General features: G+C 39.9%; 3 protein-coding genes across 3 annotated transcripts; all 3 read right to left on the bottom strand.

Annotated features, from left to right (window-relative positions):
- Positions 1-54,362: 54,362 nt before the first annotated feature.
- Positions 54,363-54,707, bottom strand: LOC145807561 (uncharacterized). The gene has a single exon (XM_082906021.1). It carries the CDS (start codon positions 54,705-54,707, stop codon positions 54,363-54,365), a length of 345 nt encoding a protein of 114 aa, XP_082762147.1.
- A 1,135-nt stretch (positions 54,708-55,842) lies between these two features.
- On the bottom strand, positions 55,843-56,187 carry LOC145807540 (NAC domain-containing protein 101-like). Its single transcript, XM_082905963.1, has one exon. It carries the CDS (start codon positions 56,185-56,187, stop codon positions 55,843-55,845), a length of 345 nt encoding a protein of 114 aa, XP_082762089.1.
- Positions 56,188-57,323: 1,136 nt separating this feature from the next.
- On the bottom strand, positions 57,324-57,668 carry LOC145807518 (NAC domain-containing protein 101-like). The gene has a single exon (XM_082905896.1). It carries the CDS (start codon positions 57,666-57,668, stop codon positions 57,324-57,326), a length of 345 nt encoding a protein of 114 aa, XP_082762022.1.
- Positions 57,669-72,089: the final 14,421 nt, after the last annotated feature.

Here is a 72,089-nt window from a genome sequence, read left to right as displayed (position 1 = left end):
ACACTGCCTTACTCCTCCGAAAATTGTGCGACTCCCAAGGTGAACTCTCTGGACACTGGGGAGCATCACCGACCAAATGGAATTTTCACCGGCCATGTCCGGATGGTTATCGACCATTTTTAAATCCATCGGCAAATAATGAATGGTCGGTCAGCAGTATAGGTGGCCGGCCGGCCAAATATTCCTGCAGAACCTGTTTTTGACAGCAGCAGAGGGCAGACAGTGCGTGGCAAGGAAATTCAAAGCAATGTATGAATGGCCATTCTCCCTATCATGCAATGGACTCAAGGGAGCATGGCTCTCGACCCTTGGGCCATCAATCGCGTACTTCAATGCGCCCAAAAGCCATGTGTACAACTTTGATATCAAATGAAATGCAAGCACAAAACACATCAAAGGGGCCCCAACCCCTATCATGGTTGATCAGGAGGCAAGGGAATGCACAAAGATGCACATGCGACCTAAGCATGCAAACAAACATACGAACATGCAATGCAACTACATGGCACACACAATGCTAACAACCTAACATGCACAATGCATTGAAACACGGCATACATAATGCAGGATGGACTTATACCAATGTGAGTGGACCTCAGCCACACTCACATAAGTGGCCAATAATATGGAAATGAGGCAATCGAAATGCACGCAAACATGTCCAATGCATGGACCGATCCTAAGATACAACACGCAACTCTAACTAAGCATGGAAAATGATGAAACATGGCATATGAACATGCAAATTCCAGCACTGAAGTATGATGCTAAAAAGCCCCAAAACATGGAAAAATGGCACCCGATGCATGAGATGAAATCCGCAACTCGAAACTAGGCACACGGAATGACTTACTGCTATACAAAGCATGCACTATTTGATCATGAATCATGAAGAAAGATGCAAGACAATCCCAAAAAATGCATATTTCCAGTTTATAACAAGTCTAAAAAATGAACACAAATAGGGCTAATCTATCATGCAAAAATGGCCCTAAAAGAGAGATTAAACACAAAGGGACAACAGCTGGCCCCAAATGGCAAAGAGCCCTTCAACAAAGTTGAAGAGGGGCTCAAAAAAAGGCACTTTATAGTTTTGCATCAAGCCACGAAATTAATCACAAATAAGGCCAAACTATCATGCAAGAAAAGGCCTAAAAGAGGGGTAAAGAGACAAGTGGTAGCTTCTATCCTCAAACAGAGGGGAGTCCTTCAACAATGTTGAAGAGGGGCTCAAAACAAGATATTTCACAGTTTATGGAAAAGTCCAAAACAGCTTACAAATAAGCCTAAAATACTATGCAAAAATTGGCCTAAAAGAGAGAAAAAGATGCAAGTGGTAGTAGGAGACCTCAAACAGTAGGAGGTCCTTGATCAAACATGAAAAGGGGCTCAAAATATGGCTATTTACAGTTTGGGTCGGAGCCCAAAAAATCTAGCAAGTATGGCTTAGATACAAACCAAGATAAGGCAAGAAAAGAGGAGAAGAGGACTTACCCTTGAAGACCAATGAACCAACAGCTCTTGGACCAAATTTCTAAGCCTTTAACCTCTCCAAAACAATCCCAAAGTGCTGGAATGAAGGATGGAGGCCTTGTGCTATGAGGTGTAGGGTAAATGGTGCAAGAACCATAGGATTTGAAGGGTTTAGGAGAGAGAGATAGGGAGAGAGCTGAGAATTTTTTTAGAGAGGGAGGAAAATCTTCTTCCTCCAAGTTGTATCTCTCTTCTCTTCTCTCCTTGTGTCTTTTTTTTTTTTTGTCAAGAAGCTTGATTGATATAGAGATATATTAGTCTGCAGCTCCTCAGAGCTCCCACGTCCAGGCATGGGCTGGGGTATGGCCTGGAATGACAACTGCCAGCTGTCTGCAGAAATATCTGTTGAAAACCACATTTGGCCGGCCGGCCATCAAAGTGGCTGACCGGCAGTCACATTGGCCGGCTGGCCATCACATTTGGCCTATGGCAACAAAACACAGCCGGCGGCCTCAAGCCACGACCGGTGGAGTGTGGGGATGTCCCAAAAGCCATTCCCTGCCCTCCAAAGCAAAAACACAAGTGTTTGGTGCAAAACCAGACACAAAACGGTCGAGTCGAGAGATCCTGAGGCAAGGTGCATAGCCGAGGCCTCCGGAAACTCAATACGAACACAAAACATGGATGATCAATGAGTGTTCAAGCGGTGACGTCCAAGTCTTGAGGACGGTCAAAAATGGGGTGTCTACAGTTGCCCCTCTTTGACAGAACTCGAAATTCATAACAATGACGAGAGTGAGTGTCAAAGCCCAGAGACGACCCATTTTTGACAAGGCCGAAGACTTAGACAAACATGTAAGATAGACAAGATATGTGCCTGAAGGCAGGGGCAAAATGCATGACAATGCACAAAGCCGAACATAACTTATGATCATGCAAAGAACGCTGTAACGAAGCATAACATGCGACAGTTTTAAGCTAGCATACACCAAACTACACTACAATGCAGAAAGGATGTAAGAGAAGTATGTAATTCTCGATACGACTCACTCGGAGAATACAATACCTGCGCGGTTCGTTTGGTTGCACTAGCTTCAAATGAACCGTACATACAAGATCGTGCCTGAAAGAAAGAAAACTTAACAGGGACAGATATTGTTAGCAATATGCATAACATGCAATCGAAAGTGTGTGACAACGCAAGTTGAGTGGGACGCCTAATAATGCTGTGAAGGCACAAACACATGTAAGTAAAGAACACGTGACAACGTGCACAATGTGTATGAAGAAATTTGAATACATGTAAGTAAAGCATGCGGTCTATGCAAGCAATGTGTATAGAAACTTGAAATTGAACACATGTAAGTAAAGCATAACGCAACAAGCATGTAATGTGTATAAAAGGAACTTGAACACATGTAAGTAAAGCATAACGCAACAACACATGCAATGTGTATAAAAGGAACTTGAACACATGTAAGTAAAGCATAACGCAACAATGCATGCAATGTGTATAGAAACTTGAAATTGAACACATGTAAGTAAAGCATAACGCAACAACGCATGCAATGTGTATAAAAGGAACTTGAAATTGAACACATGTAAGTAAAGCATACGGTCTACGCAAGCAATGTGTATAAAAGGAACTTGAACACATGTAAGTAAAGCATAACGCAATAACGCAAGCAATGTGTATAATAGGAACTTGAACACATGTCAGTAAAGCATAACGCAACAATGCATGCAATGTGTATGGAAACTTGAAATTGAACACATGTAAGTAAAGCATAACGCAACAACGCATGCAATGTGTATAAAAGGAACTTGAACACATGTAAGTAAAGCATAACGCAACAACGCATGCAATGTGTATAAAAGGAACTTGAACACATGTAAGTAAAGCATAGCGCCACAACGCATGCAATGTGTATAGAAACTTGAAATTGAACACATGTGAGTAAAGCATAACGCAACAACGCATGCAATGTGTATAAAAGGAACTTGAAATTGAACACATGTAAGTAAAGCATGCGGTCTACGCAAGCAATGTGTATAAAAGGAGCATGAACTTGAACACATGTAAGTAAAGCATAACGCAACAACGCATGCAATGTGTATGAAAGGAACTTGAAATATGGTAAGGACCAGTTATTCATGATGTTGAAATGCCAAGCACTGTATCATGGTATAATTGAAGTGATTTGTGGAATTCACAAGATACGAAAAGGATACGGGAAGGGACGTTCCTTGCGTGTACCGAGCATCGCTCATAGAAGACACGGCTTGAGGTCAACTCGAAGGCCTACTAATGTTCCGAAAGTGTACTTTCTTGCACTGTCTCGAGTAATGAAGGTGCCAAACCAGATAGTTGACCCGAACAAGGGCGCGGGAGGTGCGTCGTCCACAAGGGGAGGTTACTAGTATCAATTCCGATACTTTGCTGCCCTGCTCTTCTTTTTGCTTTACTTTCCTTTTTACTAGTAGTTTGAACACATTGCACTGCCTTAAGCAGGTTTTACCTTTTCAAAAATGTGTATTTTGCAAATCACATGAGGGAAGTGAAACAACCATTTTAATCAACATGATGTTACATTTGTGCTTCCGAAGCATCGCATCGCATGGTATCACATAACAATGTGAATGAAATTGAACTCGATTTGAAAATTGAGCATTCGCATCATAATAATCAGGTAGTGAACTGACTTACAACTCGACAAGCATAGCAAGGAAACTAAATAAGCTAGCCACGTGCAAGTACATCTCGACAATCAACGAAGACTTGAAAGGAGTGAAATACAACTCGATAAGCAAATTTACAACAACTCGATAAACAAATGGGCGTGACACTGCAAAATCCATTATCAGAGGGCCTTGGAAGTGGTGGCATTCCCCAAATTCTCAGCATAAACAGTTCATAGAACAAGGAGGAAGACCACCGGCCAGGGGTGGAGGCCATCGGCCATGATAATTTGTCACCGGCCAAAAGTGGTGGTCGGTCGGCACTATATTTGGCCGGCCGGCCGTGGATGAAAGAATCACCAGAATGTTGACACCTGTCTTCCACTCAATCTTATCCCCTACAAAAGGGCTTAGCTTCATAGTTCTACTCAATTCAACACTGATTTGCTCGAAATGGAGGGATTTCTTGCCCAGAATCTCTCGTCCTGGATTAACAACTTGGATGGCTCGGAAAAGCTGAATTTCTGGGGTTTCGGCATAAATGCACTATTCACTCTGAGTTGCTCTCCACTGCACTTTCCGTTTCTTGACGCCGCAGCGAGGTTTTGGAACTCGGTGACTCATGTCTTTAGCTTTAGCGGGCAAGAGGTATGCCCTACTTTCGAAGATTTTCAAGCTTTAATGGAATCTGAGCGTGACGAGAAGATCTTACCCCAGCTTAACTTTGGTCATGTCCAGACCTTAGGGCGTATGTGTGGACTCACTATGTATGACGCTCGATCTCTAATTTGTGACGGAATGCTAGATATTCCGAGTTTGATTCATCGGTTTTCGGATACTGGTGACCGCGGCGACCATCATTGGCAAGGCTTCCGGCGACATGCCCTCTGTTTGTGTATGCTATCTCATTTTCTGTTTTCCTCAGGCTCCGGGGGATCTAGCGTCCAATTGATCGAGGTTGCCCTAGGCTTAAAGGAGGGCAAGAGCTGCATTGCCATGACTCTGGCAGAGACGTTGATGGGCTTAGACGCCTTTTATCATTGAGAGATGACCAGATTTGCGGGGAGTCCACTACTGCTACAGGTAATGTTTCCCACCCAATCTCACATGTATAGTACTCATGCCGCTTGGCCCTCAAACTCGTTTTCTCACAAAACCCTTTTCTTACTTTTCTCTCATCGTACTTCTCTCTATTCTTTATTCTCTCATTTTTCATCCCTTCCCAGGTGTGGTTGATGGATAAGTTGCAGGTTGTGGACTCTTGCCCAGCATACTCAGCTCGCGGCTACTTCTTCAGGCGACGTATAGTCAATGCCCTTGACGAGGGATGGTGGTTTGATTGGATGTGCAGCCTGTCCGCAGACCGCATTGCTTGGCGGTGCCCTTGGCTCAATCTACCGGCAATGGGCTACAGCATGTCCCGACAGATTGGGATTCAGTTGATTGGCTTGACCCATTGCGTATTCTATTTTCCGTTCCGGTTCCAGTGCCAGTTTGGCCATGACCAGATTTGCCCCGTAGAGGGGATAGAATATCTAGCTGCCTTTCCGTTTCGAGGTGCGCAACTTGCTCGGCGGGCCGCAGCGTGGAGGACTAGAGAACTCCTGGCCCCCGCTCCTACTTTCAGTTGTACTTTGTCTGATGAGTGCATAGATTAGCTTAATGAGGAGGCACAGATCGGGCCCAGCTTGGCATCGAGGCTTTCGACCAGCTCTGGAAGGGGGCGCAGGAACACCTGACTTGGCTATGCCTCAGATTTATTGCTTTATTAGTACTTTCAAGTTTTTCTTATGAATGTAACAAACAACGACTTTAATTTATATGCAACAGCAGGAGGACTTTCTACTGAAATCAATGAAATTTGAAGGTTATGGTACTGAAAATTTCCCGTTTTGGTCTAGAGATGGTCTTAGTTGTAAAAAGATTAATTTGAACAAAGTCAACTTTTATCAAAATTTTTCAAAACTATTTTCGATATGGATCAGAACTGGACGCGCCTGAAATCTGTCACTGAGATGCACAACCCCGGATCCCTGCAACTGGAAAGTTGCCCCTAGTCTGAATAGTACCGCAGCACTACATGGCAACAGAAAGTTGCCCCTAGTCTGAAAAGCACTGCACCGGAGATTTCGATGGATGCTGGTAGACGAAGATGACTGAGATTATCAAATGGACAAAGTTGATCGGGGAAAATTTTATGGCTGAACTTCAAGGTGAAGCTGCCTACCTATCCCAAAGATGGGAATCAAGCCTTACATAGTTCAGGCTTAGGTTCACTCGAGTATTTTCACTCTCCTTTTACGCTCTAATTTTTGCCAAGGCCGCCCTTTGCGGGTTTTCAACCTTGCGAGCTCACTTTTTATATTTTCCAATTTTCTATGCTCTAACTTTCGCCTAGGTCGCTCTTTCAGGTTTTCGGCCTAGCGAGCCTCTTAGGGATAATATTTCTTCAACTTGTCCATGTTGATCTGTTGGGAGAACTCTAGGCCATCTAGATCCATCAGAACCACAGCTCCACCTGACCAGATAGTTTTGATGATGTAAGGACCAGTCCAATTGGGTCTGAACCTGCCCATTGGGTCGTGGATGGGAGCTCGGTTGTCCTTTAGCACCAAATCTCCTTCCTTTAGATTCTTGGACTTGACTTTCTTGTTGAAAGCCCGGGCAATTCTGCGCTGATAACCTTGGACATGGTACAGTGCTTTCAGTCTTCTCTCATCAAAGAGCATGAGTTCCTCAAACCTGCTCTGCTGCCAATCTGCTTCGGTTATTTGACACTCGGCCAGTACTCGCAAAGACGGAACCTCAATTTCAATAGGTAGAATGGCCTCCATCCCATAAACCAATGAATACGGAGTCGCTCCGGTAAAAGTTCTAATTGAAGTCCTGTAGCCCCACAGAGCAAACGACAGCTTATTTGGCCAATCCCGGTAGGTTTCCACCATCTTCTGCCGTATGTGCTTGATGTTCTTGTTGGCGGCCTCAATTGCTCCGTTGGTCTATGGCCGGTATGTGGACGACTTATGGAAAGCCACATTGTGTTTCTTTAACAAATCAATTACCTCCTTCTTGAAATGGGAACCATTGTCTGAAATAATCTCGTTTGGGACCCCATAATGGCAGATGATGTTGTTTCTGATGAATTTTGCAACATGTGAAGCCTTCAACACCGCATAAGATTGGGCCTCGACCCACTTCGTAAAGTAATCTATCGCGACCAGGATGAACTCGTGCCCATTCGACCCCTTCGGAGTAACAGCCCCGATCATATCGATTCCCCAAACTGAAAATGGCCATGGCGAAGTCATATTGTACAGCTTTGACGGCGGAATGTTCATGCGATTTGCATGGATCTGACATTTGTGGCATCGCCGATCAAAGCCGATACAATCCTCCTCCATGGTGGACCAGTAGTAACCCTGTCTGAGGATCTTCTGCGCTAGCATTACCCCCTTCATATGTCCCCCACATTCTCCTCCATGGATGGCCTCCATCAGGCGTTTGATTCCTCAGCTTCTACACATAGCTTATGCATTCCCAGGTGACCTCTCTTATACAATTTGCCTCCGCAGATGATGAACTAAACGACCATTTTTCTGATTGCCCTTTTATCCTTGGCATTTACCCCTGGCGGGTATGCTTCCTTTTCCAAGAAATTCCAAATGTCGTAATACCAGGGGTTCTCATCTTGAACCTCGTCTATAGTAGCAATGGACTCATAAGCCGGCGCAAACTTCTGATCAATGATGACTGGACGCATCCAGACTCCAAATGGGATGTCTATCATGGAAGATAGAGGTGCTAAAGAATCTGCGAACCTGTTGTTCTCTCTTAGCAAATGAGCGAAATTTAACTTCTCAAACCAAGGAATTAACAAGTCCAAGGTCTGGTGATACATCATCATCTTTTCTTCTTTGACTTTCCAGTCTCCTTTTGCTTGAGACACAACAAGGTTTGAGTCCCCGATGACGTCCAATCGTCTTGCCCCTAGTTCCAGGGCTGCTTCTAGACCGGCAATGCATGCCTCATATTCTGCTTCATTGTTCGAGACTTTGAATCAGAGTTTGAATGCTAGAGGGATACGGGAGTTGTCGGGTGCTATTAGCAACACCCCTATCCCATACCCATAATGGTTGGACGCTCCGTCAAAATACATCGTCCAAAACTCGTCGTCGATATGCAAAATGGCCTCGTCTGGGAACGAGTACTTAACTGCTTCACCCCCTTCCACTGGATGGTCGGCTAAGAACTCTGCCACTGCTCTTCCCTTGACTAATTTACGTGTCACATATTTCAGATCGAATTCGGAAAGCAACAGCAACCAACGAGCTAGCCTACCCGTAAGTGCCGGTTTCTCGAAAAGATATTTGATGGGATCGAGTCGTGAAACCAACATTACGGAGTGAGCTAACAGGTAGTGCCGCAGCTTTCTCCAACGGTGTGTAGCGAGTCTCATACTCTAGCATCTTCTTGCTCAGATAGTTGATGGCTCTTTCCACTTTGTCCTCTGATTCTTGCGCGAGCATGCAGCCCATTGTGGTCTCGGTTACCGAAAGATAGAATATCAATGGTCTCCCCGGCTCTGGTGGTGACAACACAGGCGAGTTCTGTAAATATTCCTTGATCTGTTCAAAAGCAGCATGGCATCGGCCGTCCCACTGGAATTTCTTTCCTTTCTTCAAGAGACCAAAAACTGGTTCACAAGTCAAGGTTAATTTTGAAATAAACCGTCTTATGAATTGCACTTTACCCAGAAAGCCTCGCACCTCCTTTTCAGTCCTTGGTGCTGGCATTTCTAGGATGGCCTTGATCTTGGAAAGGTCGACTTCGATGCCCCTTTCTGTAATCAGAAACCCTAGCATTTTTCCTGCCATAACACCGAACGTACACTTCTGAGGATTCAACCGCAGCCGGAATTCTCTGATACTTTGAAAGAACTTTTGCAAGGTGGTGTAGTGGCCCTCTCTTTCTTTGGACTTGACAGTCATGTCGTCCACATACACCTCAACCTCTTTGTGGATCATATCATGCAATATTGTAGTCGCGGCCCGTTGATATGTAGCTCCAGCATTCTTTAATCCAAACGGCATCACTTTGTAGTAGTAGGTTCCCCACGGGGTGGTGAAAGCAGTCTTCTCCCGGTCTTCGGGTGCCATCACTATCTGATTGTAACCTGAGAAGCCATCCATAAACGAAAGCAAAGCATGCCCTGCCGTAAAATCCACCAACTCATCAATATGTGGCAAGGGGAAGTCTTCCTTGGACTAGCTCTGTTCAAATCCCTGAAGTCCACGCATACTTGGATCTTGCCATCCTTCTTCGGTACTAGAACAATGTTGGCCAACCAAGTCGGGTATTCGAATACCAGCAGGAAACCTACATCGATTTGCTTGGTGACTTCTTCCTTAATTTTGATGGCCAAGTCTGGACGAATCCTTCTGAGTTTCTGTTTGACAGGCCGGGCCTCGGGGTCAAGAGGGATCCGGTGCTCTACAATCTCAGGATCGATTCCAGGCATGTCTTCGTAGGACCACACGAAAACATCTTTGAAATCTTTTAATAAAGCGACTAAGCGCTCGCGTTCCTCCGAAGACAACGTGGACCCGATCTGGACCAACTGCGGGTCCTTCTCAGTACCAATATTCACAGTAGTGATTTCATCAACTAAAGGTTTAACAAATCTTTCCTGTTCTCAATCAATCAATCATTGCAAAATCGGAGGAATTTCTTCCTCGTCGTTTTCGTCAAAATTTTAAAAGTCCTGATTTAAGCAATATATCAAAGGTACAGAAAAGTACTCGGAAACCACATCCACATTATTCTCATTAAGTACTTCCAAACCGTCCGATTCTTGTGTTACAACAGACTCAAAGGAGAAAGAAAAAGACGACTTGGACAGGACTGTGGCATCCGGGTTATCACCCCCAGGAATACCAGACTCAGACTCAGTTGAGCTGGAACCTGATTCCGACTCACAGGACTCGGTGGAATCAGATTCTGGCTCACTACCTGACCCGGTGCTGCTTGATAAAAATCCCTCTTCGTATTGCCAAACGAGAGAGGGTGCGATGGATGCATCCAAAATCGTTGCTGGTAAGCCCGCAGCCGTTCCATTCCCAATCATGCATACCGAGAAGTTATCTCCCAAGCACTTCTGTTCGATCGGAGGATCTGAAAGTAGACATGCCAGCGCTACCCCCATTTCATTTTCAGTGTCCTCAGACTGCACTTCCTTACTCTGCTCAGCCTCAGCTAACGGGTCTGTCTGCCCTCCAACAACGTGATCCGCAGGTAACTGCAGGTCAAAGAAAATCTAAAACCCCGGCACGCGCTTCCTTTCTGTGTTCAGCCACGGCTCTGGGAAGCAACAGAACGGAAAGTCCTCCCCCTCCCGGACGAAGCGTCCGTTTAGGGTGCCCTGAATGGGCTGGTGCATTAAGTCAAAAGGCTTCCCCATCTGTTTCGCTCTGGCTCTTCCGGCCATTTCCTTTCCTTTCCTTACCCAATCCTCTTTGGTGGGCAGATAACCCAAGCCAAAGGTATGTGGGTTATGTGGCACCTCGGCCAATGCTGCGACGCCCTTTCGGCCGCTCTTTCCCAATCCCATCCTGGGGATATGTTGAAGCTTGTTCATGAGGTATACTGCTTGAGCACTGACATATACACCCTCGTTAGCAGCCATGACGTTTTGTGCAACCCGAGCCTCAACAAGGGTGAAACCTGACATAAACACGTCCTCCATGCCATGCTCAATTTCCAAAACCGGTGTAGATACTTCCGGCGGTGGATGGATCGATGAATTCCCAAAAACAATGGCTACTCCCTTTCCATAGGGGTATTTCACCACTTGATGCAAGGTAGAAGAAACTGCCTTGACTTGATGCAGCCACGGACGCCCCAAGAGTAGATTAAAAGTGGCGGGAACCTCTAGGATGTGAAAGTCAATTTCATACTGTCCTGGCCCAACTTTGGTCTGGATCTTCACTGTTCCCATGACTTCTCGGCTTGTATTGTCGTATGCCCGAATCACCTGGGCTGTTGGTACGAAGTTAGCGGTCTTCAAGCCAATTGCATAGGCAGTCCTTGCTGGACATACATTGATAGCGGACCCTGTGTCGACAAGCACCACAGGTATCCATTTGTTTTTGCACTCCACGGAGATGTAGAGTGGCTTGTTGTGGTTCGCACCCTCAGGTGGCAGTTCTTTGTCAGAAAAGGTCAACATCGGGGTAGCTCCTCTCGGAAAAACTAAGCCTACTAGCTGTTTTGGCGTAGTTTCTATCGAAAGCTTTGCCTTGTCCATGGCTAATAGGACAACCTGTCTATGCACTCGTGATGCCATAAGCAGTCCCCAGATGGAGATGTCTGCTTGTATCTTTTTTAACTGCTTTAGTACAGCCTCTTCTTCGACTTGCTTCTCTTTCTGTCTCTCAGCTTCCTTATCTTTCCCAGATGCCTTCGGCTGGTCTAGGTGCGGGTGCTTGAAATACCGTCCGCTTCTCGTCATGTGGTCGACTTCTCCAAGGTACCAGGTGTCATCGAGTTGGTTGTTCCCCCAATCTTCGTTCGTATGGGCAAGACATAAATCCTCATCTTCCCACCACATTCCATTAGCAGTCGACAGACACCTATCCGGTTCTCATATGATTATTCTCGTACTCGCGGTACCTTCCACCCCTATGCTCGCAGCATTCTCTATTCCTGCGCACACAGCAATTTCAGTCCCTACATGGGCCTTTGCCTTTCTGATTCTCGCGGGATCTTCAAATCTTTCTTGTTCCGACCCTATCAACACAGCTGGCTGCTCAATAATTCCTGCATTCAGAATGCTCTAATCCCGAGCGGAATTCTTAACACCGGCACTCTCCGGCGAGGTATTCTGTTCTCTGACTCTTTCGACTATCACCGACATTCGTGCCCCTGCCGGACTCTATCCTGGCTGGAACTCTTCCACCACATCTGGTTGATCATCTAACCACCTAGTAGCCTTTACTGATTCCTCATAGTTAAACCAGTTGACTGCTGTGCCCCCTGGATCTTGGTCACTATAAAACTGGAGATTGGCAAGGTCTTCTTCCACAGCCTTTAAATCATCTGTTCCCTGTCCCAGACTATCCCCTTGGATCACACATAGTTCTCCCCCTATTGGTAATTCCACATCTGGCCCATCTTGGCCTATTGATGAAATGTAGTCACCTGGACTATATGTTTTCTCAACACGACTCCCAGATTCTACAGACTTTGAGTCAACAACCTTCTTCTCCTTTGGGATCTCCTCTCTCTTGTTCTCGATAGTCACCACCGTTGGCTTAGGTCGGGTCATGGAGGTGTCCATCATGCACAAGTCAGTGTAGTCGGGAAGGAGTACCTCTGGTTTAGGCAGGTGGGAAGGAGTGATATAGATGCTAGGATCGTAAGGCACGACCCCAGTTTGGATGAAGTTGAGCTTGGTTATGTGTGGGGAGAGGGTTTGCTGTAACATTGGGTTTCTCGGGAGGCAGAATCACCCCATTATCAATGACATCTTGAATCTCATGACGTAGTTGGAAGCACAGATCGGTGTCATGACCGTGCTGTTGGTGAAATGCGCAATATTTGGCTGGGTTGTGGGTAGGGGGAAGTCTTTCTGGTAGGGGCCACAGTTCCAAGGGCTTCAGATGCCCTTTTCTGATTAAAACCCCCAGAGCTTTAGATAGGGGCATATATAGTGGAGCGAAGGTCCTTGTGTTTTTGGGTGGGTATTTGGCTGTTTGGGTATGGCTTCCGGACGCGCCGGAGAATGGCGCAGCTGCCATGGTTCTTGGAGGGGGGTTGGTGGTGACCACGCTCACTTCGGAGGCTCTTGTACTTGTAGTACCGCTCGAGCCTGCATTAGTGTTGCGGTTGAAAGTTCTTCGGGGTTGCTCCCGATCATTATCAATTAAGCCTTGCTTTAAGGCATCCTCAATTTGCACCCCCATTTCATGTAGATCAGAAAAGGTAGGGAAGGGGAGTACAATCATCTTTTGCATCAACTTTGGCTGAAGATTGCGCACAATCATCCGAATCTGGTCTTTGTCTGTAGGACTTAAGGTCATCATCGAAGCCTTGGCCCTCCATCTGGTCACGAATTATGAGAAACTCTCTTTAGGCTCTTGCCTTGTTGTCTCGAGATCACGGGTTGTAGTCTCGATTTGTGTATTATATGAGTATTGCGTAATGAAGGCCTCGGCCATCTCGTCCCAGTTTCTCTTGACATCATCTTCTAATTTGGCATACCATATGGCCGCCACACTCGATAGGGTTCGGCCGAACAGAGACAACTTTTGAAGTCTGCTGAGACCCATTGGCCTTAAGATGTCTGAAAACAATCTCAGGTGCACCATGGGGTCCCCGGACCCATCAAATCGATCAATGTGCGACATTTTGAATATGTCAAGCAGCGTCACAGCTGCATCAGTATATCCATCTTCGATGTCAGGGAAGGTCTTAACTCCTTGGGATTTTTTGAACAGCTTTTCGAGCTTGCTCAACTTCAATGCTGTGGGATCTGTCTCGAACTGAAAGGGAGAATCCGGTAGGTTGGTGGGTGTTTTAGATAAATGGGGTTGGATTTGGGGTAGGATCGGGGGTAGAGGTGGTCCCGTGGGAATGTCCGTATCATTCTGAACATTAGCTGTCTCCCCGGGGGTGGGGATTCCTAGTGGGGGAGGAACTTGTTGCGAAGCAGATGCTCCGGTTTGCTGCTGTAACCTTACGATTAACTCTGCTTGTTCATTCATAACAGTGGCCTGCTGCTTGGTGAACTCTTCCTGTCGGACAGCATCCTGCTGCATCATTTTCATACTCTCTTGGAGCTGGCGCACCATCTCCTCTAAATTGGCCATACTGTTCTGCTCTGACTGAATTATCGGTATATGTTCCCTTTCTGTGGGAGAAGCAAAATCCTGATCCCTACCGTACACAGGTGGGGTAGATAAAGCCCTCTGTACTGACTGTTGAACTGATGTCCTCTGCCTAGCTGTCCTCCGTCTAGTAACCGGGGGTAGAGAGTGGTACACTGCTTGTCCGTCTACCAGTTCCTCAGATCGATGGAGCCGACGACCTCTAATCCAGAGTGCTTGGGGAATATCTACTAGGTCAGAAGCAATTGTGCTCGACTACCTAGTAAAAAGATAAATAACGCAAATAAATAAACGGGCAATTGGACAGCGTAACAACGTAAAATAAACACAACACGCAGTTAGGTATCTCAACAAATTGCCCACAAGCTGAATGTACTGTTCCTTAATCGCTGATCACCGTTTCCAAATTGCTGTCCCAAAGTCTAAATCTGATACCCATAGATGACTGATTCCCAAAAACACTGATGCCCGCGGGCCTGACACTCAAACTTGCGAACTGATATGTGTGTTCCCCTGCATAGATACACTATAAAAACACATAGCAAGTAAAGAGAGCCAAAACACCCCTATGGAGGGGGTAGGGTTTCCCTGTCCTATTTTGTCAGGAGCTAGGGTTTCACTATGCACGCAACAGTTTTCAAACAACCTAACATCGGGTAAGCAACCTGTCCTAATTTGGAATGGTGACTATGGATTTCGATATGCATTAGGTCGAATGGTCGAAAAGGGTGACCCGGTAAAACCAGGGTTTGTGTTCCCATACTGTCAGAGCCCACAACCGGTCAGCCTTATGGCATGCTTTGACAAAGTCAAGCCTCTGACAAACCGTTCAGGAATGGCAGATGGCAAACACGGTGTCCTAGGCGCACCAATGCACATGCAATGCAAAGAATCACACAAGTGTAGTCAAAACAAGATATCACGAGTTCGAGTCGAGTTCTCTAAGTCCCCAGCAGAGTCGCCAGAAACTGTAGACGCGCCCGTGGGCCTCGCTACAGTTCGGACTTAATTTGTGTCACGGTTCTTAATCTGAACCAAAGACTCCAAATCCGGCAAATCGTTTTGAGAAAATAGATTTTTGAAAGAAGTGCCAAACATGGACTGCTTTGCTAGATACAGAGTCGCCACCTAAATATTTTATTTTGGGGGAATTTAGGAAACCCTGACTCGGTTCCAAAGGCCACGTGTCCGTCATCACCAAAGTTGCCTCGGCTCGGGAACTTTGGAATGATTGGCGAAGGTCACTTCGTGAGCACCCCCGCTCGCCCGATCAAAGATCAGCCTCTACTAACCATGATATCTATTTTTGAAAACATTATGCGTTCTTATTCCGGTTATTAGCCTAGATTTACTATGTGATGCGCACAACATACAAGTATAGACTGGATCGCCTAAATTGGAACAAAACATTTCATGTTTGTTTGTTTGAAAATGGTTTGATGGTGCTACCCACAAGTTTGTTTGCCACCCTCGGATGGGCTTAGAAAACATGATTTTGCCACTATCTAGTGGGCTTAAAAAAACTCACAGTCAACGAATTGTTCCAATCCAAATAACCCAACCTTCACCCACAGGCATTCAAGCAGATATATCACATAAGCAATTTAGCCTCATGGTAAGCATGCTATCATGGCAGTCACTCACACGCATGCAAAGATGCTAAAGCATAAAACTTACCGAGTACTCCAAGCCAAAACAGAAGCTAATTAGAAATTCATGAATGATCCTAATTATACAGAGATGCCTAATGCAACACATGCAAAAGTGCAACTGTAGCAGGCTCGGCTATTCTAGACATGGCATATGAAATGGTACAGCTAACACGTATTCAATTTGGAATTGAAACACAATGCAGTTAGTATGATGTGCCGAGCTTGGTGCATGCAAGACAAATGTATGAATGTACGCATGCATAGCATAAGGTATGCTAATTTAAATATGCCCTAGTGTACCATCATAAGCGGGTAAACAAAAGGGAAGAAAGACGTGGGGTTGGAAGACATACACACACTCACGCACACTTATTACAGATTTGTCCTCGCTCAGAGGGTCCGAATAAATATTACAGTCTGAATGAATAGTGCTAAATTAATTATTACAGAAGTTCCAATTAATTAACAATTTAAACGGAGAATTAAAGTGGCCACAGCCCCTGCCTCGAAATGCATGGATGATGCATGCTTGACTTGTCTTGCCTAAAAATCCGTACCATGCCACTGTTGCCTCTGTTAACACTGCCTTACTCCTCCGAAAATTGTGCAGCTCCCAAGGTGAACTCTTTGGACACTGGGGAGCATCACCGACCAAAAGGAATTTTCACCGGCCATGTCCGGATGGTTATCGACCATTTTTAAATCCATCGGCAAATAATGAATGGCCGGTCGGCAGTATAGGTGGCCGGCCGGCCAAATATTCCTGCAGAACCTGTTTTTGACGGCAGCAGAGGGCAGACAGTGCATGGAAAGGAAATTCAAAGTAATGTATGCATGGCCATTCTCCCTATCATGCAATGGACTCAATGGAGCATGGCTCTCGACCCTCGGGCCATCAATCGCGTACTTCAATGCATGATGGCCCAAAAGCCAAGTGTACAACTTTGATATCAAATGAAATGCAAGCACAAAACACATCAAAGGGGCCCCAACCCCTATCATGGTTGATCAAGAGGCAAGGGAGTGCACAAAGATGCACATGCGACCTAAGCATGCAAACAAACATACGAACACGCAATGCAACTACATGGCACACACAATGCTAACAACCTAGCATGCACAACGCATTTAAACATGACATACATAATGTAGGATGGAATTATACCAATGTGAGTGGACCTCAACCACACTCACATCAGCGGCTAATAAGATGGAAATGAGGCAATCGAAATGCACACAAACATCTCCAATGCATGGACCGATCCTAAGATACAACACGCAACTCTAACTAAGCATGGAAAATGATGAAACATGGCATATGAACATGCAAATTCCAGCACTGAAGTATGATGCTAAACAGCCCCAAAACATGGAAAAATGGCACCCGATGCATGAGATGAAATCCGCAACTCGAAACTAGGCACACGAAATGACTTACAGCTATACAAAGCATGCATTATTTGATCATGAATCATGAAGACAGATGCAAGATAGTCCAAAAAAATGCATATTTACAGTTTATAACAAGTCTAAAAAATGAACAGAAATAGGGCTAATCTATCATGCAAAAATGGCCCTAAAAGAGAGATTAAACACAAAGGGACAACAGATGGCCCCAAATGGCAAAGATCCATTCAACAAAGTTGAAGAGGGGCTCAAAACAAGGCACTCTACAGTTTACATCAAGCCACAAAATTAATCACAAATAAGGCCAAACTATCATGCAAGAAAAGGCCTAAAAGAGGGGTAAAGAGACAAGTGGTAGCTGTTGTTCTCAAACAGAAGGGAGCCCTTCAACAATGTTGAGTAGGGGCTCAAAACAAGATATTTCACAGTTTATGGAAAAGTCCAAAACAGCTTACAAATAAGCCTAAAATACTATGCAAAAATTGGCCTAAAAGAGAGACAAAGAGGCAAGTGGTAGTAGGAGACCTCAAAAAGTAGGAGGTCCTTGATCAAACATGAAAAGGGGCTCAAAATATGACTATTTACAGTTTGGATTGGAGCCTAAAAAAGCTAGAAAGTATGGCTTAGATACAAAGCAAGATAAGGCAAGAAAAGAGGAGAAGAGGACTTACCCTTGAAGGCTAATGAACCAGCAGCTCTTGGACCAAATTTCTGAGCCTTTAACCTCTCCAAAACAAACCCAAAGTGCTGGAATGAAGGATGGAGGCCTTGTGCTATGAGGTGTAGGGTAAATGGTGCAAGAACCTTAGGATTTGAAGGGTTTGGGAGAGAGAGATAGGGAGAGAGCTGAGAATTTTTTTTAGAGATGGAGGAAACTCTTCTTCCTCCAAGTTGTCTCTCTCTTCTCTTCTCTCCTTGTGTCTTTTTTTTGTCAAGAAGCTTGATTGATATAGAGATATATCAGTCTGCAGCTCCTCAGAGCTCCCACGTCTAGGCATGGGTTAGGGTATGGCCTGGAATGACAGCTGCCAGCTGTCTGCAGAAATATCTGTTGAAAACCATATTTGGCCGGCCGGCCATCAAAGTGGCCGACCGGCAGTCACATTGGCCGGCCGGCCATCACATTTGGCCGATGGCAACAAAACACAGCCGGTGGCCTCAAGCCACGGCCGATGGAGTGTGGGGATGTCCCAAAAGCCATTCCCTGCCCTCCAAAGCAAAAACACAAGTGTTTGGTGCAAAACCAGACACAAAACCGTTGAGTCGAGAGATCCTGAGGCAAGGCGCGTAGCCGAGGCCTCCAGGAACTCAAGACGAACACAAAACATGGATGATCACCGAGTGTTCAAGCGGTGACGTCCAAGTCTTGAGGACGGTCAAAAATGGGGTGTCTACAAATGGTGATGCAGCACACCAGTGGTAGTGCTTCATCAGTGGCTGGCACTGGTTCATCATTGGCCGGCAGTGCACATCTTTGGCCGGCAGGTGGCCGGTGGCAAGCTGTAGACACCCCATTTTCGACTGTCCTCAAGACTTGGACGTCACCGTTTGAACACTCGGTGATCATCCACGTTTCTGTTCATCTTGAGTTTCCGGAGGTCTCGGCTACGTGCCTTGCCTTAGGACCTCTCGACTCGACTATGTTGTGTTTGGTTTTGCACCAAACACTTTTGTTTTTGTTTAGAGGGCAGGGAATGGCTTGTTGGCCATTCCCACTACTCACCGGCCATGGCCTGAGGCCACCGGCCGCGTCTTCTTTCCACCGGCCATTGGTAATGGCCGGTCGGCACTTTGTGTGGTCGACCGACCATTTAGTTGGTCGATGGCATCCTTTTCTGGCCGGTACCACATTGTTGCCTCTTGCAGGCATGGTGCATGCCAGCTGTGCCAGCTGGGATGCACAGACCCTCCCCCACACGTGTGTGTGGCTGTTTTGGCCCTTTTGCCCCTTTTTTAATCCAAACTTCTTCTAGAAGATTGCACCCTTTGCTCAAGCTTCTTGAGGAAACTTGACCCTTTGTCTTAGCTTCCTCGAGAAGCTTGGACCTTTGGGATAGCTTCTCTTAGAAGCTTGGTCCCTTTGACCCTTTCACTTAGCTTCTCTAAGAAGCTTTAAGCCTTTGCCTTGTCTATATAAGGAGACCACTCTTCTTCATTCGAGAGGTTCAGCAAAACCAGACCTAATTACATGTATCTCTGATATATATCACTCTCTCTCTATATATCTCCCTCTCTCTCTTGATTTGTGTGTGTTTGAGGGCCTAAAAGTGTAGTTTGTTCTTAGTTTTGCACTAGAACCCATTGTATTACACCATACTTCGACTTTGGAGGTGTTGAGGGTTTGTTCTTCAAGTTTTGAGCTGATTTTGATCAGAAGAAGATGGCTGCACTTGCTGTTCTTGAAGTGTTCTTCAAGGGTTTCTGCAGGAAGAAATGGCCGGTCGGCCACATACACTACCGACCGACCATCAATGTCCAGCCGGTGGTGTAACTTTTGGCCGATAAGTCCATCCCCATGGCCGGTGAACTTGAATTGTGGCCGGTGACACCCCAGAGCACTCAGAGGCTGATTCAAAATGGGTCTGGGGACTTTCAGAATTTTCAGAGGAGCAAGGCAGTGTAAACAGAGGCAACAGTGGCATGGCACGGGTTTCCGGGCGGGGCGAGTCGAGCATGCATCATCCTAGCATTCTGAGGCGGGGCTGCGGCCATCCTCTTTCTACAATTAATTTGTTAATTAAATAGAAGATATGTAATATTTAATTAGTTAGAAGAGTTAATTATTTATTCGGACCGTCCGAGTGAGGGCAATTGTGTAATAAGTGTGCGTGAGTGTGTGTATATCTTCCAACCCCATGTCTTTCTTCCCTTTTATTTACTAGCTTTCGACGGTTAGTTTAAGGCATGTTTCAATTAGCATGCTTATGATAGCATGTTTGCATACATTCATTTGTTTTGCATGCACCGGGCTCGGCACATAATACTAACTGCATTTGTATTTCAATCCCAAATTGAATACGTGTTAGCTCTAGCATTTCACATGTCATTTTAGAATAGCCAAGCCTATGGTAGTTGCATTCCTGTATGTGATACATTAGGCATTTTTTTTTGTATAATTAGGACCATGCATGAATTTCTAACATAGCTTTTGTTTTGGCTTGGAGTACTCTGTAAGTCTTTCCGCTTTAGCATCCTTGCATGCGTGTGAGTGTTGCCATGACAACATGCTTACCATGAGGCTATTTGCTTATATGATATAACTGTCTGAATGCCTGTGGATGAAGGTTGGGTTACTTAAATTGGAACAATGCAATGAATGCAAGTTTTAAGCCCACTTGAGGGTGGCAAAATTCATGTCTTAGCCTACTTGTGGGTAGCACCATCAAACCATTTTCAAACAAACAAACGTGAAATGTTTCGTTCCAATTCAGGTGACCCAGTCTATACTTGTTTGATGTACGCATAACATAGTAAATCTAGGCTAATAATCGGAATAAGAACACGTAACGTTTTCAAAACAAGATATCATGGTTAGTAGAGGCCGATATTTGGATCGGGCGAAAGGGGGTGCTCATAGCTGACCTTCCCCAATCGTACCCAAGTTCCCGAGCCGAGGCAACTTTGGTGATGACGGACACGTGGCCTTAGGCAAACAAGTCAGGGTTCCAAAACGATTTGCCAGATTTGGACTCTTTGGTGATTTATCAATCTCACCTTGCACATTGTGAGATCAGATTAAGAACCGACACAAATCGTGTCCGAACAGTAGCACTGGGGCCCTAGGGTGCGTCTACAGTTTCTGGCGAATCTGCTGGGGATTTAGAGAACTTGACTCGAACTCGTGCTATCTTGTTTTGACTACACTTATGTGTTTTTTTTTTTTTTTTTGCATTGCATTTGCATTGGTGCGCCTAGGACACCGTGTTTGCCATCTACTATTCCTGAGCGGTTAACCTAAGGCTGCGTGCCATAAGGTTGACCGGTTACGGGCTCTGCCAGTATGGGAACACAAGCCCTGGTTTTACCGGGGCACCCTTTTCGACCATTCGACCTAGTGCATATTTGGAATCCATAGTGACCATTCCAAGCTAGGACAAGTTGCTTACCCGATAGGTTGTTTGAAACCACTGCGTGCATAGTGAAACCCTAGCTCCTGACAAAATAGGATAGGGAAACCCTACCCCAACATAGGGGTGTTTTGGCTCTCACTTGCTTGTTATTAGCTTTTAGAGTGCGTCTCTACAGGAATGCATGTATCAGGTTGCAAGTCTGGGTATCAGGCCTGAGGGCATCAGTATTTGGGGAATCAGTTTTACCTGAGGGTAGCAGTTTACAGGCAAAATTTTGGGGCAGAATTCAGTAGAGGGCGCAGTCATCCTGTTATGCTCATATCTGTTTTTGCAAAATTGGGCTGAGATGCTGCATGTTTTCTCTTTTGCAGGGTAGTCAAGGAACCATAGCTTCAGAGGGCTCCAATATCCCCTGAGGTTCATCGGACTTGTGCTGATAGACTTTGTCGGGTTAGAGATTTAATTCAAGGGCAATCAGTGTTCCTTTGCCAGAGGCAGGTAAAAGGGTCAGTCAGGCACAGATCACCAATTCAGTAGTTCCCAGATCAGTGGCCCTTATCCACTCCACCAGTGAACAGTCAGGCTGAGGCCTCAGTTTTTATCACAGAGATAGATATACTAGTCAGTCAACCGGAACAACAGAACATGGCAGGAATGGAGGAAATGATGCGCCAACTCCAAGAGAGCATGAAAACCATGCAACAGGATGTTGCTCGTCAAGTAGAATTTGCCAAACAGCAGGCTGAGATCATTGCCCAACAGGCAGACTTAATTGCTCGGCTGCAGCAGCAAACAGGAGCATCTGCTTCACATCAGGCTCCTCCCCCACCTAGAGTTCCAACACTCAGGGAGACAGCTAATGTTCAGGAAGATACAGACATTCCGACAGGGCCACCTCCGCCCCCAATCCTACCCCAACTATCTAAAGCACCGATCAATCTGCCGAATTCACCCTTTGAGTTCGAGTTAGACCCTACAGCGCTGAAGGTGAGCAAGTTGGAAAAGATGTTCAAGAAATCTCAGGGAGTAAAGTCCATTCCAGACATTGAGGACGGATACATCGACGCAGCTGTGACACTACCAGATAGGTTCAAGATGCCACAAATTGACCGCTTTGATGGATCCGGGGATCCCATGGTACATCTACGGTTGTTCTCAGGCATACTATGGCCGATGGGCCTCACTAGACTACAGAAGATTTCATTATTTGGCCGGACCCTGTCGGGTGTGGCGGCCATCTGGTACGCAAAATTGGAAGATGATGTCAAGAGGAATTGGGATGAGATAGCCGAGGCCTTCGTTGCACAATACTCGTACAACACGCAAATCGAGATTACGACCCGTGATCTTGAGACGACGAGGCAGGAGCCTAAGGAGAGCTTCTCGAAATTCGTGGCCCGTTGGAGGGCCAAAGCCTCAATGATGACCATTAGGCCGACGGATAAGGATCAAATACAGATGGTTGTGCGCAACCTCCAGCCCAAACTAATGCAGAAAATGATTGTTCTCTCCTTCCCTACCTTTTCAGATTTACATGAGATGGGGGTACAAATTGAGGATGCTATGAACCAGGGCCTCATTGACCAGGAGAAGGAGCAACCCAGGAGGGCATTTTCCCGTAGTTCGAATGCGACCACCAGTGGTGATGCAGCTGTTAGGTCTTCTGAAGTGGGCATGGTCACCACCACCACATCAAAAATAGCTACCCCATTCACCAGTGCGTCCGGAAGTAGCTTACAAAAAACAAAATATCCGCCTCGAGGCAAGAGGGTTTTTACCCCACTTTATATGCCTTTGTCAAAGTCTCTAGAGGCCCTACTCAGGAAAGGATATCTGAAACAGTTGGAACAACGACCTCTACCTGATCCTCTCCCTCCAAAGCATGACCAGACTAAGTACTGCGCCTACCATCAACAAACTGGTCATGACACTGACAGTTGCTTTCGTTTGCGCCATGATGTACAAGATCTGTTTGACAACAACATCATCGCCGCACCAGCTTAGCAAAATCTATCGCCACTGGATCAGTGAACTTGGGGGATAGTGCGAATATGTGATCAGGGGATGAACCACCTGCGGGTGGCACTCAGTTTACTCCAGATGTGGCGTGTGGCACGCACTGTTTTGAGCATTTGCAAATGTTGGTTTTTGTAGATTCTGACTTGGGTGTTGAGTCAGTTCTATGGTTTTGTTTTGAGTTTGTCTCTTTGTTCTGAGTCAGTCTTTTTGATTAAGGGTCTGTCTTGTTGTATCGAGTCAGTCCTGTTGTATAGAAGTCGGGTGATTCCATGGGTGTTACTTCGGATGTCACTATTTTGTTTTATGTTTGTCCTTTTGTTTTCTTTTGAGTTTATTCCTGCCGGGGAGCCAGTTGTGCCAATAGATTTTGAATGAAACAGCAGTGATTTTCACACTCTTGTGTTTGCTTCTACCTTGCGCCAGTTGTGCCAGAAAGTTTGAATAAAGTGGCAGTACTTTTCACCTGCTCTTCTGTGCCTTGAAATTGTTACATTGACCTAAGTTTTTCAAAACTTTTTGAACACTGTGGTGAAAACAAAGAGGGAGGAATTCCTCAGGTTTTGCAAAGTTTGATCAATTGAGAGAAAGAGAGGCATGCTAAGCCCATAATGAATGAAATCATGTTTGTTAATATGAGTACTGAGAAGGACCCTGGCTTGATCCAGATTGGTTCCACGCTATCTTCAACGCGAGCGATTTGTCGCTTTCTTAAAAAATTTAAAAAACAAAATGTTTTGCACGGTCTTGCGAAGACCTGTGTGGAATCGCTCTTGAGATTGTGCAGCTTAGGATCGCTCTCAGCCTCGAGACTCGACCCCTTTTGATTTCAAACGTCGAACTTGGATTCAGAATGTTCCAAGGCCAATCATGATGTGAGGCCTGTGTGGCCAGATTTAAAGCAGCCCTCGAACAAGAGGCACCAAAGTCAGATCGAGAAGATCAGATGTCGTCAAAAGAAGCTTGCGAAGCTAAAACAAAAGCGCCCCTCGAACTAGGGGCAAAAATGTCAGATGTGCTTGAAGAGTCGAAGATGGATCTTTCTGTAAATCAATACAACAGCCACTCTCCTGAATACGGATGGCTTCAAAACCCTAAAACCATTTGGCATGGACTTGTTACACTTTTACACTTTGAGAGACTCGCTGGGCCGAAAACCCGGAAGGGCGACCCAAGCAAAATTTAGAGCAAGAGAAAAATACAAAAAAAAAGAGAAAAAATACAAAAGAAAAGAGAAGAGAAAAGATGAAAAGATTTGAAAAAGAAAAGACAAAAAAAGAGGAAAAAAGAAAAAAAGAAATGAAAAAGAAAAGAAAAACATAGCTCGCAAGGTTGAAAACCCAGAAAGGGTAGCCTTGGCAAAAATTATAGCGCAAAAAGAGAGCGAAAATACTCGAGTGTACCTTAAACCCGAACTACGTAACGCTTGATTCCCACGTTTGGGATACGTAGGCAACTTCATTCTGAAGTCCAGCCACAAACACCTCTAAAATCGATTGTGTCCATGTAATGGTTTTGATCATCTTTGCCTTCTCTGGATCCGAGAGTTCGGTTATGATCGTCACTCTGAGGATTGATTGCAGTGTGCCACGGCGCTATCCAAGCAAGGGGCAACTTTCCATTGCCAATCAATGCACTGCGGTGTCGTTCAAACAAGGGGCAACTTTCTGTTGCCATACAGCTCTCTTCGAGCAAGGGGCAATTTCCCTCCAGATCCGAGGTTGTGCATCTCAAGAGTAGGTTTCGTGCTCATTGAGCATTGGCCGTTTGCAAAAATAGTTTTTGAGAATTTTTACTGAGGTTGACTAATTTTCTCAAAAATTATTTCATTTTTTCCAAAACTGAACCTTTTTCTTGGACCCAAAAAAGGAAAATTTTCAGTACTCATAACCTAACTTGCATGATTTTAAATCAGAAAGTTGAACAAGCATGTTAATCAAACTCTTATGCTGATCAAAATTGTTTTAGCAGAAAACCAAAATAAAAAATGGTCAAAATGATGAACTAGGGGCACAGTTGGGTCAGGCTTCCTGTCATTTCCCTATTGTCAATGCATTTGGCAGAAAGGGCACCATACTTTCCAAGAAGGGCACTTTACCTGCTAGAAAGGGCACAACTGAAGCTGTCAATAAAGGGCGGAATGCTCTCACATCTTTCAAACAACGAGGTATCAAGCCAAGTGCGAAGCACGAACTGGAATGGGGTAAGCTATTCCACTCCATCATCTAGATAGATCTGATCATGTCCAAACTCCCCAGCAGAGCATCATCAACCGATGTCAGCTACAAATTTGCTTCACACCCAGTTGTAGCGCAACCCCTCTGTGGGAGGAACTCACTGGCTGTGAGCGGAAGAAAAAGAATCTAGCAGCAAGCTAGGGACAAGAGCCCGTAATTTCTTGTTTATCTATCAACCACCCAGGGGAGGGATAAAAAATGAGAGATTGAAGAATAGAGAGATGTGCGCTGAGAGAAAAAGTGAGGAAAAGGGCTTTTTTCAAAAAAAAAAAAACCAAGCTTGAGGGTCGAGTGATGTGAGAATCACAAATAAGAAAGGGTGGGGAATGATACCCGAAGAAACTGGCTCATCATGCACTGAGAGGTCTCTTGCCATTGGAACACGTCTGTGTGGCATGTCAGTCATTTTGTTTGTCTCGATTCTTGTTTTGAGTCATTTCAAGTGTCTGTGTTTATGTTTGGGTCGTCTTACCTTGTCTTTCTCTTTGTTGTTGAGTCGTGGTGTACTGTGTTCAGTCGTAGGCTCAATACCTAGTTGAGAACTTATTCTCACTCTCAATTTCAAAAACTCGTTTTGTGCTCAGAGTACCGTGTCGTTCTCCACATTTGTGCAAAACAAGATTTTGTTCTTTCAAAAACCACAGGGTTCAACCCGGGTCATGTGGGAACAGTAAAACCAGGACCTTTCTGAAGCTATATAGGTTCTAGACTGCAAAGCAAAAGAAAATAGGGAAAATGTCGGGTATCTGAGTTTGTTTCAACTTCAGCAAGTTCCGAGATTACATTCCGTGTGTACCCCTTCAGGTCTTGCCAATGTTCTGAAATGTGAGTGTGCCTCTACCTCAAGCTCAAGATCAAGTCTGCTTCAAGCCAGAATGGTGATCAAAAGTGCTCTCGCTGAGTACCATTCCCTGCCAGAGACATCTTGGTTGTGTTTGCGATGAGTTCCTAGGAGACCAACTGCGATGGTGGAAACTAGAGTTCGAATGGCTATTGCCTAGAACGCAAAAGTTCGGGATTTCCGAGACTAAAGTTTGGTTTAAATACCCAGAGGCGTGTCCTCGGCTTGAAATCTGTATGGAAGCCCCATAGGTTGAGATAGCATGTATGCAACTTAATTCTGGATACTGAACCAACCTAGTCTGTCACCCCGTTGGAGAATAGGGAAAGTTGTGAATATGATCAGGAAGAAAGGCATCATCCAAGGTGTTCTACATGAAGAACCCTTGTCAGTATTCCAGAGCCTTTGTACTGTCAGTTGAAGGTAAGTGTTCGAAGAGCATGAGGGGAGATACCCGTCAGAGTAGAGCGATTCATCGCCACTCACCCCATGAGGTGCTTTCTAAAGTGCCGCTTTGTCCATTTATTGCTTTCTTTAAGCATCATGCATTGTAATGCATTGTACCTATCTCATCTCTTTCCCGTTCATGCACGATATTGTCTGTACGGTTCTTTCAAAGAAGTTCTGTTTAAGATCATTTATTTAGTGTATCAGTCACACCTCAATCACCCTTAGTGTATCTATCACACTTTCGCTATTTACTTTAGTGTATCAATCACACTTCATCTACTTTTGTGTATCCATCACACTTCATTTACTTTAGTGTATCAATCACACTTCATTCACTTAGTGTATCAATTACACTCTCATTTATTTAGTGTATCAATCACACTTCATCCACTTAGTGTATCAATTACACTCTCATTTATTTAGTGTATCAATCACACTTCATTCACTTAGTGTATCAATTACACTCTCATTCATTTAGTATATCAATCACACTTCATTCGCTTAGTGTATCAATTACACTCTCATTCATTGAGTGTATCAATCACACTTCATTCGCTTAGTATATCAATTACATTTCATTCGTTTTTGTGTATCTATCACACACATTCTCACTTTTGTGTATCTATCACACACATTCTCATTTTGTGTATCTATCACGCACATATTCATTTTTCTGTATCTATCACACACATTCTCATTTTGTGTATCCATCACACATTTCATTTACTTTAGTGTATCCATCACACACGTCATTTACTTTAGTGTATCCATCACACTTCATTATCTTTAGTATATCAATCATACTTTGTTCACTAAGTGCATCTATCACACTTTGTGTTCATATTTAGTATATCAATCATACTTTGTTCACTAAGTGCATCTATCACACTTTGTGTTCACCTTTAGTTTATCCATCACACTTCATTATATTTAGTATATCAATCATACTTGTTCACTAAGTGCATCTATCACACTTCGTGTTCACATTTAGTATATCAATCATACTTGTTCACTAAGTGCATCTATCACACTTCGTGTTCACCTTTAGTATATCTATCATACTTGTTCACTAAGTGCACCTATCACACTTCATGTTCACCTGTAGTATATCCATCGTACTTGTTCACTAAGTGCATCTATCACACTTCGTGTTCACCTTTAGTATATCCATCATACTTGTTCACTAAGTGCATCTATCACACTTTGTGGTCACATTTAGTATATCAATCATACTTTGTTCACTAAGTGCATCTATCACACTTCGTGTTCACATTTAGTATATCAATCATACTTTGTTAACTAAGTTCATCTATCACACTTTGTGTTCACCTTTAGTGTATCCATCACACTTGTTCACTTAGTGCATCGATCACACTTCGTGTTCACCTATTGTGTATCCATCACACTTGTTCACTTAGTGCATCTATCACACTTTGTGTTTGCCTTTTGTGTATCCATCACACTTTGCTCACTTCATTCATTTAGTGTATCAATCACACTTTGTTCATATAGTGTATCTATCACAAACTCGCTTTGCACCTATCACATTGTGCTCACCACACTCGCTTAGTGTATCTATCACATGCTCACTTTGTGTATCTATCACACATTTGCTTTTTGTGTCCATCGCACTATGCTCACCACATTCGCTTTGTGTATCAATCACACACTCTCGCTTTGTGTATCTATCATACCTTGTTCACTTAGTGCATCTATCACACTTTGTGTTCACCTTTTTGTGTATCCATCACACTACATCCGCATTGTGTATCTACCACACATGCTCACTTTGTGTATCTATCACACGTTCGCTTTGTGTATCTATCACACATGTACACTGTATTCGCAGTGAGAATTGCAGTAATTCTCTTACACCCTTTCTGCATTGTAATGTAGCTTGGTTTTTACTTGCTTAAAACTATTGCATTGTTATGCTTCGTTACAGCTTTCTTTGCATGATTATAAGTTATGCTCGGCTTCTTGCATTATTAGTTGCATTTTGCCCCTGCCTTCGGGCGCATATCTTTGTTTGAAGCTTGTATGCATTGTCCAAGTCTTCGGCCTTGTCAAAGATGGGCCGTCTCTGGGCTTTGACACTCACTCTCGTCATTGTTATGACTTTCGAGTTCTGTTAAAGAGGGGCAGCTGTAGACACCCCATTTTTGACCGTCCTCAAGACTTGGACGTCACTGTTTGAACACTCGGTGATCATCCACGTTTGTGTTCGTCTTGAGTTCCCGGAGGTCTCGGCTACGCGCCTTGCCTTAGGACCTCTCGACTCGACAATGTTGTGTTTGGTTTTGCACCAAACACTTGTGTTTTTGCTTGGAGGGCAGGGAATGGCTTATTGGCCATCCCCACTCCTCACCGGCCATGGCCTGAGGCCACCGGCCGTGTCTTCTTTCCACCGGCCATTGGTAATGGCCGGTCGGCACTTTCTGTGCTCGACTGACCATTTAGTTGGCCGATGGCCTCCTTTTCTAGCCGGTACCACATTGTTGCCTCTTGCAGGCATGGTGCATGCCAGCTGTGCCAGCTGGGATGCACAGACCCTCCCCCCATACGTATGTGTGGCTGTTTTGGCCCCTTTACCCCTTTTTTAATCCAAACTTCTTCTAGAAGATTGCATCCTTTGCTCAAGCTTCTTGAGGAAGCTTAACCCTTTGTCTTAGCTCCATCAAGAAGCTTGGACCTTTGGGATAGCTTCTCTTAGAAGCATGGTCCCTTTGACCCTTTCACTTAGCTTCTCTAAGAAGCTTCAAGCCTTTGCGTTGTCTATATAAGGAGACCTCTCTTCTCCATTTGAGAGGTTCAGCAAAACCAGACCTAATTACATATATCTCTGATATATATCACTCTCTCTATATATATCTCCCTCTCTCTCTTGATTTGTGTGTGTTTGAGGGCCTAAAAGTGTAGTTTGTTCTTAGTTTTGCACTAGAACACATTGTATTACACCATACTTCGACTTTGGAGGTGTTGAGGGTTTCTTCTTCAAGTTTTGAGCTAATTTTCATAAGAAGAAGATGGCTGCACTTGCTGTTCTTGAAGTGTTCTTCAAGGTTTTCTGTAGGAAGAAATGGCCGGCCGGCCACATACAGTGCCGACCGACCATCAATGTCCAGTCGGTGGTGTAACTTTTGGCCAATAAGTCCATCCCCATGGCCGGTGAACTTGAATTGTGGCCGGTGACACCCCAGAGCACTCAGAGGGTGATTCAAAATGGGTCTGGGGACTTTCAGAATTTTCCGAGGAGCAAGGCAGTGTAAACGGAGGCAACAGTGGCATGGCATGGGTTTCCGGGCGGGGCGAGTCGAGCAAGCATCATCCTGGCATTCTGAGGCGGGGCTACGGCAATCCTCTTTCTGCATTTAATTTGTTAATTAAATAGAAGATATGTAATATTTAATTAGTTAGAAGAGTTAATTATTTATTTGTTTTGTAATATTTATTCGGACCCTCCAAGTGAGGGCAATTGTGTAATAAGTGTGCGTGAGTGTGTGTATGTCATCCAACCCCACATCTTTCTTCCCTTTTATTTACTAGCTTTCGACGGTTAGTTTAAGGCATGTTTCAATTAGCATGCTTATGATAGCATGTTTGCATACATTCATTTGTTTTGCATGCACCGGGCTCAGCACATCACACTAACTGCATTTGTATTTCAATTCCAAATTGAATACGTGTTAGCTATAGCATTTCACAAGTCATTTTTGAATAGCCAAGCCTATGGTAGTTGCATTCCTGCATGTGATACATTAGGCATTTTTTTTTGTATAATTAGGACCATGTATGGATTTCTAATGTAGCTTTTGTTTTAGCTTGGAGTACTCTGTAAGTCTTTTCGCTTTAGCATCCTTGCATGCGTGTGAGTGTTGCCATGACAGCATGCTTACCATGAGGCTATTTGCTTATATGATATAACTGCCTGAATGCCTGTGGATGAAGGTTGGGTTACTTAAATTGGAACAATGCATTGAATGCAAGTTTTAAGCCCACTTGAGGGTGGCAAAATTCATGTCTTAACCTACTTGTGGGTAGCACCATCAAACCATTTTCAAACAAACAAACATGAAATGTTTCATTCCAATTCAGGCGACCCAGTCTATACTTGTTTGCTGTGCGCATAACATAGTAAATGTAGGCTAATAACCGGAATAAGAACACGTAATGTTTTCAAAACAAGATATCATGGTTAGTAGAGGCCGATCTTTGGATCTGGCGAGAGGGGGTGTTTATATCTGACCTTCCCCAATCATACCCAAGTTCCCGAGCCGAGGCAACTTTGGTGATGACAGACACGTGGCCTTAGGCAAACGAGTGAGGGTTTTCCTAAATTTCCCCAAAATAAAATATTTGGGTGGCGACTCTGTATCTGGAAAAGCAGTCCATGTTTGGCACTTCTTTACAAAAATTTGTTTTCCAAAACGATTTGCCGGATTTGGACTCTTTGGTGATTTATCAATCTCACCTTGCCCATTGTGAGATCAGATTAAGAACCGACACAAATCGAGTCTGAACTGTAGCACTGGGACCCGAGGGCGCGTCTACACAAGTGCTCATGGCCGGCAGGCCACTACTACATTCCCCAGGATGGAATTGGTAAGATGGAGCAGAAGTTCATAGAGACACCCTGCAAACACAGCCTCTCAAGAGCAAACCGGAACGTGTTTCGGGGCGGCAACCGAGCACATGCATCTTCCAATTCTCAAGGCAGAACTGAGACAACCTAATTTAAATATCATGCATATTTAGTTGGCTTTGTAATTTAATTAATTAGTTTGTTAATTGATTAAATGTTGCAATAATTAAGTAGCTTAGTTTAGCTATTTCTTTATTGTTTTGTAATAATTAGTAATTACTTTACTAGTTATTCCATTCGTTTGTAATAATTAGTCTAATTAGTTTGATTAGCTTAGCGTAGATTAGCTTAGCTTATTCATTCAGACCCTCCTTCGCGAGGACAAAATGTTGTAATAAGTGTGCATGCGTGTGTGCATGTCTTCCAACCCCACGTCTTTCTCTCTTTTACTTACCGCTTTCGATGGTTAGATTAGGGCACGTTTTGATTAGCATACCTTATGCTTGCATGTTTGCATTCATTCATTTGTCTTGCATACGTTGAGGTTCGGCGCATCATACAAACTGCATTGTATTTCAATAATTACTTGAATACGTGTTTCAAAGCATGTTATCAAGTTGTTGCATTCATATGCCATCATAGATAGCCGAGCCCATTTACTTGCATATTGCATGTGTTGCATTAGGCACTTAAGATAGCTAGGATCATGAATTTTTTCTAACTAGCTTTTGTTTTGGCTTGGAGTATACTATAAGTTTTTACGCTTTAGCATACTTGCATGAGTCTGAGTGTTGCCATGACAGTATCCTTGCCACGAGGCTATTTACTTAAATGATTAACTGCATGAATGCTTGTGGATGAAGGCTTGATTACTTGAATTGGGACATTTCGATGAATGTGAGTTTTAAAGCCCACTTTGCGAAATGGAAAAACATCATGTTTTAAGCCCACCTGAGGGTGGAAAATCTGCGCTTTAGTCCACTTGCGAGTGGTAATTTTAAACCATTTTCGAAATCAAACATGAATTGTTTTGTTCCAATTCTCGCGAGTTAGTCTATACTTGTATGTTGTGCACATCACATAGTAAGCTAGCTAATAACCGGATAAGAACACATGAGGTTTATAAAACAACATATCATACTTAGTAGAGGCCGATCCTTTGATCGAGTGAGCGGGGGTGCTCATGTCATGACCTTCCCCTCTCGTACCCAAGTTCCCGAGCTGAGGCAACTTTGGTAATGACGGACACGTGGCCTTAGGCGCGAGTCAGGGTTTCCTAAATTTCCCAAAACAAAATATTTAGGTGGTGACTCTATAATCTGGCAAAGCAGTCCAATTTTGGCATTATTTGATTTAAAATTGACTTTCCAAAATTATTTGCCGGATTGGACTCTTTGGTGTTTATCAGTTTCACATTGCATTTTGTGAGATTAGATTCAGAACCGTGGCAGGAGTCCAAACTGTAGGAGACCAATTCGCACCTCTCCGAAAGGGGGGTGCGCGAAGAAAGTCGAGTCTACAAACTCAAACCAATGATGTTTAAAGCCTTAAAACAACAAGCTAGTGCAAGAAATTTATACTGCAATTATGCAAAACAAGACTCAAAAGAGTTAACCAACCCAAAACATAGCTAAAACAGGTCAAAACAGAGCCTCAAAAACATGTTGGACTTGAGCCACAAAAAGCTAATACATGAGGCTAACTAGGCATGCAAACAAGACACAAGGAGGGGAGGCTAACCCCTCCAATTTTGGACTTCAAAATGAGTTTTTTACCATTGAAAAACCTCTGAAATTCAATGGTTAAAAGGCCCAAAAAAGTTGGTTTTAAAGTGATGAATAAAGGCACAAAAGCTTTACAAACTAAGAAACAAGAAGGTTGAACCACCCCTAACTAAAAAAGGGGCTCAAACCATTTTTAAGTCACAAAAACAGAGCTTTTTACAGTTTAAAACCAGACCCAAAATAGTAAGAAAAGATGGTAAAACAAGCTTGCAAAACAAATTAAATAAGACAAGTAAACTACCTCTTGAAGCAAAGGGCAATTCTAGGCACAAAACCAAGCTAAAACCACCTTCTAGAGCTCAAAGAAAGTCCTAAGTTACCTCAGCTCAAAGACTAGCAACTTTGGTTAAGGTAGTGTATGTAAAAGTGTAAAGAAAACAAGCACTTAGGAATAAAATTGTAAGAGAGAGAGAGAGAGAGGGAAAGAAAATTTTTACGTCTCAATTTTTTCTAACCCCTTAGGAATAAAATTTTTACGTCTCAATTTTAAGAGAGAAGGGTCCTATATATAGAAAAAAACAAATTTACCTCACAAACACCCAACCACACACGTGTAGGAAGATGCATGAATGTGTGCAAACAGCTGACACAAAATATCACAAAATATCTGTAGCAAACAATGGTGGTCGGCCGGCCATCAGTGGTGCCCGGCAAGGCCTCATTGATGGCAGGAAATGCACATCAATGGTCGGAAAAGGAGAAGTGGTAGTCGGTAGCCTCCAAGGATGACCGGCAGGCCATCAGAACCTTCAAGCTAAAAAGACCCAGGCATGGTCCAAAGATGAGACAAAACGGATGCAGGGTTTGAAATGCTCAAACCTGTGGCATTCCGCTAGAGACTTTGAGCGCTCAACGAGCAATCAGACTCGTCATCAGATGTACCTGCAAGAACATCCAAGTCTTAAAGGGCCGTAAAAAAATGGGGTGTCTACAATATGTATGTTTGTAAATTTACTTGTTAAATTACATTAAGTACTAGAATTTTATATTCAACGTCATAATTCATACTCCAATCAACTTCACGATCCATATTTACAACCGTATATTAACCAACAATTAGAATTTATTAATCAACAGATAAGCCGCACTGAATAGCGGATCCAAAAAGAGATCTGCCGCTTGGCGGCCAGTAACCGCCCTCCACCTCAACAGTAAATAATGAGACCATATATCTAGAAATTTAAATCTAGTAGTTGTTTGGCATATGCTAAAATAGCACGCGCTATTTTAGCACATTATCCTATTTAGGTCACAATCATCTTACTTAAGTAACATCACCTCTCTACTACATCCCTTCAAACCCAACCCATATCCAACCCATATTTCATGTTTTTTTTGTAAAAAATCAAAAAGTATACCAATCTAGCACTTCCCAAACAACCCCCTAATATAATGATATTATAAAGAATAATATTCTTGGGATTATGCTTAGAAGGGGTAGATCAGAGCTAAGGTTAAGTGAGACGTCACACAAGTCACGTATAGGTTAGAAGACCATAGTTGTAGTGATTGCGTATAGGCCTATTCCCTTAGAAACCGTTGACAGACGTGCTAAGCCATAACCCTGTATCAAGCACCCCTTAGTTGGTATCAGAGCCAAGCTCATTATTATTTATATTATTGTTATATTCATTTTAAATTATGCATATGGTCACAACACAACTATTATGTCATCCACCGAACCTTCAGATATAAAAACAGTAGCCAATACAGTTGCTTCTACATCAGAAGCAGCAGAACTTGAAGCATACCAGGATGTGAAGGAAGCCCTAGATAAATGGTTTATCCCTAATGTTAAACCAGATACAATTTATAAAATTGAAACTTTTGATTTCTCCAGGAAAAAGATAATAAAAACATTTGAACATGCAGCACCATTACAAAATAATGATGAAATAATTAAATTACTTCATGTCCAGGATCTAGCACATTTTTTCAGAAAATATAAATATATCCATATAGGCTTAGTTCAGATAGCCTTTAAACCATTGATCATGTTAGGCCAAAATACCAGTATTCAGTGTACCCTACGTGATGGTAGGTGTCTTGATTGGAAAGCCTCTCCAATGGAAGCCATCAAAACCAGTTTCTCACATGTACCAGTATATTTTAATATTTATCCAAATTTGAGTACAGTACTCATGGATCCAGCCTTATTAGAAGCTTTAGAACTGAGAGTTCTAACACGTGGATATAAATATTTACCAAGAACACCCCCTTTAGGATTCATTTAAAAGTTTTAACAACATTGAATCCCAAGCAAAGTGAATTAGGACACACTGTCCTAATTGACACTAATCTTTTCAGCAGTCAGGTAGCTGTCCCCAGAATGATCCCTTGGCAAAACACTGCCTTTCCAGAAACATGGCATTTCCGCCGACCATTAACCAGAAGTATGTCAAGTACCAATTTCAGAACTACTCCTTCTTATAGAGTAGATCTACCACAATTATCTCAACAATCCACTTCAGAACCTATTGAATCAGTATTACAAGGTATGCCTTCTAGACCACCTAGTAGGCCACCCAGTGATCCACTTACAGACATTGTAATTCTAGGAATTTATTTATCAGAAAACCAAATACTTCATGGAGTGTATGAAAACAGAAGGTGGTACAACCCAACAATTAGTGATATGAATTTTGAAGTTTGAATGGATTTTTCCCCAGGTAGTGAAATTCGGAAAAAATTAAACCAGGATTTTAAGCAACCTAAATATCAGGAATTTAGAACATGGTATTTTAACTACCATACCCCACAACAGCTCGACACACTTAAACAATAGTATTATTTTCATTTATAGAAAAATCAAACACTTAGGTCTTTTCTAGAATGGCATTTTGGATTTGCTACTATTATGAATTTACTTCTAGAACCCCAACTTAATGTTTTAGATCATCTCCGGAAGACGTGGTTAACAATCGATGGTCAAAGTATTAAACCCATACATTCGCCTACTCAATCATTAGCATTAGCACCAAGTGTAGAATCTTGCTCTAGTAACCCTTTAGTCATTACAGCGTCTGTAAAACTATCTGATATCTCTTACGAAAAATGAGAATTTGCACAAGTGAAAGATCTAATCTCAATAATTAAACAAATCTCCATTTTCAACTGTAGGAAAATAGTTAACCAGAATTGAAGAATCTATAGAATAACTCGTACAAAACCAGAAAGTTAAATCTACATTAGATCCTTCTATTCAACCAGTAAATGTTAAACCACCCTTAGAGGTAACAAATTTTAAACTTAGATCCACTAAGCTGGATAATGAATTCATGGATGCCCTTATTCAGAAAATGAAAAACATTAACATAGGACAATCCAGTTCCCAAATAAATATGCATTCTGCTCAGCAGCAACCAGAAAACCTTAATGATGAGGAAGATGATCTTTCCCTATCACAAATCTTAGAAATTCAAAATAATTTTCTGGATATTCAGTTTGTTAATAAAACCTATTTTCCCCAACAGACCTCCAGAATGGCTTTAACAGGACCTAGTAGATATTATTATTCCAGACCTACTCCTCAGGATATTTTATATGAAGAAGATTTTCTCCATACACAAAAATCTTTCCATGGTAAAACCATTTATGAATGGAATATAGATGGAAAAGCATAATATCAAATTTTTTAAACTGTACACCAAATGTTAATACATAGTACTATATGCAAACAAAATGACAATACTGATCATCAAATTGTTCGTTTTATTGCTAATGGATTCACTGGTATTCTTAGAGGCTGGTGGGATAATGTTTTCACTTCTACCCAACAGAACGAAATACTTAATTCTTTTAAGATTGTAACCGATCCCATCACTGGCACAATTTGGCAACATGAACATGCTGTATATACTCTTATCCGGACCATCTTACATCACTTTGTAGGACCTGACGTAGTCAACAGCGACCATAGCAGAGAACTTTTACAGAACCTTAGATGTCCATCTTTAACCCATTTTCATTGGTATAATGATATTTTTCTACTCAAGGTTATGCAGCGTGTTGACACTAACAGTGAACATTGGAAGGCTAAATATATTGATGGTCTTCCTAACCTTTTCGTTGCAAAATTTTGTAAAAAGCTTCGGGATCGCCATAATGGTATGAAAATTCCTTATGACCAGTATACTTATGGCCAACTGGTTGGCATCATTGTAGAAAAAGGTCATTCGCTATGTAAGACCTTAAACTCCAGTACCTTATGGAAAAAAAAAATTTAACTGGGCGCAAAGAGCTTGAAGAATTTTGTGATCAATTTGCATTTGACACCAAAATCCAGTACCCATCCAAATCCAAGAAACAAAGGCATGGTAAATCATCATATAAAAAATATTCCCGCAAATCTTATTCCACACCATTTAACCCAACCAAACCATCTTATCCAAAGAAACTAAAAAATGTACAAAAGGAAACAGAAATCTTCATCTTATTAGAAGAAAGATAAATCTACAGTTAAGTGCTATAAATGTGGCGCAACACAACATTATGCTAATTGCTGTAGAACAAAACTGAAACAAAAACTTAATGAGATATCTCTTGATGAGCATCTTCAACAACAATTTTTAGGTAAATTATCAGCTAACAATAGAGAAACTAGTTCTGAGGATGGACTCGCCGAATTATATTTAACCTCTGCATCTGAATCTGATTCAGATTCTCTAGACGTTTGTGCTTGCAAAACCAGTAGTTTGAATCCCATAACAGAATCCAATTATTGGAAAGCTATAGTTGAAATGAATGGCCTTGATATTAGAGGACCCAGTATCAATGTTTTAACAGATGACCAAAAATTTATGCAAGAATTAGCAGACCAAATAAAAGATCTGGAAATGAAACTTAAATTTTTGGAATTATGTTATCAAAATCAGAAAACTATGGATGTTCTTCCTATAGAACACTATAGCATGAAAGAAATTCTGAGTTGAATATAGTCTTCACCTTTACTCAAAAACCAGTGACGATCCAAGATCTTAAGATGGAAATTATTGTTCTCAAAACAGAAGTGAAACATCTCCAAAATGCTAACCAAACAATTTTTATAGACATTAAAAATATAAAACAACAGTTAAAGCAAAAAGATAAAAATATTATTGACAATCCAGAAAATTCAGACACAAAAGAAAAAGCTGATAATCAGTAGTTGGTGTTAATAAATCAAGTTCCTTTTCAGAAATAGTATATTAGAATTACTTTTATTATTTATCCAAATTTTATTATCAGAGATGCAGTAGCTCTTGTTGATAGTGGAGCTGATATGAACTGTATACATGAAGGCCTAGTACCTACCCAGTATTTCTAGAAAACCACCCAGTCTCTTAGCAGTGCTAGTGGTAATTCTATGAAAATTAAGTATAAATTACCAGAAGTTTTGACTTGCAATCAAGGTATTTACCTCCCAACCTCTTTTGTTTTAATCAGAAATATGTCCCATACCATTATCCTTGTGACTCCCTTCCTGTGTCTTTTGATGCCTATTACCGAAATAGATTCCATAGGCATTCACACAACTATCAGTAATCAACCAATTATTTTTGAATTTATAACAGAACCATATACTAAAGAGTTAGATCAAATCAAAGATCTCATTAATTTCAAAGAAAAGCAGATAAATTTTTAACAAACAGAAGTCAATTTTCTTACAATTGAATAACAATTACAATAGCATCGCTACAAAATAAAATTAAAATAATCAAGAAAGAATTCCAAACATAAATTTGTAGTGATATTCCCAATGCTTTCTAGGAACGAAAGAAACACATAGTTTCTCTTCCTTACGAACCAAATTTTGAAAAAAGATATGTTTCAACCAGAGCTCGACCTAGCCAAATGAAAAAAGAATATTTAGATTCATGTAAAACATAAATTACTACTCTTCTCCAGAAAAAGTTAATCCAACCAAGTCACTCACCTTGGAGTTATACAGCATTTTATGTTAACAAAAATGCAGAAATAGAAAGAGGTGTGCCCAGATTGGTAATTAATTATAAACCTCTTAATGATGCCTTGAAATGGATTAGGTATCCAATTCCGAATAAAAAAGATCTCCTAGATCGTTTACAGGATGCTGTGATATTCTCTAAATTTGATTTAAAACCAGGATATTGGCAGGTACAAATAGCTGAACAGGATCGTTATAAAACTACTTTTACAGCACCTTTTGGGCATTATAAGTGGAATATTATGCCATTTGGCTTAAAAAATACTCCATCAGAATTTCAACATATTATGAATGATATATTCACTCCATATACAGAATTTGCTATTTGTTATATTGATGATGTCCTTATTTTTTGATCATCCATTGATCAACATATTAAGCATCATATATTTAAGCATGTTATTATCAAAAATGGATTAGTCATATCTACACCAAAAATGAAACTTTTCCAAACAACAATTTGATTTTTGGGCCATAATATTTATAATGGCACAATTATTTCTATTAACAAAAGTATTGAGTTTGCATCTAAATTTCCAGATGAAATTAAGGATAAGACTCAATTGCAAAGGTTTCCAAGATGCTTCTATCCTTTATACCATATTACAAAAAAAAAAAAAAAAAAAACCCTTCACCATGGACACCAGCACATACAACAGCAGTACAGACAATTAAAGTAAAGGTAAAACAACTTCCATGTCTTGCTTTGCCACATCCCGAATGGAAAAAGATAGTTGAAACTGATACTTCTAATCAGGGATATGGAGGTATTCTTAAACAATTGAATCCTCACAAACAACAAGAGGAATTGTTACATTTTACATCAGGAATGTGGAAAGGCATAACCCTAAATTACCCTGCTATTAAACCAGAATGTTTAGCTACTATTAAATGTATTTTAAAATTCTAGGATGATGTCTTGAATCAGTAATTTTTACTTCGAGTTGACTGCTCAGTAGCTAAACAAATATTTAAAGAAGATGTTCAAAATCTTGCCCATAAACCGATATTTGCTACATGGCAAAGTTGGTTATCCGCATTTGACTTTGATATTGAATATATTAAAGGTGAATAGAATTCTCTACCAGATTTTCAAACTCATGAATATTCGTAGGGTTCATGACTAGCAGAGGCCGAGGCTGAGGTAGAGGATCTAATCCTTATGCCTATTAGGATCTAACAGAATTTTTGAGGCTCCAGACCACTCCAAACAGTACGAAAGGAGAATCTAGCCAAACGACTATGTTCTTTTTACTCTTGAACAATATACATCCAACAGTATTATTGAGGAAACAATCCTCTACATTGAACCAATAGATGAAAAATGGATGTCTGATCCATGGGAAATCAAGAGACGTTATTTAACGACTCAACAATTTTCCCTACATTTTGACCAATACTGATATATTTATGAACAAATCTTAATAAAAACTGTAACCATTGAATTTCATCATACTAGCCCTATCCAGTACAACAAAGCTATTATCATAAATATTATGGCCATTGCTACTTGGGGCATTCATCTGCATACTACCAGAACTTTGGATATTCGCAATCGCAAATCTAAATACAGTTATTGGGATTACATTGATGCCTTCACTTATGTTTTTTTATTACTAGAATCCCATCAAGAATCATTCTTGGTTCATCCATATTGTACCCGATGTTCTCAAAAACGATTTACCCAATTGGTTTCTCATTTGGTGGGATAAATTTGAGTTCCAGCTAGATGCTTTACCAAAACCAATCCGAGAGGCATTTAATGAGTTGTAAATAGCTTACTTCCATTTACTAGTAAACAAGGACATTTCCATGGCCAAATACTCGGTTCATTTTATTATCCACTTTGGTATCCCATGGATTTGAAAATGGGATTTTGCTTGTGATTACCAGAACAAGATTCCACATCTCAAAAGAGTTTTCTTTGTGAGATGGTGGCATAAAGGCATGGATGCCACCCAAACAGAATTAATTAAAAGTGTCCAAGATCATAGTAAAGCCTTCTAGGAAGCTATTCCCAAAGCTATCCCAGCCTCACCAGAATCTAAGAATCCATTTTTACAAATTCAAACAGAACTCCGTCAAAAATATCCAAATTTATCTGAACGGAATTACTTGTCAAAAGCATGGATTTCATGAAGGAACAATTCCTTTAGTCTTTTACTAGAGATGATATTTCATGATCCAGACCTAGAGGATCCAGACCAGGATGAAATTGAATTCGTTGTATTTGTAGGAGAAGCCTAACCAGAAGAAGACAAACCCAATCTTGGAGATTTTTGGGATTCGTTAACAACTCTCATTGTCGACGAATTAGACAAAGACAAAAAAGGAAAAGGCAAAGTATGATTGCCCCCCCCTAGCAAGACTTTCCAGTAGCGTCGGCACAAAACGACAACCAACAGTGAATCCACTTTCTGCAAAGCAGATTCCTTGTCTGCTATCCAGCATATAGACCGACAGTTGTCTCACTCCAATCCAAAGAAGATAAGGATGCTGAGTCAAAAGCATATTTCCACTCAAACAAAGAGGATAAGGATGCTCGACTCCACTCCATCCAGGACACGCCACGTGTGCTCTCCTTATTTTATCTTTTATCTTCTTATGTTCTATATAAGGGATAGCTTCACCCTTGTTGAGGTAGAGTGATATTAGAAGTGGTAATAATATATCAGTATTGTGCTCTCTCTCTCTCTCCCTCTTTTGTGTATGATTGAAGTTTGAAGAAATAAAATAAGCAAGTTTATTGTAAGTATTTCTCACTCCTTTCATATATATGTATGTCGGTAAATTTACTTGTTGAATTACATGAAGTATTAGAATTTTATATTCAACGTCGTAATTCATACTCCAATCAACTTCACGATCCGTATTTACAATTGTATATCAACCAACAGTTAGAATTTATTAATCAATAGATAAGCCGTATAGAACAGTGGATCCAAGAAGAGATATGCCGCTTGGCGGCCGCTAACCGGTCTCCAACTTACCAGTAAATAATGAGACCATATATGTAGAAATTTAAATCTAATATAATGATAATATAAAGAATAATATTCCTGGGTTTGTGCTTAGAAGGGGTAGATCAGTGCTAAGGTTAAGTGGAACGTCACCCAAGTCGCGTATAGGTTAGAAGACCATAGTTGCAGTGATTGCATATATGTTTGTTCCTTTGTAAAGCGTTGACAGAAGTGCTTAGCCATAACCCTATATCAAGCACCCCCTAGTTGGTATCAGAGCCAAGTTCATTATTATTTATATTATTGTTATATTTATTTTAAATTATGCATATATGGTCACAATACAACCATTATGTCATCCACCGAACCTTCAGATATAACAACAGTAGCCAATACAATTGCTTCTACATCAAAAGCAGCAGAACTTGTAGCATACTATGATGTGAAAGAAGCCCTAGATAAATGGACTATCCCTAATGTTAAACCAGATACAATTTATAAAATTGGAACTTTTGATTTCTTCAGGAAAAAAATAATAAAAACATTTGAACATGCAGTACCATTACAGAATACTGATGAAATAATTAAATTACTTCATGTCCAAGATCTAGCAGATTTTTTCAGAAAATATAAATATATCCATATAGGCTTAGTTCAGATTGCCTTTAAACCATTGACCTTGTTAGGCCAAAATAGCAGTATTTAGTGTACCCTACGTGATGGTAGGTGTCTTAATTGGAAAGCCTCTCTAATGGGAGCCATCGAAACCAGTTTATCACATGGACCAGTATATTTTAATATTTATCCAAATTTGAGTATAGTACTCATAGATCCAAACCTATCAGAAGCTTTAGAACTGAGAGTTCTTACACAAGGATATCAATATTTACTAGGAACACCCCCTTTAGCAAAAATTTTTAGGATTCATTTAAAAGTTTTAAGAACATTGAATCCCTATATCAGAAAGCAAAGTGAATTAGGACACACTGTCCTATTGACACTAATCTTTTCAACAGTCAGGTAGATGTCCTAAGAATGATCCCTTGGCAAAACATTACCTTTCTAGAAACATGGCATATCCCAAATGTTGTACCAACAAGACTGATTATACGATATACTATTGACCAAGTAGTCCAGACCCAAGGAAGAAATGTCTATCTTAATTTTTGCCGACCATTAACCAGAAGTATGTTTAGTACCAGTTTTAGACTGCTCCTTCTTATAGAGTAGATCAACTAGAATCATCTCGACAATCCACTTCCGAACCTATTGAATCAGTATTACAAGGTATGCCTTCTAGAACCTTGTAGGCCATCTAGTGATCTACCTACAAACCCTGTAATTCAAGGAATTCATTCATCAGAAAACCACTATCCTAATTGACACTAATCTTTTCAACAGTCAGGTAGCTGTCCCAAGAATGATCCCTTGGCAAAACATTACCTTTCCAGAAACATGGCCTATTCCAAATGTTGTACCAGCAAGACTGATTATACAACAGACTATTGACCAGGTAGTCTAGACCCAAAGAGGAAATGTCTATCTTAATTTCCACCGACCATTAACCAGAAGTATGTCTAGCACCAGTTTTAGAACTGCTCCTTATTTAGAAAATGAAAAACATTAACATAGGACAATCTAGTTCCCAAATAAATATGGTTTTTGCTTAGCAGCAACCAGAAAACCTTAATGATGAGGAAGATGATCTTTCCTCATCACGAATCTTAGAAATTCAAATAATTTTCAGGATATTCCGTCTGTTAATAAAACCTATTTTCCCCAACAGACTCTAGAATGGCTTTAACAGGACCTAGTAGGTATTATTATTCCACACCTACCCCTCAGGATATTTTATATGAAGAAGATTTTCTCCATACACAAAAATCTTTCCATGGTAAAACCATTTATGAATGGACTATAGATGGAAAATTAGAATATTAAAATTTTGAAATTGTACACCAAAGTAATGTATAGTACTATATGCAAACAAAATGACAATACTAATCATCAAACACCCCCTAGTTGAGGTGCATTGCAAAGAGTTGGTGTTGCTGATGATGGCAATTGTGCCATTGTTGATTCGACACCAATGTGTGCATGCTCCTTCGCTTGATATGTTCCACTTGTTGAGCCAATAATTATATGGTTATTTTCTTGTGGTATTGGTGGACCTTCTTGTATTTCTTGTGGAACTGGCAACATTGCTTGACCACCCTCTTTCCTGGTTTGATTATTCTTGATATTTTTTGTGACGTGACAAATAACATAATATGTGCCTTGCACCGAATAAATGAACATGATTTAAATCGATATTCAATTTACATAATTTTAAAAAAAATAATAAGAAACAAAATTTGATTGAACTAATCTAACCAAATTCTTATTTGCATTTTCACAGAAATTAGAAAGTCCAAATCTTGTTTAACATGAATTTTTATTTCTTTTGCATACAACATCATAGAAAGTAGAACTTGTTGGACTCCAACAGAGTGCTTAAATTAAATTTATAGGTCATGTAGTTGTTTATACCATGCATGATACCATAACATTAATGACATATCGCATAAAGATGACAATTCAAACATATGATTAACACTGTCATTTAATCAAAACTTTTGGAGAATTTACAAAATAATAATAATAATAATAATAATAATAATAATAATAATAATAATAATAATAATAATAATAATAATAATAATAAACCAATCAAAAGATCACCAAAAGTTAGATTATAAAAAATAAAAAATGAAAAAAAAGAAGGTGAGATTAAACTTTCGAGATATACAAAACCTAAATGGTCATATATACAAATCATTTTTTTAATTATCTACATAGATGTAACACATAGATGTAAACCCTACAAAGATCTAATAATTACTTAATTTTTACATCAGTCAATCGGATAATCCGGAACAAAATTAAGTCAACCATTCATTTCTTCAATCCATTTTTTTAAATAAATGGCACAAGATTATTTATCCAAATTTTTTATCTCATTGTCACGAAAAATTTAGATTATGTCTCAAATTTTTTGTGTCTATTCGATAGTTGTTAATGTTTTTTTATACAAATTTTTTTTACATCCCATTGTTAATTCATTATTAGGTTACAAACTTGAGAGACAATTATGTTTCTTCATGATTAACAAAAACAGAATGCCCATCCGAGACCCACTGATACTACTACAAGAGATCAAAACATAAACAAAAAATAAAAGACAGCCAAATAAGAAAAATAGTTGAAACGGATAAATTTATATAAACATTTTCAATATATATTACGTACATGCATGTATGCATATTAGGGTTAGAGGAAAAAGAATAATTGCCATTCCAAGTTTCATTGCATGTATGAGTGATATACCGTCAAGATTGTATTCTACCATATTTCATCCTCCTTTGGTCTTACACTTTGCCACGTATATGAAGTTTTTCATAAACCCAATCAGTCTCTGATCGCCATCGTATATAGGCTTGCTCACATCGACACCTTTTCATTGTCCTGCCCCCAGCCGTTCGATCAAACTTGGTACCCTTTTAAGTCTTCTTCTTCTTCAATATAGTAAAAGAATAATGGATACTCGCTTCTGCTTCATGGTATATCTTCAAAAGCACTCCATCAAATATCTTCGAAGGCTCTTTTTCCTCGTAAAGGTCGTAGTCCTTAATCACATCGTCGCAAGGCAATGGTCTTCTAGTCGATTTTTGGAGAAGATAATGAATTCAATCTCTATCGGATGGAAAAAACTTAAAGCCAAGTGGGATTGCCATGATGAGTTCTATCACCTGTTCTTTATCTTCTGGGACAATGAACTGGGTTGCGAAATAGAATGGCTACGTATGAGCATAGTAGTGAGAAGAAATGGTGATATAGTTGTCTATATATAGATAATGTGTACTTCCTAAACAACCTATTTGACTTCATGTAGAAGTAGAATTCACATGCTTAAACTAAATTAAATTAAATTAATAGGTCATGTAGTTCTTTATACCGTGCACAATACCATAACATTAATGATACATCGCATAAAGATGACAATTCAAACATATGATTGACACTATCATCTAATCAAAACATTTAGAGAATTTACAAAATAATAATAATAATAATAATAATAATAATAATAATAATAATAATAATAATAATAATAATAATAATAATAATAATAATAATAAACCAATCAAAAAATGACCAAAAGTTAGATTATAAAAAATAAATAATAAAAAAAAGGAAGGAGAGATTAAACTTTCGAGATATACAAAACCTAAATGGTCATATGTACAAATCATATATATATTTTTTAATTATCTAGATAGATGTGACACATAGATGTAAACACTACAAAGATCTAGTAATATACGGATTATATTACAAAGATGCAACACATAGATGTAAACCCTTCAAAAATATAATAATTACTTAATTTTCACAAAAGCCAATTGGATAATCTATAACAAAGTTAACTCAACCATTCATTTATTCAATCCAATTTTATTTTTATTTTTTTAATAAATGGCACAAGATTATTTATCCAAATTTTTTATCTCATTGTCACGAAAAATTTAGAATATATCTCAAAATTTTTGTGTCTATCCGATAGTTGTTAATGTCTTTTGATACAAAAAATCTTTACATCCCATTGTTAATTCATTATTAGGTTACAAAATTGAGAGACAATTATTGTTTCTTCATGATTAACAAAAAAAGGAATGGCTCATCCATGATCCACCAATACTACTACAAGAGATCAAATCATAAACAAAAAATAAAAGACCACCAAATAAGAAAAATAGTTGAAACCGATAAAGTTATATAAACATTTACAATAAATATTACGTACATGCATGCACGCATATTAGGGTTAGAAGAAAATGAATAATTACCAGTCCAAGTTTCAATACATGTTTGAGTGCTATGCCTTCAAGATTGTATTCTAAGATATTCCATCCTCCTTTGGTCTTAGACTTTGTCAAGTATACGTAGTTTTTCTTAAACCCTATCAGTCTCTGATCACCCTCATATATAGGCTTGCTCGCATCGATGCCTTTCCATGTTGCTGTCCCAGTTGTTTGATCAAATCGGGCACCCTTTTTGGTCTTCTTCTTCAACATAGTAAAAGTATAATGGATACTTGCTTCTGCTGCATGGTATATCTCTGAAAGCTCTCCATCAAATTTCTTCGATGGCTCTTTTTCGCCGTAAAGGTCGTAGTCCTAAATCACATCGTCACAAGGCAATGGTCTTTCAGTCGATTTTTGGAGAAAATAATGAATTAAATCTCGATCGGATGGGAAAAAAACATAAAGCCGAGTGGGATTGTCATGATGAGTTCTATCGCCTGTACTTTCTCTGCTTAGACAACGAACAGGTGAGTGAAATAGAATGGCTACGTATGAGTAGAGTAGTGAGAAGGAATGGTGATATAGTTGTCTATATATAGATAATGTGTACTTCCTAAACAACCTATTTGACTTCATGTAGATATAGAATTCACATGCTTGAATTAAATTAAATTAAATTAATGAGTCATGTAGTTGTTTATATCATGCACGATACCGTAACATCAATGATACATTGCGCAAAGATGACAATTCAAACATATGATTGGCACGGTCATTTAATCAAAACATTTGGAGAATTTACAAAATAATAATAATAATAAACCAATCAGAAGATGGCCAAAAGTTGATTATAAAAAACAAACAATAAAAAAAAAAAGGAAGGAGGGATTAAACTTTAGAGATATACCTAAATGGTCATATGTACAAATCTTTTCTTTTTTAATTATCTCCATATATGTAACACAAAGATGTAAACCCTACAAAGATCTAGTAATACATGGATTATACTACAAAGATGGAATACATAGATGTAAACCCCACAAAGATCTAATAATTATTTAATTTTTAAATAAGTCAATCGGATAATATGTAACAAAATTAACTCAACCGTTCATTTATTCAATCCAATTATTTTTTTTAATAAATGGCACACGATTATTTATCCAAATTTTTTATCTCATTGTCACAAAAAATTTAGATCATATCTCAAAATTTTGTGTCTATTCGATAGTTGTTAATGTTTTTTGATACAAAAAAATCCTTACGTCCCATTGTTAATTCATTATTAGGTTTCAAACTTGAGAGACAATTTTTGTTGTTTCATGATTAACAAAAAAATAAATGACTTGTCTGAGACCCACTGAAACTACTACAAGAGATCAAAACATAAGCAAAAAATAAAAGACAACCAAATAAGAAAAATAGTTGAAACCGATAAAGTTATATAAACATTTACAATAAATATTACGTACATGCATGCATACAAATTAGGGTTAGAGGAAAAACCATAATTACCATTCCAAGTTTCATGGCATGTTTGAGTGCTATGCTGTCAAGATTGTATTCTAAGATATTCCGTCGTTCTTTGGTCTTAGACTTTGTCCAGTACACGTAGTTTTTCTTAAACCCTATGAGTCTCTGATCGCCATCGTATATAGGCTTGCTCGCATTGACGCCTTTCCATGTTTCTATCCCGGTCGTTTGATCAAACCAGGCACCCTTTTTGGTCTTCTTCTTCAATATAGTAAAAGTATAATGGATACTCGCTTCCGCTCCACGGTATATCTCCGAAAGCTCTACTTCAAATATCTTCGAAGGCTCTTTTCCGCTGTAAAGGTCGAAGTTCTTTATCACATCATCGCAAGGCAATGGTCATGCACTCAATTTTTGGAGAAGATAATGAGTTAAATCTCTATCGGATGGAAAAAGAAACATAAAGCCGAGTGGGATTGTCATGATGAGTTCTATCGCCTGTTCTTTCTCTGCTTGGACGATGAACTGGTGAGCGAAATTGAATGGCTACGTATGAGTAGAGTAGTGAGAAGGAATGGTGATATAGTTGTCTATATATAGGTAGTGTGTAATTCCAAAACAACCTATTTGACTTCACGTAGAAGTAGAATTCACATGCTTAAATTAAATTAAATTAAATTAAATTAATGAGTCATGTAGTTATTTATATCATGCACGATACCATAACATCAATGATACATTGCGCAAAGATGACAATTCAAACATATGATTGGCACTGTCATTTAATCAAAACATTTGGAGAATTTACAAAATAATAATAATAATAAACCAATCAGAAGATGGCCAAAAGTTGATTATAAAAAACAAATAATAAAAAAAAAGGAAGGAGGGATTAAACTTTAGAGATATACAAAACCTAAATGGTCATATGTACAAATCTTTTCTTTTTTAATTATCTCCATATATGTAACACAAAGATGTAAACCCTACAAAGATCTAGTAATACATGGATTATACTACAAAGATAGAATACGTAGATGTAAACCCCACAAAGATCTAATAATTTTTTAATTTTTAAATAAGTCAATCGGACAATATGTAACAAAATTAACTCAACCGTTCATTTATTCAATCCAATTATTTTTTTTTTAATAAATGGCACACGATTATTTATCCAAATTTTTTATCTCATTGTCACAAAAAATTTAGATCATATCTCAAAATTTTGTGTCTATTCGATAGTTGTTAATGTTTTTTGATACAAAAAAATCCTTACGTCGCATTGTTAATTCATTATTAGGTTTCAAACTTGAGAGACAATTATTGTTTTTTCATGATTAACAAAAAAACAAATGACTCGTCCGAGACCCACTGATACTACTACAAGAGATGAAAACATAAGCGAAAAATAAAAGACAACCAAATAAGAAAACTAGTTCAAGCCGATAAAGTTATATAAACATTTACAATAAATATTACGTACATGCAAGCACACAAATTAGGGTTAGAGGAAAAACCATAATTACCATTCCATGTTTCATGGCATGTTTGAGTGCTATGCTGTCAAGATTGCATTCTAAGATATTCCATCGTCCTCTGGTCTTAGATTTGTCAAGTACACTTAGTTTTTCTTAAACCCTATGAGTCTCTGATCGCCATCGTATATAGGCTTGCTCGGATAGACGCCTTTTCATGTTGGTATCCCAGTCGTTCGATCAAACCGGGCACCCTTTTTGGTCTTTTTCATCAATATAGTAAAAGTATAATGGATACTCGCTTCCGCTCCACGGTATATCTCCGAAAGCTCTACTTCAAATATCTTCGAAGGCTCTTTTTCGCTGTAAAGGTCGTAGTTCTTTATCACATCATCGCAAGGCAATGGTCATGCAGTCAATTTTTGGAGAAGATAATGAATTAAATCTCTATCGGACGGAAAAAGAAACATAAAGCCGAGTGGGATTATCATGATGAGTTCTATCGCCTGTTCTTTCTCTGCTTGGACGATGAACTGGTGAGCGAAATTGAATGGCTACGTATGAGTAGAGTAGTGAGAAGGAATGGTGATATAGTTGTCTATATATAGGTAATGTGTAATTCCTAAACAACCTATTTGACTTCACGTAGAAGTAGAATTCACATGCTTAAATTAAATTAAATTAAATTAAATTAATGAGTCATGTAGTTATTTATATCATGCACGATACCATAACATCAATGATACATTGCGCAAAGATGACAATTCAAACATATGATTGGCACTGTCATTTAATCAAAACATTTGGAGAATTTACAAAATAATAATAATAATAAACCAATCAGAAGATGGCCAAAAGTTGATTATAAAAAATAAATAATAAAAAAAAAGGAAGGAGGGATTAAACTTTAGAGATATACAAAACCTAAATGGTCATATGTACAAATCTTTTCTTTTTTAATTATCTCCATATATGTAACACAAAGATGTAAACCCTACAAAGATCTAGTAATACATGGATTATACTACAAAGATGGAATACGTAGATGTAAACCCCACAAAGATCTAATAATTTTTTAATTTTTAAATAAGTCAATCGGACAATATGTAACAAAATTAACTCAACCGTTCATTTATTCAATCCAATTATTTTTTTTTTAATAAATGGCACACGATTATTTATCCAAATTTTTTATCTCATTGTCACAAAAAATTTAGATCATATCTCAAAATTTTGTGTCTATTCGATAGTTGTTAATGTTTTTTGATACAAAAAAATCCTTACGTCGCATTGTTAATTCATTATTAGGTTTCAAACTTGAGAGACAATTATTGTTTTTTCATGATTAACAAAAAAACAAATGACTCGTCCGAGACCCACTGATACTACTACAAGAGATGAAAACATAAGCGAAAAATAAAAGACAACCAAATAAGAAAACTAGTTCAAGCCGATAAAGTTATATAAACATTTACAATAAATATTACGTACATGCAAGCACACAAATTAGGGTTAGAGGAAAAACCATAATTACCATTCCATGTTTCATGGCATGTTTGAGTGCTATGCTGTCAAGATTGCATTCTAAGATATTCCATCGTCCTCTGGTCTTAGATTTGTCAAGTACACTTAGTTTTTCTTAAACCCTATGAGTCTCTGATCGCCATCGTATATAGGCTTGCTCGGATAGACGCCTTTTCATGTTGGTATCCCAGTCGTTCGATCAAACCGGGCACCCTTTTTGGTCTTTTTCATCAATATAGTAAAAGTATAATGGATACTCGCTTCCGCTCCACGGTATATCTCCGAAAGCTCTACTTCAAATATCTTCGAAGGCTCTTTTTCGCTGTAAAGGTCGTAGTTCTTTATCACATCATCGCAAGGCAATGGTCATGCAGTCAATTTTTGGAGAAGATAATGAATTAAATCTCTATCGGACGGAAAAAGAAACATAAAGCCGAGTGGGATTATCATGATGAGTTCTATCGCCTGTTCTTTCTCTGCTTGGACGATGAACTGGTGAGCGAAATTGAATGGCTACGTATGAGTAGAGTAGTGAGAAGGAATGGTGATATAGTTGTCTATATATAGGTAATGTGTAATTCCTAAACAACCTATTTGACTTCACGTAGAAGTAGAATTCACATGCTTAAATTAAATTAAATTAAATTAAATTAATGAGTCATGTAGTTATTTATATCATGCACGATACCATAACATCAATGATACATTGCGCAAAGATGACAATTCAAACATATGATTGGCACTGTCATTTAATCAAAACATTTGGAGAATTTACAAAATAATAATAATAATAAACCAATCAGAAGATGGCCAAAAGTTGATTATAAAAAATAAATAATAAAAAAAAAGGAAGGAGGGATTAAACTTTAGAGATATACAAAACCTAAATGGTCATATGTACAAATCTTTTCTTTTTTAATTATCTCCATATATGTAACACAAAGATGTAAACCCTACAAAGATCTAGTAATACATGGATTATACTACAAAGATGGAATACGTAGATGTAAACCCCACAAAGATCTAATAATTTTTTAATTTTTAAATAAGTCAATCGGACAATATGTAACAAAATTAACTCAACCGTTCATTTATTCAATCCAATTATTTTTTTTTAATAAATGGCACACGATTATTTATCCAAATTTTTTATCTCATTGTCACAAAAAATTTAGATCATATCTCAAAATTTTGTGTCTATTCGATAGTTGTTATTGTTTTTTGATACAAAAAAATCCTTACGTCGCATTGTTAATTCATTATTAGGTTTCAAACTTGAGAGACAATTATTGTTTTTTCATGATTAACAAAAAACAAATGACTCGTCCGAGACCCACTGATACTACTACAAGAGATCAAAACATAAGCGAAAAATAAAAGACAACCAAATAAGAAAACTAGTTCAAGCCGATAAAGTTATATAAACATTTACAATAAATATTACGTACATGCAAGCACACAAATTAGGGTTAGAGGAAAAACCATAATTACCATTCCATGTTTCATGGCATGTTTGAGTGCTATGCTGTCAAGATTGCATTCTAAGATATTCCATCGTCCTCTGGTCTTAGATTTGTCAAGTACACTTAGTTTTTCTTAAACCCTATGAGTCTCTGATCGCCATCGTATATAGGCTTGCTCGCATCGACGCCTTTCCATGTTGCTATCCCAGTCGTTCGATCAAACCGGGCACCCTTTTTGGTCTTTTTCGTCAATATAGTAAAAGTATAATGGATACTCGCTTCCGCTCCACGGTATATCTCCGAAAGCTCTACTTCAAATATCTTCGAAGGCTCTTTTTCGCTGTAAAGGTCGTAGTTCTTTATCACATCATCGCAAGGCAATGGTCTTGCAGTCAATTTTTGGAGAAGATAATGAATTAAATCTCTATCGGATGGAAAAAGAAACATAAAGTCGAGTGGGATTGTCATGATGAGTTCTATCGCCTGTTCTTTCTCTGCTTGGACGATGAACTAGTGACCGAAATTGAATGGCTACGTATGAGTAGAGTAGTGAGAAGGAATGGTGATATAGTTGTCTCTATATAGGTAATGTGTAATTCCTAAACAATCTATTTGACTTCACGTAGAAGTAGAATTCACATGCTTAAATTAAATTAAATTAAATTAAATTAATGAGTCATGTAGTTATTTATATCATGCACGATACCATAACATCAATGATACATTGCGCAAAGATGACAATTCAAACATATGATTGGCACTGTCATTTAATCAAAACATTTGGAGAATTTACAAAATAATAATAATAATAAACTAATCAGAAGATGGCCAAAAGTTGATTATAAAAAACAAATAATAAAAAAAAAGGAAGGAGGGATTAAACTTTAGAGATATACAAAACCTAAATGGTCATATGTACAAATCTTTTCTTTTTTAATTATCTCCATATATGTAACACAAAGATGTAAACCCTACAAAGATCTAGTAATACATGGATTATACTACAAAGATGGAATACGTAGATGTAAACCCCACAAAGATCTAATAATTTTTTAATTTTTAAATAAATCAATCGGACAATATGTAACAAAATTAACTCAACCGTTCATTTATTCAATCCAATTATTGTTTTTAATAAATGGCACACGATTATTTATCCAAATTTTTTATCTCATTGTCACAAAAAATTTAGATCATATCTCAAAATTTTGTGTCTATTCGATAGTTGTTAATGTTTTTTGATACAAAAAAATCCTTACGTCGCATTGTTAATTCATTATTAGGTTTCAAACTTGAGAGACAATTATTGTTTTTTCATGATTAACAAAAAAACAAATGACTCGTCCGAGACCCACTGATACTACTACAAGAGATCAAAACATAAGCGAAAAATAAAACACAACCAAATAAGAAAACTAGTTCAAGCCGATAAAGTAATATAAACATTTACAATAAATATTACGTACATGCAAGCACACAAATTAGGGTTAGAGGAAAAACCATAATTTCCATTCCATGTTTCATGGCATGTTTGAGTGCTATGCTGTCAAGATTGCATTCTAAGATATTCCATCGTCCTCTGGTCTTAGATTTTTCAAGTACACTTAGCTTTTCTTAAACCCTATGAGTCTCTGATCGCCATCGTATATAGGCTTGCTCGCATCGACGCCTTTCCATGTTGCTATCCCAGTCGTTCGATCAAACCGGGCACCCTTTTTGGTCTTTTTCGTCAATATAGTAAAAGTATAATGGATACTCGCTTCCGCTCCACGGTATATCTCCGAAAGCTCTACTTCAAATATCTTCGAAGGCTCTTTTTCGCTGTCAAGGTCGTAGTTCTTTATCACATCATCGCAAGGCAATGGTCTTGCAGTCAATTTTTGGAGCAGATAATGAATTAAATCTCTATCGGATGGAAAAAGAAACATAAAGCCGAGTGGGATTGTCATGATGAGTTCTATCGCCTGTTCTTTCTCTGCTTGGACGATGAACTAGTGAGCGAAATTGAATGGCTACGTATGAGTAGAGTAGTGAGAAGGAATGGTGATATAGTTGTCTATATATAGGTAATGTGTAATTCCTAAACAACCTATTTGACTTCACGTAGAAGTAGAATTCACATGCTTAAATTAAATTAAATTAAATTAAATTAATGAGTCATGTAGTTATTTATATCATGCACGATACCATAACATCAATGATACATTGCGCAAAGATGACAATTCAAACATATGATTGGCACTGTCATTTAATCAAAACATTTGGAGAATTTACAAAATAATAATAATAATAAACCAATCAGAAGATGGCCAAAAGTTGATTATAAAAAACAAATAATAAAAAAAAAGGAAGGAGGGATTAAACTTTAGAGATATACAAAACCTAAATGGTCATATGTACAAATCTTTTCTTTTTTAATTATCTCCATATATGTAACACAAAGATGTAAACCCTACAAAGATCTAGTAATACATGGATTATACTACAAAGATGGAATACGTAGATGTAAACCCCACAAAGATCTAATAATTTTTTAATTTTTAAATAAATCAATCGGACAATATGTAACAAAATTAACTCAACCGTTCATTTATTCAATCCAATTATTTTTTTTAATAAATGGCACACGATTATTTATCCAAATTTTTATCTCATTGTCACAAAAAATTTAGATCATATCTCAAAATTTTGTGTCTATTCGATAGTTGTTAATGTTTTTTGATACAAAAAAATCCTTACGTCGCATTGTTAATTCATTATTAGGTTTCAAACTTGAGAGACAATTATTGTTTTTTCATGATTAACAAAAAAACAAATGACTCGTCCGAGACCCACTGATACTACTACAAGAGATCAAAACATAAGCGAAAAATAAAAGACAACCAAATAAGAAAACTAGTTCAAGCCGATAAAGTTATATAAACATTTACAATAAATATTACGTACATGCAAGCACACAAATTAGGGTTAGAGGAAAAACCATAATTTCCATTCCATGTTTCATGGCATGTTTGAGTGCTATGCTGTCAAGATTGCATTCTAAGATATTCCATCGTCCTCTGGTCTTAGATTTGTCAAGTACACTTAGTTTTTCTTAAACCCTATGAGTCTCTGATCGCCATCGTATATAGGCTTGCTCGCATCGACGCCTTTCCATGTTGCTATCCCAGTCGTTCGATCAAACCGGGCACCCTTTTTGGTCTTTTTCGTCAATATAGTAAAAGTATAATGGATACTCGCTTCCGCTCCACGGTATATCTCCGAAAGCTCTACTTCAAATATCTTCGAAGGCTCTTTTTCGCTGTAAAGGTCGTAGTTCTTTATCACATCATCGCAAGGCAATGGTCTTGCAGTCAATTTTTGGAGAAGATAATGAATTAAATCTCTATCGGATGGAAAAAGAAACATAAAGCCGAGTGGGATTGTCATGATGAGTTCTATCGCCTGTTCTTTCTCTGCTTGGACAATGAATTGGTGAGCGAAATTGAATGGCTACGTATGAGTAGAGTAGTGAGAAGGAATGGTGATATAGTTGTCTATATATAGGTAATGTGTAATTCCTAAACAACCTATTTGACATCACGTAGAAGTAGAATTCACATGCTTAATTTAAATTAAATTAAATTAAATTAATGAGTCATGTAGTTATTTATATCATGCACGATACCATAACATCAATGATACATTGTGCAAAGATGACAATTCAAACATATGATTGGCACTGTCATTTAATCAAAACATTTGGAGAATTTACAAAATAATAATAATAATAAACCAATCAGAAGATGGCCAAAAGTTGATTATAAAAAACAAATAATAAAAAAAAAGGAAGGAGGGATTAAACTTTAGAGATATACAAAACCTAAATGGTCATATGTACAAATCTTTTCTTTTTTAATTATCTCCATATATGTAACACAAAGATGTAAACCCTACAAAGATCTAGTAATACATGGATTATACTACAAAGATGGAATACGTAGATGTAAACCCCACAAAGATCTAATAATTTTTTAATTTTTAAATAAGTCAATCGGACAATATGTAACAAAATTAACTCAACCGTTCATTTATTCAATCCAATTATTTTTTTTAATAAATGGCACACGATTATTTATCCAAATTTTTTATCTCATTGTCACAAAAAATTTAGATCATATCTCAAAATTTTGTGTCTATTCGATAGTTGTTAATGTTTTTTTATAAAAAAAAATCCTTACGTCGCATTGTTAATTCATTATTAGGTTTCAAACTTGAGAGACAATTATTGTTTTTTCATGATTAACAAAAAAACAAATGACTCGTCCGAGACCCACTGATACTACTACAAGAGATCAAAACATAAGCGAAAAATAAAAGACAACCAAATAAGAAAACTAGTTCAAGCCGATAAAGTTATATAAACATTTACAATAAATATTACGTACATGCAAGCACACAAATTAGGGTTAGAGGAAAAACCATAATTACCATTCGAAGTTTCATGGCATGTTTGAGTGCTATGCTGTCAAGATTGCATTCTAAGATATTCCATCGTCCTCTGGTCTTAGATTTGTCAAGTACACTTAGTTTTTCTTAAACCCTATGAGTCTCTGATCGCCATCGTATATAGGCTTGCTCGCATCGACGCCTTTCCATGTTGCTATCCCAGTTGTTCGATCAAACCGGGCACCCTTTTTGGTCTTCTTCGCCAATATAGTAAAAGTATAATGGATACTCGCTTCCGCTCCACGGTATATCTCCGAAAGCTCTACTTCAAATATCTTCGAAGGCTCTTTTTCGCTGTAAAGGTTGTAGTTCTTTATCACATCATCGCAAGGCAATGGTCTTGCAGTCAATTTTTGGAGAAGATAATGAATTAAATCTCTATCGGATGGAAAAAGAAACATAAAGCCGAGTGGGATTGTCATGATGAGTTCTATCGCCTGTTCTTTCTCTGCTTGGACGATGAACTGGTGAGCGAAATTGAATGGCTACGTATGAGTAGAGTAGTGAGAAGGAATGGTGATATAGTTGTCTATATATAGGTAATGTGTAATTCCTAAATAACCTGTTTGACTTCACGTAGAAGTAGAATTCACATGCTTAAATTAAATTAAATTAAATTAATAGGTCATGTAGTTGTTTATACTGTGCACGATACCATAACATCAATGATACATCGCTAAAGATGGCAATTCAAACATATGATTGACACTGTCATTTAATCAAAACATTTGGAGAATTTACAAAATAATAATAATAATAACAATAAACCAATCTGAAGATGACCAAAAGTTGGATTATAAAAAACAAATAATAAAAAAAAGGATCGAGGGATTAAACTTTTGAGATATACAAAACCTAAATGGTCATATATACAAATCTTTTATTTTTTAGTTGTCGACATAGATGTAACACAAAGATGTAAACCATACAAAGATCTAGTAATATACGGATTATACTACAAAGATGTAATACATAGATGTAAACCCCACAAAGATCTAATAATTGTTTAATTTATGAATAAGTTAATCGGATAATACGTAACAAAATTAGCTAAACCGTTCATTTATTCAATCCAATTATTTTCTTTTAATAAATGGCACAAGATTATTTATCCAAATTTTTTATCTCATTGTCACAAAAAATTTAGATTATAGCTCAAAATATTTGTGTCTATTCGATAGTTGTTAATGTTTTTTGCTACAAAAAATCCTTACGTCCCATTGTTAATTCATTATTAGGTTTCAAACTTGAGAGAAAATTATTGTTTTTTCATGATTAACAAAAAAACGAATGACTCATCCTAGACCCACCGATACTACCTGTAGACGCGCCCGTGGGCCTCACTACAGTTCGGACTCAATTTGTGTCACGGTCCTTAATCTGAACCAAAGAGTCCAAATCCGGCAAATCGTTTTGAGAAACAGATTTTTGAAAAGAAGTGTCAAACATGGACTGCTTTGCCAGATACAGAGTCGCCACCTAAATATTTTTTATGGGGGAATTTAGGAAACCCTGACTCGGTGCCAAAGGCCACGTGTCCGTCATCACCAAAGTTGCCTCGGCTCGGGAGCTTGGGTACGATTGGGGAAGGTCAGCTATGAGCACCCCCTCCAGCCCGATCAGAAGATCGGCCTCAACTAACCGTGATATCCTATTTTGAAAACGTTATGCGTTCTTATTCCGGTTATTAGCCTAGATTTACTACGTTATGCGCGCAGCAAACAAGTATAGACTAGATCGCCTAATTTGGAACAAAACATTGCATATTCGTTTGTTTGGAAAACGCTTTGGAATTTGCAACTCACAAGTAGGCTAAAATACAGATTTCAATGAGTTATTCCAACTCAAACAATCCAACCTTCACCCACAGGCATTCAAGCAGTTTATATCACATAAGCATCTAGCCACATGGTAGGCATGCTGTCATGTTGACATTCACACTCATGCGAGATGCTAAAGCATGAAAATACTTACAATGTACTCCGAGCCAAGACAAGAACATGTTAGCAATCAATGCATGATCCAAGTCCATGTTAAGTGGCTAATGCAACGCATAAAGAATGCAATCTAGAATAGGCTTGGCTAATCTAAGGATGACACGTGAAAATGCACAAGTAGCATGTATTCAAGTTAGATTTGAAATACTTATGCAGTTAGTATGATGTACCGAGCCTGTTACATGCAAGCCTAATGAATGATGCACGCATGCTATCATATTGTATGCTAATTGAAACATGCCCTAGACTAACCATCGAAAGCTAGTAAATAAAAGGGAAGAAAGTCGTGGGGTTGGAAGACATGCACACACTTACACACACTTATTACACAATTGCCCTCGCTCGGAGGGTCCGAATAAATATTATAGTCCGAATAAATAATACTAAATTAATTATTATAGAATTTCTAATTAATTAACAAATTAAATGTAGAAAGAAGGTGGCCACAGCCCCGCCTCGGGATGCGTGGATGATGCATGCTTGACTCGTCTCGCCCGGAAACTCGCTGTCATAGCACTGTTGCCTCCGTTTACACTGCCTCACCCCTCTGAAATTTATGAAAGTCTCCAGAACTGCTCTGAACTTCATTCTGAGTGCAGTGGAGTGCCATCAGCCAGATCAAAAGGCCACCGGCCATGGGAATGAGGTTATCGGCTAAATATTGTGCTCTCGGCCAAAATTCTTTGTCGGTCGGCACTCAACACTGCCGGCCGGCCAAATCCTCCTGCTGAAACCTGCAGTTGACAGCAGCAGAGGGCAAGCAGTGTATGGCATGGAATTCTCAAGCAAATGTGAGCATGGCACACTCCCTATCATGCAACGGACTCAAGGGAGCATGACCCTCGACCCTCGGGCCATCAAGTATGCATTTTTGATGCATGATGGCCTAAGAGGCCAAGTTTGCAACTTGATGTAAATGCATGCAACCAAGAGAGATGAATGCCAACACCCTATCATGTTGAGGTCAAGGGGATTGACGACCGAGGGTTGAGACGTGTTACATCACTTGGAGTATGAACACTTCTCAATCCTCATACTTGGTTTGACACCCCAAACCAAGCAAAATGTAATGCATGGATGCAATATACAATGCAAAGTGATGCAACTCATGCAAGGTAACATGAACATGCAAAGCTAATGCAACATAACACTATCTAATCCTGCATGCTAGACAAATGCAATATGGACATATCAAGCATACAACAAGACTATGTAATGCCATTAACTAAACAACATGCAAATATGCGAAAATGATACAATGTAAGCATGCAACCAATGCAATGCAACATGCAAGCATGCAAAATATGCAAAGATGGACTTATACTGAAACGAGAGGACCTCAGCCCACCCCCAAAACAGTGGCCTAAGAGGATGCACAAGAGCACAAATGATGCATGGAAGCATGCACACATCAAGGTCCATCACCTAAGCATAAAAGAAGACACCTCTAAGCATACTTAAAGGCGATATATATGGGCATTAAACCAACAAGCTAAGCTCTGAAAAAGAATAGAGAATGATGCCAAATCAAACAAAACATGCAAGCAAGGCATGCAACAATGACCAACACTTGAAGCCAATAAAGGGGGTCAAACCAAAGCTATGTCAACCAAACCTTAAAGGACCAAAATGACTTAAAACAGTCCCAAGGGACTCCAAAATAAGACTAAAGCATACATAGATCATGGTCAAAACACGCCAACGAATGAGTCCAAAACAAGGGCATTCAAGGCCACAAAAGGGAGCATTCTACTACAACCACCCCAACCACTCATGGCATGCACTTTTCAATACAAATCAGAGTTTCAATATGTAAAATGAGCCCCCAAAACCCACTGATATGGTAGCCCAAATGACTTAATCACAAGGCATGCATTATGACCTTTCCCAAGGCACAAAAGAACAACCTTTCAAGGTAAGAAAGTGATGATGAATGTGAGCATTCAAACATGGATTAGGGACTGAAATAGCTATACCAAACATGGAAAATACGATCAAAACAGCACCCAACAGACCTTAGGCATGGTAAGACATGGCTAAGAACTTCACAAAGTTAGGCCAAAACATAAGAGCATGGTAGGCTAAATGCATGATGCACTTCTAGACAAAATGGGGGAATACAAAGCAAGTATATTATGCATGTAAGGGACCACAAATCCGACCAAAAATAGAGGTAAGATATGCCCAAATAACACCCAAAAACCTCTGAAATAGGGCCAAATACAACCAAGCATACATGCTACCCTTATGAGCCAAAACATGAACAAAATGAGAGACCAAGGGAGAGGGGTGTCCCTCCCCTATGCAAGACCTCAAACCCCCTTTTTCACCACTGAAAATCCACTGGATTTTAGTGGTGAGAAGGCTAATACACCAAAGAAATCAAAACTTAATAAAGGAGGCTCAAAAGGGGGCCAAACAAGGCCTAAGTGGGGGAGGTCGACCCCCAATGCCAAAACAACCTTAATGAGATATCTTGAGCATGCAAATACAAGCCTTTTTTCAGTTATACACAAAGTCTAAAACAATGAGCAAGATAGGCAAAAGTCTAGTGCAAGATTGGGGAATATAAAGTAAAAGAGTTACCCTTGATGAACAGCAAGTGCAGCCTTCTTCTTTTGATCAAAACCAGTCCAAAACCTCAAGAACAAATCCCCAAAGCCTCTCAAATTCGAAGTATGTTGTAGTAGTGTGTGTTTGTGTGCAGAACTAAGAACAAACACACACTTTAAGCCCTCAAATCACACAAAATGAAGAGAGAGAGGGAGATATAGAGAGAGGATGATATATATCAGATATATATGTGTATGGCTCTGGATTTTTTGCTCAACCCTAACAAAGGAGGAGGAGAGGCTCTTATATAGACAAGGGAAAGCTTTGAAGCTTCTCAAAGAAGCTAAACAAAAAAGAGTCAAAGGGGGCAAGGCTTCTTGAGGAAGCTAGGACAGCCGGCAAGCTTCTTGAGGAAGCTTTGCCAAAGGGTCAAGCTTCCTCAAGAAGCTTTGACCAAAAGGGGGCAAAAGGGGCAAAACAGCCACATGTATGCCCCAAGGTAGGTTTGGTGCATTCCAGCTGGCACAGCTGGCATGTACCATGCCTGAAGAAGGTAAAAAGGTGTTACCGGCCAGAAAAGAAGGTTACCGGCCAAACAGATGGCCGGCCGGCCATACTGAATGTCGACCGGTCAATGGTATAATTCACCAATGGCCGGTAGCCTCAAAACATGGCCGGTGGTCTCAAACTAAGGCCGGTGGGTGTCAGGGGTATCTAACAAGCTACTTTCTACCCTCAGAAGCAAAAAACACAAGTGTTTGGTACAAAACCAAACACAGAGCAATCGAGTTGAGAGATCCTGAGGCAAGGCGCATAGCCGAGACCTCCGGGAAATCAAAACGAAACACAAACATGAGGAATCACCGAGTGTTCGAGCGGTGATGTCCAAGTCTTGAGGACGGTCAAAAATGGGGTGTCTACAGTTGCCCCTCTTTGACAGAACTCGAAAGTCATAACAATGACGGAAGTGAATGTCTAAGCCCAGAGACGACCCATTTTTGACAAGGCCGAAGACTTAGACAAAGCATACAAGCTACAGACAAAGATATGCGCCCGAGGGCAGGGGCGAAATGCAAGAACAATGCACAAAGCCGAGCATAACTTATGATCATGCAAAGAAAGCTGTAACGAAGCATAACAATGCAACAGTTTTAAGCAAGTAGAAACCAAGCTACATTACAATGTAGAAAGGGTGTAAGAGAATTACTGCAATTCTCACTGCGAATACACTGTGCACGTGTGATAAATACACAAAGCGGATGTAGTGTGATGGATACACAAAGTGAGCATGTGTGGTAGATACACAGAGCGGATGTAGTGTGATGGACACACAAACAAGGTGAACACAAAGTGTGACAGATGCACTAAGTGAACAAGGTATGATAGATACACAAAGCGAGAGTGTGTGATTGATGCACAAAGTGAATGTGGGGAGCATTGTGTGACGGACACAAAAAGCTAATGTGTGATAGATACACAAAGTGAGCATGTGATAGATACACTAAATGAAGCAAAATGTGATAGATACAGTAGCTGAGCGCGTGATAGATACACTAAGCGAGTGTGGTGAGCACAGTGTGATAGATACACAAAGGGTGAGCACAAAGTGTGATAGATGCACTAAGTGAACAAAGTGTGATGGATACACAAAAGGTGAACACAGAGTATGATAGATGCACTTAGTGAACCAGGTGTGGTGGATACACGAAGGTGAACACAAAGTGTGATAGATGCACTAAGTGAACAAGTGTGATGGATACACTAAAAGTGAACACAAAGTATGGTAGATGCACTTAGTGAACAAAGTATGATTGATATACTAAAGGTGAACACAAAGTGTGATAGATGCACTTAGTGAACAAGTATGATGGATATACTAAAAGTGAACACAAAGTGTGATAGATGCACTTAGTGAACAAAGTATGATTGATATACTAAAGGTGAACACACAGTGTGATAGATGCACTTAGTGAACAAGTATGATGGATATACTAAAAGTGAACACAAAGTGTGATAGATGCACTTAGTGAACAAGTATGATGGATATACTAAAAGTGAACACAAAGTGTGATAGATGCACTTAGTGAACAAAGTACGATTGATATACTTAGTGAACAAAGTATGATTGATATACTAAAGGTGAACACAAAGTGTGATAGATGCACTTAGTGAACAAGTATGATGGATATACTAAAAGTGAACACAAAGTGTGATAGATGCACTTAGTGAACAAAGTATGATTGATATACTAAAGGTGAACACACAGTGTGATAGATGCACTTAGTGAACAAGTATGATGGATCTACTAAAAGTGAACACAAAGTGTGATAGATGCACTTAGTGAACAAGTATGATGGATATACTAAAAGTGAACACAAAGTGTGATAGATGCACTTAGTGAACAAAGTATGATTGATATACTTAGTGAACAAAGTATGATTGATATACTAAAGGTGAACACAAAGTGTGATAGCTGCACTTAGTGAACAAGTATGATGGATATACTAAAAGTGAACACAAAGTGTGATAGATGCACTTAGTGAACAAAGTATGATTGATATACTAAAGGTGAACACACAGTGTGATAGATGCACTTAGTGAACAAGTATGATGGATATACTAAAAGTGAACACAAAGTGTGATAGATGCACTTAGTGAACAAAGTATGATTGATATACTAAAGGTGAACACAAAGTGTAATAGATGCACTTAGTGAACAAGTATGATGGATATACTAAAGGCGAACACAAAGTGTGATAGATGCGCTTAGTGAACAAGTATGATGGATATACAAAATAAATAAAGTGTGATTGATACACTAAATGAATGAAGTGTGATAGATACAGAAAATGAGAAGGTGTGTGATAGATACACAAAAGTGAATATGTGCGTGATAGATACACAAAATGAGAATGTGTGTAATAGATACACAAAATGAATGAAGTGTGATTGATACACTAAATGAGTGAGAGTGTAATAGATACACAAAGTGAATGAAGTGTGATTGATACACTAAATAGATGAGAGTGTAATAGATACACAAAAGTGAAGTAAGAAAGTGTGATAGATAGACTACGGGTGAATAAGGTGTGATTGATACACTAAATAAATGAAGTGTGATTGATACACTAACTGAATGGAGTGTGATTGATACACTAAATAAATGATCTCAAACGAAACTTCTTTGAATGAACCGTACATACAATATCGTGCATGAATGAGAAAGAAACTTGATAGGTACAATTCATTACAATGCATGATGCTTAAGGAAAGCAATAAATGGACAAAGCAGCGCTTTAGAAAGCACCTCATGAGGTGAGTGGCGGTGAACCGCTCTGCTCCGATGGGGATCTTCCCCTGTGCTCTTCGAACACTTACCTTCAACTTACAGTACAAAGGCTCTGAAATACTGACAAGGGTTCTTCATGTAGAACACTTTGGACACTGCCTTTCGTCCTGATCATATTCACAATTTTCCCTATTCTCCAACGGGGTGACAGACTAGGTTGGTTCAGTATCCAGAATTAAGGTGCATACACGCCATCTCAACCTATGGGGCTTCCATACAGATTTAAGCCGAGGACATGCCCCTGGGTATTTAAACCAGACTTTAGTCCCGGAAATCCCGAACCTTTACGTTCTAGGCATCAGCCATTCGAACTCTAGTTTCCACCGTCGTAGTTGGTCTCCTAGGAACTCATTGCAAACACAGTCGAGATGTCCCTGGCATGAAACGGTACTCGAGGAGAGCACTTCTGATTGCCATTTTGGCTTGAAGCAGACTTGATTTCGAGCTTGAGGTAGAGGCACACTCATACTTCGGAGCATTGGCAAGACTTGAAGAGGTACACACGGAATGTAGTCTCGGAACTTACCGAAGTTGAAACAAACTCAGATACTCGGCATTTTCCTTCTTTTCTTTTGCTTTGTAGTCTGGAACCCATATAGCTTCAAATAGGTCCTAGTTTTACTATTCTGACATGACCTGGGTTGAACCTTGAGATTTTATGAAGGAACAAATACTATTTTGCACAAATGTGGAGAATGACACAGCACTCTGAGCACAAAACGATTTTATTTTGAAATCGAAATTGAAAATGAATTCTCAACTGGGTATTGAGTCTACGACTGGACACAGCGCATCACAACTCAACAAAGGAAAACAAAGGTGAACAACCTAAACACATCGAGACACGCTCGGAACGACCCAAAGCAAGAATCGAGACGAACAAAACAAAAGACACGACACACAGACGTGTTACAAAGACAAGAGACCTTTCAGTGCACGAGGAGCCAGTTTCTCCGGGTATTATTTCCCACCCTTTCTAATTTGTGATTCTCACATCACTCGGCCCTCAGGCTCTGTTTTTCTGAAAAAGCCATTTTCTCACTTTTTCTCTCAGCTCACATCTCTCTATTCTTCAATCTCTCATTTTTCATCCCTCCCCAAGGTGGTTGATGGATAAACCAAAAGTTGCGGGCTCTTGCCCTAGCATTCTACTAGATTCTTCTTTTTCTGCGCGTAGCTAGTGAGTTCTTCCCACAGAGGGGTTGTGCTGCAACTAAGCGCGTAGCGAATCTGCACCTGACATCAGCTGTCGATGCTCTGCCGGGGAGTTTGGACGTGGTTAGATCTGTCTAGATAAGGGAGTGGAATATCTTGTCCCATTCCGGTTCATGCTTCGCACTTGGCTTGATACCTCGTTGCTTGGAGGATGAGAGAGCTTTCAGCCCTTTGTTGTTAACTTCAGTTGTGCCCTCTTCTGGCAGGTAGAGTGCCCTTCTTGGCAAGTATGTTGAAAATGGGAGAAAGCCAGGAAGCCTGACTCAACTATACCCCTAGTTCATTATTTTGACCAATTTTTTTTGTTTTGGTTTTCGACTAAAACAATTTTGACTGATATGAGAGTTAGATTAACATGCTTGTTCGATTTTATGATTTGAAATCATGCAAGTTAGGTTATGAGCACTGAAAATTTTCCTTTTTTGGGTCCAAGAAAAAGGTCCAGTTTTGGAAAAATGGAATAGTTTTCGAGAGAAACTCAGTCAACCTTAGTAAAAATTCTCAAAAACTGTTTTTGCAAACGGCCATTGCTCAACGAGCATAGAACCCACTCTTGAGATGCACAACCTCAGATTCGAAGGAAAATTACCCCTTACTTGAAGGGAGCTGCATGGCAACGGAAAGTTGCCCCTTGTTTGAACGGCACCACGGTGCATTGAATGGCAACGGAAAGTTGCCCCTTGTTTGAATAACGCCACAGCGCGTGGTATGGCAACGGAAAGTTGCCCCTTGTTTGAATGGCACTGCAGCGCATTGCAATCAACCCTCAGGGTAATGATCACAACCGAATTCTCGGATACAGAGAAGACAAAGATGTCCAGAACCATCACATGGACACAGTCGGATTTGAAGTGTTTTACGGCTGGACTTCAGAATGAAGTTGCCTACGTATCCCAAAGATGGGAATCAAGCCTTACGTAGTTCGGGGTTAAGGTACACTCGGGTATTAACCTCTTCTTTTACGCTCTAACTTTTGCCAAGGCCGCCCTTTCTGGGTTTTCAACCTTGTGAGCTCTATTTTGCTTTTCTTTTTTATTTCTTTTGTATTTTCTTTTTTTCTTTTTCATCTTTTCTTTTTATTTTCTTCATTTTTTTTGTCTTCTTTTTTTGCATTCTCTTTTTTTGTATTTTTCTCTTGCTCTAACTTTTGCCTGGGTCGCCCTTCCGGGTTTTCGGCCCAGCGAGCCTCTCAAAGGGTAAAAGTGTAACAAGTCCATGTCAAATGGTTTTGAGATCCTGAAGTCATCTGAGTCTAGGAAAATGGCTATTGTTCGCTGACGATGCAGGAGTCCATCCAATAGGGGGTTGAATTTGCCCTTAGTGTTGCGGATAGGAACTCAGTTGTTCTTCAGCAGAAACTATCTTCTTTGCTCCCTTCTGGGATTTGGCATTCTTGCCGACCTTCTTTGATTTGTGGAATGATCCATCTTCGGCTCCTCGAGCACATTTGAAATCCTTTGCCCCTAGTTCGAAGGGTGCTTCTGATCTAGCTTTGCAAGCTTCTTTTGATGACATCTGATCTTCTTGATCTGATTTTCTTGCCTCTTGTTCGAGGGCTGCTTTGAATCTGGCCACACAGGCCTCACGTTGTAGTTGACCATTGAACATTTCTGAACTTAAGTCCAAGGTTTGACAATGAGGGGTCGAGTCTTGAGGTTGAGAGCGATCCTGGGCTTCACAATCTCAAGAGCGATTCCACACAGGTCTTCGCAGGATCGCGCAAAACATTTTTTTTGAAATCTTTTAAGAAAACGACTAGTCGCTTGCGCTGAAGACAGTGGGGGACCAATCTGGATTAAGCCAGGATCCTTCTCAGTACTCACATTAACAAGCATGAACTCGATCATTAAAGGCTTAGCATGCCTCTCTTTCTCTCAAATGATCAAATTTTTGCAAAACCCGAGGAATTCCTTCCTCTTCGTTTTCACCGCAGTGTACAAAAAAGTTTTGAAAAACTTAGGTCAATACAACAATTTCAAGGCGCAGAAGAGCAGGTGAAAAGTACTACCGCTCTATTCAAACTTTCTGGCACGACTGGCGTAAGGTAGAAGCAAACACAAGAATGTGAAAATCACTGTTGTTTCATTCAAATCTTTTTGGTGTTACTGGCTCCCCAGCAGAAACAGACTCAAAAGAAAACAAAAAGACAAACACAAAACAAGCAGGTGATGCTCGAGGTAACACCCCTGAAATCACCCGACTCTAACAAAACAGGACTGACTCGATATAACAAGACAGACCCGAAACAAAAAGACTGACTCAAAACAAAGAGACTGACTCAAAACAACACAACAAAACTGACCTAAATACCCAAGTCAGAAACTAGCATTTGCAAATGCTCAAAGCAGTGCCTGTCATTCCCACATCTGGAGTAAATTGAGTGCCACCTGCAGCTGGTTCAACCTCTGATCACATCACATTATCCCCCCACAAATTCACTAATCAAGTGCTGATAAACTTTGCAGGACCTGGTGCAGCAATGACCCCGTTGTCAAACAGATCTTGTACATCATGGCGCAGACGAAAGCAACTGTCGATGTCATGACCGGTTTGTTGATGGTAGGCACAGTTATTAGTCTGGTCATGCTTTGCAGGGATAGGATCGGGTAGGGGCCGTTGTTCCAACGGTTTCAGATGTCCTTTCCGGAGTAAGACCTCTAGAGCCTTTGACAAAGGCATATAAAGTGGGGTGAAAACCCTCTTGACTCGGGTGGATATTTGTTTTTTTGTGAGCTACTTCCGGACGCACCGGTGAATGGGGTAGCTGTTTTTGATGCGGTGGTGGTAACCATGCCCACTTCAGAAGATCTTGCAACAGCATCACCACTGGTGGTCGCATTTGAACTACGGGAAAACGCCCTCCTGGGCTACTCCTTCTCCTGGTCAATGAGGCCCTGCTTCATAGCATCCTCAATTTGTACCCCCATCTCATGTAAATCTGAAAAGGTGGGGAATGGGAGAACAATCATTTTCTGCATAAGCTTAGGCTGGAGATTGCGCACAATCATCCGAATTTGATCTTTGTTAGTGGGCCTAAGGGTCATCATTGAGGCCTTGGCCCTCCAGCGGGCTACGAAATCAGAAAAACTCTCCTTAGGCTCTTGCCTTGTTGTCTCAAGATCACGGGTTGTGACCTCGATTTACGTGTTATAGGAGTACTGTGCAACGAAGGCCTCGGCCATCTCATCCTAGTTCCGTTTGACATCGTCTTCTAATTTTGCATACCAGATGGCGGCCACACCTGACAGGGTCCAGCCGAACAATGAAAGCTTCTGCGGTCTGGTAAGGCCCATCGGCCGTAGTATATCTGAGAACAACTGGAGATGCACCAGGGGATCCCCAGATCGGTCAAAGCGGTCGATATGTGGCATTTTAAAGCAGTCTGGCAGCGTCACGACCGCATTGGTATATCCATCCTCAATGTCCGGGATGGACTTGACGCCCTGAGATTTCTTGAACAATTTTTCAAGTTTGCTCACCTTCAATGCTGTGGGGTCCGTCTCAAACTCAAAGGGGGAGTCTGGCAGGTTGGTGGGTGCTTTAGATAGCTGGGGTAGGATCGGGGGCAGAGGTGGCCCTGTCGGAATGTCCGTATCTTCCTGGACATTAGCTGTCTCCCTAGGGGTTGGAATTCCTGGCAGGGGAGGAGCAGATGCTCCTGTTTGCTACTGCAACCGGGCAATTAAGTTTGCCTGTTGAGCCATGATCTCAGCCTGCTGTTTCGCAAATTCTGCTTGACGAGCAGCATCCTGCTGCATGGTTTTCATGCTCTCTTGGAGTCGACGCATCATTTCCTCTATTCCTGCCATGTTCTGTTATTCTGACTGACTGACTGGTATATCTATCTCTGTGATAAAAACTGAGGCCTCAGCCGGACTGCTCACTGGTGGGGTGGATAAGGGCCACTGATCTGGGAACTGCTGAACTGGTGATCTATGCCTGACTGACCCTTTTACGCTGCCTCTGGCGAAGGAACACTGATTGCCCTTGAATTGAATCTCTGACCTGACAAAGTCTATCAGCACAAGTCCGATGAACCTCGGGGGATATCGGAGCCTTCTGAAGCTATGGTTCCAGGACTACCTAGCAAAAGGGAAAACAGAGAGCATCTCAGCCTGATTTCACCATAACCCGTATGAGCAAAGCTGAATGACTGGCCCCAACAGAATTCTGCCCAAAATTCTGCCTGTAAACTGATACCCTCAGGTAAAACTGATTCCCCAAATATTGATAGTGATGCCCGCAGGCCTGTTACTCAGACTTCCAAACTGTTACGCGCATTCCTTGTAGAGATACACTCTAAAAGCACATAGCAAACAAATGAGAGCCAAGACACCCCTACGTTGGGGTAGGGTTTCCTTGTCCTATTTTGTCAGGAGCTAGGGTTTCACTACGCACGCAGTGGTTTCAAACAACCTATAATCGGGTAAGCAACCTGTCCTTGCTTGGAATGGTCACTATGGATTCCGATATGAACTAGGTAGAATGGTCGAAAAGGATGCCCCGGTAAAATCGGGGTTTGTGTTCCCATACTGTCAGAGCCCACAACCGATCAGCCTTATGGCATGCTTTGACAAAGTCAAGCCTCCGGCAAACCGTTCAGGAATGGCAGATGGCAAACACGGTGTCCTAGGCACACTAATGCACATGCAATGCAAAGAGACACATAAATGAAATCAAAACAGGATATCATGAGTTCGAGTCAAGCTCTCTAAAGTCCCCAGCATAGTCGCCAGAAACTGTAGACACGCCCGTGGGCCTCACTACAGTTTGGACTCAATTTGTGTCACAGTCCTTAATCTGAACCAAAGTGTCCAAATCTGGCAAATCATTTTGAGAAACAGATTTTTGAAAAGAAGTGCCAAACATGGACTGCTTTGCCAGATACAGAGTCGCCACCTAAATATTTTTTATGGGGGAATTTAGGAAACCCTGACTCGGTGCCAAAGGCCACGTGTCCGTCATCACCAAAGTTGCCTCGGCTCGGGAGCTTGGGTACAATTGGGGAAAGTCAGCTATGAGCACCCCCTCTCGCCCGATCTGAAGATCGGCCTTTACTAACCGTGATACCCTATTTTGAAAATGTTATGCGTTCTTATTCCGACTATTCGCCTAGATTTACTACGTTATGCGCGCAGCAAACAAGTATAGACTAGATTGCCTAATTTGGAACAAAACATTGCATATCCGTTTGTTTAGAAAACGCTTTGGAATTTGCTACTCACAAGTAGGCTAAAATACGGATTTCAACGAGTTATCCCAACTCAAACAATCCAACCTTCACCCACAGGCATTCAAGTAGTTTATATCACATAAGCATGTAGCCACATGGTAGGCATGTTGTCATGTTGACATTCACACTCATGAGAGATGCTAAAGCATGAAAATACTTACAATGTACTCCGAGCCAAGACAAGAACATGTTAGCAATCAATGCATGATCCAAGTCCATGTTAAGTGGCTAATGCAATGCATAAAGAATGCAATCTAGAATAGGCTCGGCTAATCTAAGGATGACATGTGAAAATGCACAAGTAGCATGTATTCAAGTTAGATTTGAAATACTTATGCAGTTAGTATGATGTACCGAGCCTGGTGCATGCAAGACTAATGAATGATGCACGCATGCTATCATACTGTATGCTAATTGAAACATGCCCTAGACTAACCATCGAAAGCTAGTAAATAAAAGGGAAGAAAGACGTGGGGTTGGAAGACATGCACACACT

The sequence above is a fragment of the Camellia sinensis genome, chromosome 1 (assembly GCF_055761805.1).
Source record: "Camellia sinensis isolate YWXY chromosome 1, ASM5576180v1, whole genome shotgun sequence".
Taxonomy (NCBI): Eukaryota; Viridiplantae; Streptophyta; class Magnoliopsida; order Ericales; family Theaceae; genus Camellia; species Camellia sinensis.
The sequence above is the reverse complement of the archived record's forward strand: the minus strand, read 5'-3'. Positions and strand labels throughout refer to the sequence as shown.

Excerpts from the sequence above, each read along its gene's own strand:
- LOC145807561 (XM_082906021.1), bottom strand. The coding sequence starts at position 54,707 with ATGACAATCCCACTCGGCTTTATGTTTCTTTTTCCATCCGATAGAGAT.
- LOC145807540 (XM_082905963.1), bottom strand. The coding sequence starts at position 56,187 with ATGACAATCCCACTCGGCTTTATGTTTCTTTTTCCATCCGATAGAGAT.
- LOC145807518 (XM_082905896.1), bottom strand. The coding sequence starts at position 57,668 with ATGACAATCCCACTCGGCTTTATGTTTCTTTTTCCATCCGATAGAGAT.